Raw genomic sequence first — 72,089 nt, forward strand, 5'->3', positions numbered from 1 at the left:
CTGCTCGTTATCACTCTCCGTACCTTTTTGAGTACTTTTTGGGCCGGCCACTTGTGAGCCACCCGGGTGGCGCAACAATCGCCCTTAAAAATTTTCCAGACCCTTGGATATTTAAATTAAAATAAATAAATTATATAAGTGTTTTATCCCAGCCTGAATGATACATATTAAACTAAATACTTAATCTAGTATTTGTATAAATGAAAATTACAATTTAAAAAAAAAAATTTTTATTTTAAATTTCTATTTATACCCAGAGAGGAAAGTACGACGAGCCCAGGCTTGGCCCAGGCTTAGTTCAACTATGTAGAACTGTGGACCAAACTTGTAAGCCAGTTTTTTTCCATCCTTGGTAGAAGTCTGGAATGATAACACCGTGCCAAGCTTGGTTGCCAGCCCTGACCCATGCTTGTTTGCCAGAGCTGGCCCATGTAGAGACAAAACAAATAAATTGATTGAGAAAAAAATTTTATTATATTATTAACGTTATTGAGTTTGTGATCACTAACGTGAAAGATCATTAACGTAAGTGATATCATTAACGTAAATGTTCAGCTCTTGCAATCGATCAGAATACTATTTCTTTAAGATCTCGGCATTAAAATAGAAATAATCCCGACTAGAATTTCTTCCTAATTTGCCTGAAGTACCATAAGGACCTTATCAGGTTAATATAAGGTTTGCCTTATTAGGGCAAACTTGACAAGTTTCTTGTCAAGACCTCGTCAGGATATCCCTATTCAAAAAAAAGTTATTTGCTATCGGGTCAACCTGAAGAGTTCCTGATCAGGACCTCATCAGGATATCCGTATTATAAAAAAAAGTTATTTGCCATCGGGTCAACCTGACGAATTCCTGATCAGGACCTCGTCAGGATATCCTTATTCATAAAAAAGTTATTTGTCGTCGGGTTAACCTGACGAGTTCCTGATGACCTCATCAGGATATCTCTATTAAAAAAAAAGTTATTGCCATCGGGTCAACCTGACGAGTTCCAGATCAGGACCTCGTCAGGATATCCTTATTCAAAAAAAAAGTTATTTGTCATCGGGTTAACCTGACGAATTCCTGATCAGGACCTCGTCAGGATATCTCTATTAAAAAAAAAGTTATTTGTCATCGGGTTAACCTGACGAATTCCTGATCAGGACCTCGTCAGGATATCTCTATTAAAAAAAAAGTTATTAGCCATCGGGTCAACCTGACAAGTTTCTGATCAGGGCCTCGTCAGGATATTCTTATTCGAAAAAAATTTATTTGCCATCAGGTCAACCTGACGAGTTCCTGATCAGGACCTCGTCAGGATATCCTCATTCAAAAAAAAGTTATTTGTCATCGGGTTAACCTGACGAGTTTCTGATCGGGACCTTATCTGGATATCCTTATTCAAAAAATAGTTATCCCATCCCTTTAAATATTTCATTTACAGGCTAAAAATTAAAAAAGTACAAAAGAATATTATATAAGAATCACGTCAATCATTGTAGCACAGATTTTTTACCTCTTCATCAGTTATTCTTTGACTTCATAATGAATATTATACTTACACTTTCAAGATCACTTGTGTATGTCAGCCCAGTGGATAGCGTCGAAGACTTTGAATCGAAAGGACGTAGGTTCGAGCCCAGCAGTTATCGGGATTTTTTCATCAATAATAAATATGTTTACTCCCTCTAATTAATGCTCTGAAAACAATAGATAACGTTCTCGATCGAATTAAAATTCTCTATTTTTTTTTTGCAATTTAATATTTTTTTAAAAATAATTACCAATAAGGTAATCCTGATAAGGATTTGATGAGAATATCCTGGTAAAGATTTGATAAGGCAATCCTGATAAGGACGTGATAAGGATATCCTGGTGTTATGTCCGCCGCTTAAGTTTTAATTATTTATCCGAGATTTCTCCCTTTGGTAGCGATAGTAATTTTTGGACAAGCGGGTTGGAGGGTGCGGACAACAATAAAGAATACGAGGAAGAAATTATCTTCCTATAATTTATTATTTATAGTGGATCTTTTCGAGAATTAAGAACCCAAACGTCTTCGAAGAGACTGGTGCTCTTGTTTAAGCCAAAAGTATTTTACGAATGATAAAAAAATAGTTCTTTCACCTACCTTTCGATGTCAATTCTTCTAGTGCGGCAGCTATTATCCCTCCAGGACTAAACAGCTCACTCGACCTTCCTGTAGGGTTGGTAGAATGGGTGCGGCTGGGTTGGTAGGATGATATCTTATGTACTACTTTCGAATGAAACCGCAAGGTTGGAGTGATGAACTTGATCTTTTTTGTATTTTAAATTACAACGTCTTAACTGAACGTCACTTGTTCACTCTAGTTTTTCACAACTTTAATGTAATTTGTATCATAAGATTATTTATCTTATCGGATATTTTAAACAGATTTTTGTTTATAAATGCGTCCTTTTTCACACCCAAAAGGGGTTTTTATGCGCAGAAACTCGGCACAAAGTGAGATCACAAATTCACGTGATTTGTGTCACAATTCACTCGAACCGGATGGATCTTTGAGATCTTTCAATTGCAATTAAGAACTATACTCTACACGATAGTTGACTATCAGCCGAGTATCTAACTCAATTGGCAATTTAATTTTATAATAATGACCGTAAATGAATAAATCAATATCCTACACGAACTTAATCAGCCGGATACCTAGATCGATTTACGGTATAATTGATTGGAATTTTTGTAAATGAATAAATTAATATCCTACACGAAATTAATCAGCCGAATACCTAGATCGATTTACAATTTATTTAAAGTGAACTTTGGAAAACCGTAACTAATAAAATAATATCCTACACAAAATTAATCAGCCGGATACCTAGATCAGCGACGATTACTTATTGCCACGTCGGATAATTTCTGCAATAAGATTACGGGCTATCGACGCCGTTTACGCGGACCAAGAAGTTTAAATAAAACTGAGGCCCTGAGCCATGGTGCTCAGGCTTTTTATAAACTTTGCTTTGACAATTGATGGGGAATTTTTAATTATCGTCATTGGTGGAAGGTGACGACAGTTTATTACTTATTCGTTAAACTTATTGCAGTTATCCTCCCACTATTTTTTGCCGCATACAACGGTGAAAAGTCTGACGCTGCGTTTTCGCGCGCTTTGCAAAGAGGAGCTCAGAAATAATTATTTTAAATAATTATTAAAATAACAAAAAATTATTTGGACATAACAATCCCCCGGAAAGTAAGAGGGTTGCAAAACTCTCTTGCTTTTCTAAACATATGTCCCCTCTTTTAAAAAGCTCGCGATAACGCTTACAAGGAAAATTTGAAAATGTTTTACGACTAAACATATATAGGATATGTAAAATATATGCGATTATATTTGTGTTTTCAATATTTATAGTATATATGTATGTATATATATGTTATGTATATATATGTGTTATATATGTATATATGTGTATGTATATATGTGTTAATATGAATTTTATATAGTTTTTTCTTAAAGTATATCATTTCCCATTACCAAAATAATTATAATTATTCTTAAAGATAAGGATTACATAGTATGATTATCCCAAATTAGGATGACAATGTTATTTATTTCAACTTTCCACACGCATATGATGCGTACACATAAGCATATATATGCCCTTGAGAAAATAAAGGCAAAGTGAATTTCAACATGTTTTACAATTTATTTTAATAGTTTTAAGAGTGACTTTTATCATTTTATTCATAAGTTTAATTCCATGTGATTTTAACAAACACTCTCACAGCTAGCGCGTCTTATTACCGCTGACGGTGCGTTTATACGTTAAGTCGGGCATTCAGTCATCTGATTTGGAACTGGCACAATGTGCACGTCTTTCGATCAAAAGTATGACCTTGGGGATCCCATTTATTATTTTGTAAGATTTTACGCCGAATTTACTTATATTCGAAGGAATTTTTTTTTCAATTTGGGATCCCCAAAAAGTTTTTTTTTTTTTTTTATTACGGCGCAATTATCTAAATTCGCCAGGTAAGTGTTTTTAGTTTATTATGGAACATATGACTAGTCTGAGGTGAGTAACATTCTGAAGTTTGTTTTTGAAAGAAAAATTTCTATCTATTAACTGCTTCCATTTTTTTTTCGTTATAGGTGGTGAAAAGGAGTTTTTTTTTTTTAAGGAGGTTCCATGGGGTTTAAATTTTTAAAAGGAGAATTTGGCAGAGAAATGACGTCCAGTAAGAAAATTTTGTCAAGACTGTGAAAGTATTTGTCAACGGCTGTCATCTACGTTCGGATTCGCGCATGCGCTGTGAAAGGTAAACATTTAAATAATTTTCTTTAGTTTGAAATGTAATTTCGCGGTTTTTAACAGGGACTTACCAATTATCCTGTTTTCTCGAATGTTCAGGTGATTTTAAATTTCTTTAATGGTTTAAATGTAAAAACCTATCATTAAATTTCCTTTCTTTTTCCAAAATTTATCATATAACTTAAGTCTAGTAATATGTTTATTAGTTAATTTTTTTTTCTGTTTATCTTTTAAAAATAAAGTGGTCATAAAATAGGAATCCTCTTCAAAGATAACCATAGATATGGTTAAACGAATACAAAAATTTGTAGATGTTTTCCAAAATGGCCCCAAAAATCACTTCGGGGTCAGTTTCTAAATAATTAGAAGAGGATTGCTATTTTTACCACGCGAATTTTTTGTTTGATTATACATTATTCTTATCTTGTTTAGGTTGATTATATTGGTGCGTTGAAGTCGGAGAGACGGAGACCTCTGGATGTACGAGTTGGAGTTGTTCGCCGATTTGCGGAGAAGGAGAGACGAGTTGATGTCGACGGATGCTCTTGGAGTTCGATGACCCCTGGTTGGTCCTTAGCTTGGACTGCCTTTGGTTTTAGATCAGAGGTACGCTTGGTTTCTATTATTGTCTTATGTAGTACCTCACCTGGCTGCTTGTTTTTCTTATAGGTGAAGCAGCGCCTCTTGCCTGAGCAGATACAACATTTGAGGAAAACTGGAACGATGAGAATGATACACAAGATGACGAGGATGGACATATTTCCCGCCGTCATCGTTCGTTGTATCTCGTCCTCCTGATGATGCAGCGCTATTTCAGACATCCGGTTTTCTGTTTCTTAACAGTATTTATTATTATTAAGTATTTTCCGTTTTTCGTTTCGCATCTGCCCCGAGTATGGATCATCCCTGTTCCATTGATGTAGTAATCTTTTTCGACTGGGTCCAAACATTTGAGACTTAATTTTTCCTCTTTGCAGGTCGAGTAAGCCCAAGAGTTTGTTTGATTGAGCTTTATCCACGTAGTTTTGCAATCGGGGATAATGCGGATGTTGCAAGTTCTCGAAATGACTTCTGTCGATTTCAAGAGCAGCTTCATTTCGCAGTCGACTTCTTCAGGATCTTCTGTAGTTTGGAATGGGACGTCGGGACGACACGATAGATCTTCTCCGATGGTTCTGCATTTATTTATATATTCAGAGTCTGCCAGGAAAAATCTTCGCAGGCCTGGATCTGTAACCAAGAACCTTTTCGATGGTAAAATGGTCAAAGTTTGAATTTTTCCATTCACGTTTTCTGGTTTTGGCAACGGTCTCATTTCATATGATAATAGCGGAATCTTGTGGAACAGAGGCAAGGTTACTATAATGAGTAAATAACCTTTTGCCCTCGCTTCGATGATGGTTTCGGCCTCTCTCAGGACTCGTAGGTGGTGATTGGCGACCTCCAAGCGCTCATCCCCCAGCATGAGGACTTTCGTGACATAAACGACTTTTTCTAAGGAGTTTAGCGTTGCGTTTATGAATGCGTGAGTGACGTCCGTAACTTTGTTCAGATTGGACTGCATCTGAGCCTCACTCTGAAGGATGGTATTAATCTCACTCTTGACGATGTGAGTGGCGTTCTGTACCAGGTGCACCATTTCGGCATTATCTTGGTATAACTTGTTGATTTCCTTATTAATGTGTTCTTTGTTTTCATAATCCATGGTCCCAAACAATTCTCGAGAAATCGTGCCTATGAAACCGAACCATGGGGCTCTCTGGTAACGGTCAAGTGGCGGCGTTTGGAAATTTGTTTCGTCGAGGAGTTGGTCTAAGCGATGTCTGGCCTGATATATTCCGACCTGTACCTCATTTATCATGTCGATTTTCAGATAGTGCATGCAGGACCCGACGTCGATGATCTTGGCACAAGCAAGCATGGTTGAATGTATATGTTCCAACTCGAAGGGGTACAGGTCTACCAACCCCTTGACGTTAATGGAAGAAATGATGCACCAATTTTCTTCAACCAAGTGGATCTTCTTAAATGGGTCATACAATAACCCTGGGTTGTCCACCAATGGTTGGATGGTCATGACGTCCTTGGATTGGCTGCTTTCTATGATGATGACCAGGAATATCAACAATGGCTTCATGGTGGTAAATTATTTCCTTGGATCTGAAACAGAGAACATTATAAAGGTTTAGCTTTGTGGTCGACAACAGGTTTAGCCTTATTAGGGTTGACCAATTTTCGGTTCCCTTTGTCGTTCAGGTAAATAAGACTCCCAAATTCGTTAATTTCGACAATTTCATAAGGCCCGGTGTAATAAACATCGAGTTTATTCTTCCTTGGCTCTTTTAAAACATAAATGAAATCACCAACTTTAAAAGTTCTGGCATGTATGTGCCGATCATAACGAATTTTGGAATCCTGTTTCGCCTTATTAAGACAATCAGCCGCGATTTCTCTAACTTCTGTCAGTCTTCCCATAAGGTCAGCGAGATAATCAGAATAAGTTTCGATCCTGGAATAATCAGGGAATTGGGTTGGCAACCGAGCTCTTCGACCAAACATCAACTCAAATGGAGTGAATTTGGTAGAAGTATGCACATTGGTATTGTAACTCAACGCAGCAAGACCCACATATCGATCCCAGTTCGGATACTTATCTGAAATTACTCGCAAGAAGTCTATTAATGGTTGATGGCTTCGTTCTAAGGACCCATTTGACTGGGGATAGTAACCCGAAGTCGTTAGTCTTTGTATTTTTAAAGCTTTTGCAAGCTGTTGAATTATTTTCGGAGTGAATGACGTACCTTTGTCTGAGAGGATAACTCTCGGACACCCGTAATAACACATGTATCGATCGACAAGGGCTTCAGCCACTGTTGTCGATCGGATATCGGGTATTGGGATCGCGGTTACGGCTTTCGAAAAATTATCCTGAATCGTCGGGATATGGACATTTCCACTTCTGGTCGTAGGAAGTGGTCCAACGGTATCGATGGAAATTTTCTCGAAGGGCTCGAAGGGAGTGTCGGTTATCATCATTGGTTGTTTAGTTTTTATTCGCGTGAGTTTGTTCTTCTGGCAAATTTCTTATTTCTGGATAAATTTGTAGATCTTTTCCTTCATGCCGGGCCAGTAGAATCTCTCGCGAATTCGCCAATAAGTTTTCACGACACCTTTGTGGCCTGCTATAGGGCTACAGTAGTTTTCTTCGATGATTTTATCGCGTAATTCTTCGGCAGGAACTTCTATATTTCCTTCGCAAAAAGTTACCTCGATTGGACAATCGCCTAACTCTTGTATGAGACAAGGCTTTATGTTCAAATCATCGAAGTCATCCCCCTGTTTCGCTATGCGGAACGTATAAATCTCATGTTTGAACATGGATGCTCGTAGATTTCGTAGTCCTTCAATTAAATTTGTTAAGTCAATTTTTTCGAAATGATTCTTCTTAACGAAGACAGTGAAGATGAAGCATTAACCCAATTTAGTGACAAGTACGTCACCCATTTTTGGTTTAGCCGCCTTCAGGTCTTCCCGATTGATGAAAGTAAGATCTCTCAACAGACGTGAAACTGGTTTCATCATCTCGCAATCCAGAGACAGGAAATGCACCATGTGATCTCTCACATACGTGATTCCATCTCGACTGTCTTTGAATTTAATTCGATTTTCAGGCAGTTTCGGAGGTCTGTCAGATTCAGAGCCAGATGAAGATGAAACTTCAGGTGGTGAGTAGTTTTGACCGCTCAAGTCTTCGGCCATGTCCGAAGAGGGAGGATCAAAGATGCACCATGGAGCTTGACTCGGAAATCTGGCTGGCAAATCATCATTCATCGCCGGCTCATCCCCCAGTTGTTCGTCAACAACTTCCGGTTGAGTTACGTGACGAGGATCATATTCGTTTACCTGCGCATTTCCGTCGTCTTGCTCTCGGTGTACCTCTACTTGAATCACCATAGCTTCGTTCAATTGGCTTGCATTAGATTGGTCTGACTGAGAGGATCTCTCTATCCTCATTGTGCGATCGTTCGAAGAATATTCGTTTGGTGATCTGGGTTGCTGGCTCTTGATCAGCAACGTTTTTTCATTGTTATTTATTTTTAGGGAAGCTTCCCTTGATCGCTTGGGAGTTTCTGAGCATGCTATACTGGATGATGCAGCTGGAACATCTTCAGCATTCAACGTTTGACAAGTGGAAGGTCTTACTATGAAGATGGAATTTCTATTATCTGCTTCTGCCCCGTCATTCCAATAGGAGGTTTTTGAGAGGTCATCATATTCCAGCCCTTTGTGCTCTTTCTGTGCAGCTCTCAACACAGTGTGTTTCCACATGGGAGTAGATGGACTTGAACCACCACTTAAATATTTTTCGCGAAGTTTAGTGGCTCGCGACAACGGTGGAGTTGCTGGATTTGTCTCCACTTGGACTTCTGGTTCAGAGCAGCTGGCTTCGCTCGAATCTTCGTCTTCTACTGTACTTTCGTTTTCACGAAGAAATTTGTCTTCTTCTTCTTCGTCAATTTCTGCAGACTCATCACTGTCGTTATTCTCGTCATGTTCGTGCGGTAGGTAGCTCTTTTCAAGGTACTCTCTGACTTCTCTGACCACTTGAGGGCTGGCTACCGGCAGAGGGTTGTAATAATCGTCTGGGCGAACGGTTTGATCTGCTTCAGTGTCAGGAGCCTTAATTGTTCGTTGTTCTAACGCTCTGTTAAAGCGTTCGAATGATTTCCTCAGATCTTCCCGCATTTGTTGTCGATCTATCGCCTCGGGCGAGTTTTCATCCCCCTGATCGCTGGAACTTTTATCTCGTTCGTTCATTCGGTATTCTTCGTTCATGAGTCGGACTGCTTCTTCTTCCTCCTCATCTGTTTCTTCATAATTTGTTTCAGGCTCTGGTTCTGGATCTATTGGTGCCTGAGGTCCTGACGATGATCCTGTTTGTTTTTCTTCGAATACGTCGTCTTCGATAGATCCTGAAACGTCAGGTTCAGTGGTGCTTATTTCACAATAATTCACCTTTTTCCGATTTGGGTTCATTTCCGTAGCTCGTCTCATACGAAGACGAGATGCAATTGTATCACGAGGTTGTGGAGCGCTGTTGACACGGGGTTTATTTTTACCTCCCGGTTTTCGACCTCGTTTTACTGCTGCTACTGCTTCGTCATCTGGACAAGAATTTTTCTTGAGCGGTAACATTATTGCTTCTTTGGTGGTTATCTCATTAGGGTTTGTCTCTGCCGGAGATCTTCCTTCAGGATTATACGATAATCCTTCAGCGTATTGCTCGGAGATTTTATGTCGAACAACAGCAGAGAATTTATATTCACTCAATTTAGATCTCCATTTCATTTGGCGTTCTGTAACGGTTTGACTATCCTTCAACCAGGACATACAAGGACTACTTGTATACAAGGTGAAGGATAGCTCAACTGGTAGAGCACTCGGCGCGATACCGAATTGGTCTGGGTTCGATTCCCAGTTCGGGCTATCTATATTTTTGTCAATTTATCTATAAATTGTCTTATTGAGAGGTTTGCATGTTTAGGTTTCTACTATATTTAAATGGTGTATTACCGTACGAAGGACGGTGTGGCTCAATAAGTTATAGATCAAATTGAACGGAATAGAGTATAGTGCCGGATAGCTCAACTAGTAGAGCACTCGGCGCGATACCGAATTGGTCTGGATTCGATTCCCAGTTCTGGCTATCTATATTTTTCTCAATTTATCTATAAATTGTCTTATTGGGAGGTTTGCATGTTTAGGTTTCCACTATATTTAAATGGTATATTTAAAAGGCTTACCGTAAAGGTAAGGCCGAAATTGTTGCACTGCGTACAAAACTGCCAAACATTCCTTTTCATTGTGTGTATATCTGGTTTCAGTTTCTTGCAAAACTCTAGATGTACATGACACAATTTTCTTGACATTTGTCTCTGGGTTCTCGGGAGTTTGATCTTCGTTATCGAGTTCTTGGCTCGAAATACCCGAGATGCCAACATCAGACGAACTAGTTGCTAGTATAAATGGTCGATTAAAATCTGGGTAAGCGAGGAATGAATTCTCGCACAATGCATTCTTTATGTCATCGAAAGCTTTTTGAGAATCAGCTGACCAGATGAACGGTTTAGTTTTTCTGGTAAGGTCAGTGATTGGTTTCGCTCTTTCAGCGAAGTTTTCGATGAAACGTCGATAGTAGTTAGCTAATCCCATAAATTTGCGCGCCTCCGTAAGATTACGGGGGTGGGACGCATTTTTAAGGGATGAAATCTTCTTTGGGTCAGGTTTCACGCCATCTTTAGTAATGATGTGACCCAAATATTCCACCTCCGGGCAGAGAAACTTACATTTCTCGGGCTGAAGAGTTAGCCCAGCCTCTTGAAGGCGGTTGAAGAGTCTTTGCACTCGCACTTCGTGCTCTTCAAGCGAAGATGCGTAACTTACAAAATTATCCAGGTAAATGAACAATTCGGTGCCTTTTAAACCACTCAAGGTGGAGTCCATCATGCGTTGGAAAATTGCCGGAGCGCACTCAAGCCCAAAAGGCATGCAGCAATATTCCCAATGACCGTCAGGGGTGGAAAACGTGGTTTTCTCAGCATCCCTGGGATCCATTGGTACTTGATGGAAACCGTTTGCAAGATCAAACACGCTGAAATATTTCGCTCCACCGAGTTGATCTAGAATGTCAATTATGAGTAGTAAGGGGTAAGCATCCCCGATGGTTATCTTATTCAAATTTCGAAAATCTATAACCATTCTCCATTTTTTATTACCTTGTGCGTCCGATTTCTTAGGGACGATCCAGAAGAGCGAATTATACGGAGATTTTGATTTACGTATAATTCCTTGTTTAAGTAAATTATCGACTTGTTTCTTGATTTCCTCGCGATGTTCTTAAGGAAACCGGTATTGTTTGATTCGGACTGGCGTATCACTCGTGGTTTCGATTTTACAAGTGAACTTTTTAGATCGTCCCAGGCGATCGCCAGGAAGGTGAAAAATATCATGATTTTTCTGTATGAGTTTAAATATTTGTCTTTTTTCGAGTCGATTGAGATGGTCCGTCGGAATTTTATTAAGGATCGCGTCGATACGCTCCCTTCTGGATAAGGATTTCCTTTCGGGTGAGGAATCAGATGTTTCAGAATTTCCATCTGAAAGATCTGGATGGTCGTATTCGAATTCTTCGAGAATCTGAGGCTCAATGTTGATTTCTGCCGGGTCGGATGTAGTATTGATGACCATACACATCGCTTGACTTTCATCCACTGAGACAACAGCTTCGCCCATTAAGAGTCCTTCCTCCAGAGGAATCTTACGGAGATAGCCTTGTTTGATTTTTGGATTCAAGACAGGTACGGAAACAGACATTCGCATACGGGGTGGGATTACGTATGAACGAGATGGTTTTACTCCTAGGCTGAAGTATAGAGGTCGAGAGGGTCGAGAGAATAAATTCAGAGATTGATGATGGTACGAGATTTCTGCCTGTTCCTTTCTCAGGAAGTTGTTTCCCAAAATGCCCACGCCATTGAAGGGTAAATTGCCCTCACAAACGTGAAATCGAATTTTGGATCCCAAAACTTTCAGTTCGACAGTACCGATCGTCTCCATGGGATGCCCATTCAAACCTCGGAGTAGCATCGTGTCACCACGATCCACTCTAATTTCGGGTTTAAGGGCCGAAGAATTTCTCAAACAGACATCCCCCCCCTGTGTCCACAAGAAAGTATTGTAATTCTCCATGAAGGGAATTACACGAGTCAAAAATTTTTGGACCTGTCCCTAAGGACAGGATATACCCTCCGTCAAGGTCTTCTTCCATCGTAAAAGGGATAGGACGGGTAGGTCGATTTTTGATGACCAACGTATTCCAATAAAAGGAAATGCCAGCTCGTTCTTTGATGAAAAATTCATTTCCAAGGATACCCGGGTAACCTCCAGGTGATCCAGGTACTACTTGGAAACAAATATCTACTTCAAAAACCTTGAGCGTCACAGTTCCAATGATTGGCATACTGCTGGTCGCTATGCCGCCCGCTTTACCTCCGTTTTCTGGGTAAACGATGGTGTCATCCCCCAGAGCGTCGATACAAAGGAGGTTCAGGTCAGAACCTGTATCCAGTAGAACTTCACAACCACCCTGGAAGAGGTCTGGAGATTTCATCCAGACTCTCGGACCTTTACCGATTACTAGTGCGAGGGCTTCGGGCGTTGAAGGATTTTGAATTCCTTCGCAGTCTGAGGCCTCTGCTGGGCACTCATGGATCGGCGAGGCTCGCGGGGCATACTCGCAGTCGCCTCGGCCTGTCAAGCGCCCATCAAGTTTAAATGATCGTCGTTGTTTTTCCTAGGGGCGGATTTAGACGAGTCGCGGTGAGGGCAGAACGGACAGTTGCCACATGGAGCGTCTAATTTCAGATGTTCCAGTTTTTCAGTGTCTATATCAGCAGGGTTAAACGTCACAGTCTTTTGTCTGGCCGGAAAATGCTCTTCTGTACGTGAACGTGACGGGCTTTTTTTGTACGTTCGTGAAGTCGAATCATCGACCCGGTTCTGACTACGTCCTCCTTTAGTCGAGGTATAAGCGTAAGTCAGGTAGTCTGCAGACGCTGCACTAGCGTCAGAGTCTACACTATCTTCGTCGTCTGTGTCATATTTACCACGTCTGTGATGATTTTTAGAATAGGTAAACGTACGTCCTCTGGTTTCCCGACGATCGTCGTGATCATCGTAATTCCGACGAGGTCTTTGATAGTCGTCTCTAGGGTATCGTCTGTTATAGTTACGGTCATAGTCTCTGCGGTCTCTGGGAGGGTAACGCAAAAAATCGTTAGAGTCGCGTTTACGAGAAGGTCGCAAACACTCGCGTGTTCGCTCTTCTTTGATCGCCTTATACAGATCTTCCAACGTTTTTGGGTCTTTTAAACGCGCAAAACACTTCGGAAGGTCTAGCAAAGCAGAATAAAGAAGGTCGAATGCAACTTTTTCTTGTTGCGACATGATGGCATCTCGATTTTCGGCTAGTAGTGCAGCTTCCAGGCCTTTGATCATTCTGCGTAACCTGAAATAAAAGTCTTCGATGGTTTCTCCGTCCTTCGGGGACGCTGCAGCTAGACGTTTGTGCCAGATAAGAGCAGGATCGCCGTGGCGAAACCTCTCGCCCAGAGCGTCGAGAAGTTCTTCGACGCTGTGAATCGGAGTATATTCAATGATACTCTTAGCACGACCCGAAATTCTCTTTGTGATTTTTGCAACGAACATGTTATGGTGGTCCGGGAGGATGCATGGTAACCAGCTTCGTACGATTGCGTCAAATTCTCTGAAATCTTGTTCGCAAAATGGGCCTTCACCGTTAAATTTAGGTAGCTCTCGATAGAGATCCTTGGCCATATCGTACTGGGTTGGTGGGGTGTTTGCATCGTGCAAAGTAGCATCCAGCCGGATGAGGAGTCTCTCGTTATCGGGCATTTCTGCTGGTAAGCCGTGAGCTGGGGGAGGCGTTGATTTTTTCGCCTCCGGTGTTGTCTACTACGAGTAATGGTGGTGACCACACCCTAAGGTAATGGTGAAGCGACAATTTTATGAGTCGCTAAACTCGGAATGTAAATTGCTGACTTAGTCAGAAAGAGAGAATTTAATTAATGTAACGTGGACCTAAGTCCGCTTCCGCCGACCGGAAGCCGAGGCCTCGCCCTTTTGGGCATACTCGCGTTGCGTAATCCCATATCTTCCACCCAGACGACACTCTCAGTCGAAACCAAGAGTGGACATTTACCGGGGGTATAATCAAAAATCCCCATTGCGTGTGGTATCTAACCACAGCCACCACGAGTCCTACCTCACTCGGCCCCCCATTCCTTCCATCTCAGGAAATAAAGAGACTCTGGCCGAAATGGGGCTTGGAACGGGGCCCCCATGGTACCAATTCCCTGTATTGGTCTACAGGCTGCAGATAAGTGGTGAGTTGCAGCATAACTCATTACCCTAAAAGGGTTTCTTCCACATTATCTCACTTTGATCGTAGGACGGCAACTAATAAAGATTGCCCTCTACCGTCATCCCCAAGTGATTATCATTTGCTAACTATAGCTTGTGATAGTATTCTGTACGGGCTTGTATACCTTAGAAGTTTAAGACAGTCAAAAGGGTAGGTCTCACCCGCGCAGAGGTACCTATTGGCTTCCTGCAACCACGGAGTTGCCACATGTTACAAGGTGCAAAACAAGTGGGCACCGCTAACGGTTGGAGTAATAGTCTCAGAACCCGCGAAGAGGGTGGTACTTGCTTGGTCTGACGCCCCCTAGAGGGCGCCAAAACCTCTTCTGAGGTCAGAAAGAGAAAGAAAGAGTTTCTTTCAACAGCTCAAAGCTGGGATAATAAAGTCGATGTTTGACATTTCGCTGACTCTGCGGGTTGATCGCGGAGTCGCGGACTGTGAACTCAGGTGTTTCGCAACTCGATTGAGGGGCAGAAAACGCTGAGTTCGCAATAAGTGGAATTGCTGACCGTTAAGGTGTGGCAAGTCCAAGAAGACAGGGTGTGGCACTTTCAAAAATGCCACGAAAATATAATTTTGAAATTTTCTTGAATTTTGAAAATAGGAAAATTTCCACAAATCTACCTTTAATCGCAAAATTGGTAGAAAAAGTGATACCTGTGGCTCAAAAAGAAGGATTTTTAATTTCGAAAATCCCACCGCTGCCACCAGTGTTCTTTATGTTATGTCCGCCGCTTAATTTTTAATTATTTATCCGGGATTTCTCCCTTTGGTAGCGATAGTAATTTTTGGACAAGCGGGTTGGAGGGTGCGGACAACAATAAAGAATACGAGGAAGAAATTATCTTCCTATAATTTATTATTTATAGTGGATCTTTTCGAGAATTAAGAACCCAAACGTCTTCGAAGAGACTGGTGCTCTTGTTTAAGCCAAAAGTATTTTACGAATGATAAAAAAATAGTTCTTTCACCTACCTTTCGATGTCAATTCTTCTAGTGCGGCAGCTATTATCCCTCCAGGACTAAACAGCTCACTCGACCTTCCTGTAGGGTTGGTAGAATGGGTGCGGCTGGGTTGGTAGGATGATATCTTATGTACTACTTTCGAATAAAACCGCAAGGTTAGAGTGATGAACTTGATCTTTTTTTGTATTTTAAATTACAACGTCTTAACTGAACGTCACTTGTTCACTCTAGTTTTTCACAACTATTATATAATTTGTATTATAAGATTATTTATCTTATCGGATATTTTACACAGATTTTTGTTTATAAATGCGTCTTTTTTCACACCCAAAAAGGGTTTTTATGCGCAGAAACTCGGCACAAAGTGAGATCACAAATTCACGTGATTTGTGTCACAATTCACTCGAACCGGATGGATCTTTGAGATCTTTCAATTGCAATTAAGAACTATACTCTACACGATAGTTGACTATCAGCCGAGTATCTAACTCAATTGGCAATTTAATTTATTAATAATGACCGTAAATAAATAAATTAATGTCCTACACGAACTTAATCAGCCGGATACCTAGATCGATTTACAATTTATTTAAAGTGAGTTTTGGAAAACCGTAACTGATAAAATAATATCCTACACGAAATTAATCAGCCGGATACCTAGATCAGCGACGATCATTTATTGCCACAAAGATTTCTGCAATAAGATTACGGGCTATCGACGCCGTTTACGCGGACCAAGAAGTTTAAATAGAACTGAGGCCCTGAGCCATGGTGCTCAGGCTTTTTATAAACTTTGCTTTGACAATTGATGGGGAATTTTTAATTATCGTCATTGGTGGAAGGTGACGACAGTTTATTACTTATTCGTTAAACTTATTGCAGTTATCCTCCCACTATTCTTTGCCGCATAAAACGGTGAAAAGTCTGACGCTGCGTTTTCGCGCGCTTTGCAAAGAGGAGCTCAGAAATAATTATTTTAAATAATTATTAAAATAAAAAAAAATTATTCGGACATTACACTGGTAAGATCCTGATAAGGCGATCCCGATAAGGACCTCGTGGGTCTTAAGCGTTACATCCATATCAGGATCCTCGTCAGGATACCCTGATCGGGACCTTATTTGAAATAAGGTTAACCCGATAACGACCTCGTCAGGTCCTTATGAAAAATTCTAGTCGGGAACTAGGAAGTTATGCGAAAATTGAAAAAACTTTATTAGAGATAATTTGACAAGCGTTCGGAAAATTGGAACGCTCAGAAATTAAAATTATAAGCGAATTTTATAACACAAACGTTTCTTTTATAAATATGCTTGACAATATTGACATTTATATAAAAATTAAAGTTTGAGCTCGAAGAACTTTTGAACGAATAGACTTGGCAAAAAATCATAAAAGACCTTTTTTGTAGAGCGCTAAATTCTCGATGAAAACATAGATGTCTTATTATTTTAGAATTAGCTGTCTCCGAGTTACGGAATTCTAAAGAACGAAAGAAATTTTTCGCATGTTATTACCATAAGAAACCTTGGTTGGAAAGCGAACTATCTTAGAGTTAATATTAAGAGCTCAAATTTTCGGGGAATTTTTTTTTTCTATTTGGAACCATTTTAGCCCCTGGGAGCAAAGAAATTCGAAGATAGCCCTGCTAAGGACCACCCTAATATATATATATATATATTAGACTGGGCCAAAAAATCGACTATTTTTTTTTTTTTCGATACGGTAAAAATATTATTCTTGATGACCAAATAAAATTGTTGCGCAAGTTTGAGCCCTTCATATTGATAAGAGTTGTATCGTGACGACTATTAGTTTTTTGAAAGGAATTTCATTTTTCACCTCAAACTCGTAAATCATCTATGTGAAAAATTTGAGCATCTAATAATCTTAAAGGAAATTGAATTCCCTACAAAAAATCTCTTTTAGTAAATTGACGTCAAACGAGCCGTTTCCTTGTAACGATGCCTTGAACTTTGATTTGTTTTTCAAATTCTTTGTTTTTATTTTGGATTTTCGTGACTACTAGAAATATTAAAATTTTTTTTAGTCAAGATACGTTTTCTTGAAGGAAATTTAATGCTCTACAAAAAAGCTCTCTTAACATTTTTTGCTAAATTCACTCCTTCGAGAGTTATTCAGGTTATTTAAGTCGTTTTGATACAACTTTAACCTTGAATAACTTTTGAAGGAGTGAATTTAGCAAAAAATGTTAAGAGACTTTTTTTGTAGAGCATTAAATTTCCTTTAAGAACATGTATCTTAACTAAAAAAATTTCAATATTTCTAGTAGTTACGAAAATCCAAAATAGAAACAAACAATTTAAAAACAAATCAATGTTTAAAGCACGGTTACAAAGAAACGGCTCGTTTGACGTCAATTTACTAGGAGAGATTTTTTGTAAAGAATTCAATTTCCTTTAAGAATATACATTGCTCAAATTTTTCAGATCGATGATTTACGAGTTTTAGGTAAAAAATGAAATTTCTGTCAATAAACTATAAGTCGTAATGATCCACTTCTTAATATCAATATATTAAGGGCTCAAACTTGTACAATAATTTTGTTTTGTCATCAGGAATAATATTTCCACAGTATCGAAAAAAAAAAAAAAAGTAGTCGATTTTTTTGGCCCAGTCTAATTTATATATTACATAATTAATCTTCAATACATGGAGAGGAAAAAGAGAAGTTTGTAATAATTTGTGACAGTTGAAACTTTTGGATGTTTGTAGACAAATAATGAATTTATGTAAAAAATAAATAAATCTAACTGGAATATGCAATTAATTGAATTTGTGAACCTGTTGGTTATGGTCAATAATAAAATAAGAAAAATAGCTGCCAATTTTTTTTTTTTCAATAATCTGCCAAAATTATTTGAAAAAGTTTACATGAAAAAATTTTAAAAGTATTCAAGTATATATAGAACAAAATTTTTTTTTTTTTGCTTTTTAAAACTTTTCGAAATTTTAATAAATTTAGTCAATAAACTAGAAACAAACTCTGTATAATTTTTGAGTCAACTTACCTCCACATCCAAAAAACGGCAAATGAATTTAATTTTGATTGATACCTAAAGTGTTTTACAAAACATCAGCTGTAAAAATCGTTGAAAATTAGCAACAGAATAACCGTTGCTTGTAACTTTTGAATTTCACTTAAAAGTTCGTTCTATTCGCAAGTACTGTGATTAGTTGCTATTTTATTACGCACTATTAAATACTACGCAGATTCACTCAGTGATTCAGATAAATAGAAGTTAGTCTCAAGTCATGGATCGTAGAAAGCAATCTGTTCCATTTTGACTAACTTGGCGTTTAATAACCTTTTCTTTTGTCTCCTATCTACTATAGGAACGGGCTATAGAAAGCGATTAATCGAGCTATTGATAGTTTTTACAAACAATCGACTACTATCTACGCGATATTTTATGCATTCGATTGATCAATTGTTGATTTTTTTTTCAAAATATCGAAATTTGATAGTGGAAATTAAAAGTTGATACATATTATTGGACTATGAATTTAAATACGAGTAATACATATGATTTAAAAAAAATAATCAATTATGATGAATCGAGCTTATAATTTGATAATTCATTATTTTTATTTCTATGTTTTACATTTGGTTGATACTGTTTTACAATTTGTTGATCAATAAATTTGAATCTAAGAATATTTTAATTATTTAATGTATTCGTCTGTACTTTGGTGATAATAAATGTGATGAAACTAATCTTTTTCTGAATAAATTTCTCGATGTCGATAAAAAAAAAATATTTGTTTACTTTTTCGTCGACTTTCATTATGCTTTGGAGTTCACATTTTCCTCGAGAATTATATTGTCTCGTAATTTCTCTACTGAGAATATTTATCCGTCTCAGGAGAGTGAATTGACATCTATATATGCACAAACCCAACCTGAAGAACTGGTGTCGGCAAAGCATATTTCAATTATTTCTAAAGAATTCTATTTATATAAGTGACCGAAGAACAGAAAGAAATATTATTTAACGTCTACTTGGTGAAGTGATTGTTTTCACTTTTGATATATTATTATAAAAATTCATTAAAAAATATTTGAAATTTCCGCGCCATTGTTCACATTCGATACATCGATAGTTTTATTCTGGAAAAAATGGACTATCGATTATTATTTAAAATAAATAACTACTAGCGTACATGTTTCGCGCGCAAGCGCGCGCGTGTCGTTTTTCATATATTTATTTTAATGTATATTTTCGTGTCGTTTGTATATACTTTTTTGCTTTCGACCAATCACGTTACGAATAGTTTGGCTTCACATATATTTCATCTAAATTTTATTATAGGAATCGCCCATCCCTAACTATATAAAAACGTAGTTACGCACGCGCGCATGAATACTAAGAGAAGGGGCAAAAATATTCCGCAATCTGGCGACACTGAGTCTCAGTTACCATTTAACGGCGACATAAAGTTTCGGTAGCATCAGGCGCTTTTTCGATAAAAAAATATTTATTTTATGTAATTCGTTTAATATTATTTCTCAGTATCAAATCAAATAAAGTAAGTATATTATTTTTTTAAATTATTTGTCCATAATTGATAATTAATCACAATTCAGTGTTACAAGTTGATTATATGGATAACCTTTGTTATAAAAATATTACATGTTGGTTGATAATTATGTAATTGTAGTATCCGCAATTAACTTTAGTACTTATGAATTTAAAATGATTTTAGTTATGGATTTTACCAAAAAATACTGTTGTGTCGAGCGGAAAAAAGGCGACATTGCAGTTTACCCGACAAAGTACATCTACTTCAAAGATGAAAATGGCTTTCATTCGCTTCCAATGGCTGCTGGTGAAGTTACGACTTTTTATACGATGGACAATGCAAAAAAGCCTATGGCTAATGAAAGATTATTAAGATGTGATGGTAATAATTATATCCGATTAATATTAATCTACTTTTAATAAATAGTTTATTGTCATTCAATTAATTGGTTGGTAATAATTTGATGTATTTCAGCACATAAACTCATTCTCTCAAGTAGTTAAAATATTAAAAGCTAAATAATAATGATAATAAATTCAACAATATTTTTTTTAACGTTGACAAATATACGTAAAACGAAGATAAATATTATAATAGAATAAACGTTGTTTTTAAATAACAATGTTTATTAATTCTAATAAAAGTAAATTAATATTTTGAAAATAAATTTCGATTTCAAAACTATTTTTATTCTTTGTAATTCAAGCAGTAGAAACAATTAAATATGAAAGAATCGTGAGATAAACACTTTTATGGGAAAAAATTGAAAAAAAAAGATTAAGGACTTTGTTATGAATACAGTCTTACTTGAAACTATGTATAAAGTAATCTGTGTGTAATACTCACTGAATAAATATTTATTTATTTTTAATGAATAACAAATTGCATCAATGAATACCATTTTGTCGCGTAATAAATAAATTATAAATGATAAAATGTTTTATAATATAACTATCAAAGTAATTTTATTTTGATAATAAAATAATCACCAATTTTAATTATTCCAATTAAAAAATTTTCTTAACAGACCATCAGATTTTCCTAAAATTCAGTAAAATAAAGTAAGTTGAGAAATGACAGATAAAAATATATAAAGCTTCACTTAACATTATATGTATTTAGATATATTTCTTGCCCCTGATTAAACAAAAGTATTTGAAAGGATTAAAAAAATTTATATCCTTATGAATGCTATCGAATCCTGAAAATATGATTCAGAAGGATTTAACATGATTCAAATTTTTTAATTCTGTTAAATACTATTTAATCCTGAAAACATGATTTAACAGGATTTGAAATGATTTAAACTGTTAAATACTTTTAAATACTTTTTAATCCTAAAAAGATAACGAAATAAAAATATTATTTCAGGATTAAAAAGTATTCAATAGTATTAGAAATTTTAAATGCTAGCTGAATCCTTTTATATCCTAAAAAGATAACGAAATATAAAAATTATTTCAGGACCCTCGCGGAATTGCCATAACGGTATTTCTACGGTATTTTCCGAGTATTTTTTGGGTATAAGTATTATTACGGTATACCCTAGGTATAAATGCGGTATGTTTGTGAAATTTTATTACCGTACACAGAAAAAAAGGATTTCTTGGCGCAAAAAATTTTTTCTTGTTCTAAGAAAATTTTTACTTGACTCAAGAAATTTTTTATATCATAAAGTGAAAACAAAACTTTTCTTGGGATAAGAAAAAATTTTCTCGGAACAAGAAAAAAATTTTGTAGGCGAGAAAAAAATTCTTGAGCCAAGAAAAATTTTTGTCTTCAATTCATAATACAAAATATTTCTTGCGCCAAGAAATTCTTTTTTTCTGTGAATTAATACCGTAAATATATTGTGTTGATACCAAATTTATATAGGGACTGTACCGTTAGTCCATCGGCTGAAGAGGAGGTCCCGTAAACATTTTGTTGGCACCGGGTAAATCCAACTGTTTCTTATGTATTTTGGGCCAAGGATCACGAAAATCGGGTCCATTTGGTTCAAAAGTGGTGCAAACAATTGTTTATAACAATTTAATTGTTTAAATCAAAATAACTCCCGAACAGCTGGTTTGTTGGGGCAGCGTAGGGGAAAAAAAATGTTCAGAATAAAAAAATACACAAAAAAGATATCACATGTTTTTTTTGTGTCTCGAATATTTCGCAAGATATAATAAAAAAACGAGCCGGCGCTCGGACCTCTCCCTCTCGCACTAGCGACTGCCTATGCGCGAGCTCTCTGCGCCAAATCGCGTCAGATGCTTGATTGGCCGGAATTTTTCTAAGTTTTTTACATTAAAAATCAAAGAAAAAAAAAAAAATCGACAAATTGTCGATACTACCAATCGACAGCATTTTTTCGGAAACAAATTTCTGTCGTATCATCAAAAGATGTTTTTTTTTTTTTGTTCACAAATGTTATAAACAAATGGATTTTTTCAAAGCCCAGATTGGGTTCAAAAAATCGATAAAATGTCGATACTACCAATCGACAGCATTTTTTCTGAAACGAATTTCTGTCGTATCGTCAAAAGACGTTTTTTTTTTTTGTTCACAAATGTTATAAACAAATTAGTCCCTCGGCTGAAGAGGGAAGCCCGTATGCACTTTTAGGTCCCCGGATTCTGATTAATGATATTTACGTATTTTTTTCCGAGGATCACGAAAAACTAGGTTATTTTGCTCGCCGATGGTAGGTTTAATTGTTAATAACAATTTAATTGTTTATAACGATATAAATCAGAAAGGACTGATTTGACGGGGAAGTTTATTTAAAAAAAAAGTTTTAAAATTAAAAAACCAACAAAAAATGTCCTTATCATTATTTTGATAGAATGAATATTTTCGGAGATAGCGCAAAAAACAACAAGTAGCGGTCGAACCTCTCTCTCGCGCGCACGCATCCCACGGACTTTAGCGACGAACGACAGGCACAGAAAAATACACGGACGAAAGAAAAATTCAATTCTCGGTGTCAACTAAAGATTAAGAAAAGAAACTCATAGATATCATAGAGGAGACTCTATGGAAGATTTCCAGACCCATAATCGATGGATCCACCCCATAGACACCGAGTAACAGCCCTATAAAAGGGGGTTTTTTAATTAAATTGACGGATTTTCGACTTTAGAAATTTCAATCCTCGGTGTACACCTGAGATTAAGAAAGAAAACTCATGGGAATTTTTTAGGACACTATAAAGAAGATTTCCAGACCCATAATTGAAAGATTAACCCCATAGACACCGAGTAACAGCCCCATAGAAGGGGGTTTTTTAATTAAATTGTCGAATTTTCGACTTTGAAAAATTCAATCCTCGATGTACACCTGAGATTAAGGAAGGAAACTCATGGAAATTTTTGAGGACACTATACAGAAGATTTCCAGACCCATAATCGATCGATTAACCCCATGGACATCGAGCAACAGCCCCATAAATGGGAGTTTTTTAATTAAATTGTCGAATTTTCGACTTTAAAAAATTCAATCCTCGATGTACACCTGAGATTAAGGAAGGCAACTCATGGGAATTTTCTAGGACACTATACAGAAGATTCCCAGACCCATAATCGATAGATTAACCCCATGGACATCGAGTAACAGCCCCATAAATGGGAGTTTTTTAATCAAATTGTCGAATTTTCGACTTTAGAAAATTCAATCATCGATGTACACCTGAGATTAAGGAAGGAAACTCATGGGAATTTTTGAGGACACTATACAGAAGATTCCCAGACCCATAATTAAAATATTAACCCCATAGACATCGAGTAAAGCCCCATAAATGAGGGTTTTTTAATTAAATTAACGAATTTTCGACTTTAAAAAATTCAATCCTCGATGTGCACCTGAGATTAAGGAAGGAAACTCAAGGGAATTTTCTAGGACACTATACAGAAAATTCCCAGACCCAGAATTAAAAGATTAACCCCATGGACATCGAGTAACAGCCCCATAAATGGGAGTTTTTTAATTAAATTGACGGATTTTCGACTTTAGAAATTTCAATCCTCGGTGTACACCTGAGATTAAGGAAGGAAACTCATGGGAATTTTCTAAGACACTATACAGAAGATTTCCAAACCCATAATCAATCGATTAACCCCATGGACATCGAGTAACAGCCCCATAAATGGGAGTTTTTTAATTAAATTGTCGAATTTTCGACTTTAAAAAATTCAATCCTCGATGTACACCTGAGATTAAGGAAGGAAACTCATGGGAATTTTCTGAGACACTATACAGAAGATTTCCAGACCCATAATCGATCGATTAACCCCATGGACATCGAGCAACAGCCCCATAAATGGGAGTTTTTTAATTAAATTGTCGAATTTTCGACTTTAAAAAATTCAATCCTCGATGTACACCTGAGATTAAGGAAGGCAACTCATGGGAATTTTCTAGGACACTATACAGAAGATTCCCAGACCCATAATCGATAGATTAACCCCATGGACATCGAGTAACAGCCCCATAAATGGGAGTTTTTTAATCAAATTGTCGAATTTTCGACTTTAGAAAATTCAATCATCGATGTACACCTGAGATTAAGGAAGGGAACTCATGGGAATTTTTGAGGACACTATACAGAAGATTCCCAGACCCATAATTAAAATATTAACCCCATAGACATCGAGTAACAGCCCCATAAATGAGGGTTTTTTAATTAAATTAACGAATTTTCGACTTTAAAAAATTCTATTGTAGCTGCAAAAATAATAATATGCTGTGTTGCAGTTTTTGCCACTGTGTAAATAACAAAGAATGTAAAAACTATATATTTTAATCAAAACATTGACATGTAATTAAAAGATCAAGTTTTTTATTGTTTGCAATATAATTTAAGACGAATAATGTATTTAGTACTTCGTATATACGAATTTGATTAAAAAACTCCCATTTATGGGGCTGTTACTCGATGTCCATGGGGTTAATCTATCGATTATGGGTCTGGGAATCTTCTGTATAGTGTCCTAGAAAATTCCCATGAGTTGCCTTCCTTAATCTCAGGTGTACATCGAGGATTGAATTTTTTAAAGTCGAAAATTCGACAATTTAATTAAAAAACTCCCATTTATGGGGCTGTTGCTCGATGTCCATGGGGTTAATCGATCGATTATGGGTCTGCAAATCTTCTGTATAGTGTCTTAGAAAATTCCCATGAGTTTCCTTCCTTAATCTCAGGTGTACATCGAGGATTGAATTTTTTAAAGTCGAAAATTCGACAATTTAATTAAAAAACTCCCATTTATGGGGCTGTTACTCGATGTCCATGGGGTTAATCGATCGATTATGGGTCTGGAAATCTTCTGTATAGTGTCTTAGAAAATTCCCATGAGTTTCCTTCCTTAATCTCAGGTGTACACCGAGGATTGAAATTTCTAAAGTCGAAAATCCGTCAATTTAATTAAAAAACTCCCATTTATGGGGCTGTTACTCGATGTCCATGGGGTTAATCTTTTAATTCTGGGTCTGGGAATTTTCTGTATAGTGTCCTAGAAAATTCCCTTGAGTTTCCTTCCTTAATCTCAGGTGTACATCGAGGATTGAATTTTTTAAAGTCAAAAATTCGTTAATTTAATTAAAAAACCCTCATTTATGGGGCTTTACTCGATGTCTATGGGGTTAATATTTTAATTATGGGTCTGGGAATCTTCTGTATAGTGTCCTCAAAAATTCCCATGAGTTTCCTTCCTTAATCTCAGGTGTACATCGATGATTGAATTTTCTAAAGTCGAAAATTCGACAATTTGATTAAAAAACTCCCATTTATGGGGCTGTTACTCGATGTCCATGGGGTTAATCGATCGATTATGGGTCTGGGAATCTTCTGTATAGTGTCTTAGAAAATTCCCATGAGTTTCCTTCCTTAATCTCAGGTGTACACCGAGGATTGAAATTTCTAAAGTCGAAACTCCGTCAATTTAATTAAAAAACTCCCATTTATGGGGCTGTTACTCGATGTCCATGGGGTTAATCTTTTAATTATGGGTCTGGGAATTTTCTGTATAGTGTTCTAGAAAATTCCCTTGAGTTTCCTTCCTTAATCTCAGGTGTACATCGAGGATTGAATTTTTTAAAGTCGAAAATTCGTTAATTTAATTAAAAAACCCTCATTTATGGGGCTGTTACTCGATGTCTATGGGGTTAATATTTTAATTACGGGTCTGGAAATCTTCTGTATAGTGTCCTAATAAATTCCCATGAGTTTCCTTCCTTAATCTCAGGTGTACATCGAGGATTGAATTTTCTAAAATCGAAAATTCGACAATTTGATTAAAAAACTCCCATTTATGGGGCTGTTACTCGATGTCCATGGGGTTAATCGATCGATTATGGGTCTGGGAATCTTCTGTATAGTGTCTTAGAAAATTCCCATGAGTTTCCTTCCTTAATCTCAGGTGTACACCGAGGATTGAAATTTCTAAAGTCGAAACTCCGTCAATTTAATTAAAAAACTCCCATTTATGGGGCTGTTACTCGATGTCCATGGGGTTAATCTTTTAATTATGGGTCTGGGAATTTTCTGTATAGTGTCCTAGAAAATTCCCTTGAGTTTCCTTCCTTAATCTCAGGTGTACATCGAGGATTGAAATTTCTAAAGTCGAAAATCCGTCAATTTAATTAAAAAACTCCCATTTATGGGGCTGTTACTCGATGTCCATGGGGTTAATCTTTTGATTATGGGTCTGGGAATCTTCTGTATAGTGTCCTAGAAAATTCCCATGAGTTTCCTTTCTTAATCTCAGGTGTACATTGAGGATTGAATTTTTTAAAGTCGAAAATTCGACAATTTAATTAAAAAACTCCCATTTATGGGGCTGTTACTCGATGTCCATGGGGTTAATCTTTTAATTATGGGTCTGGGAATTTTCTGTATAGTGTCCTAGAAAATTCCCTTGATTTTCCTTTCTTAATCTCAGGTGTACATCGAGGATTGAATTTTTTAAAGTCGAAAATTCGTTAATTTAATAAAGAAACCCTCATTTATGGGGCTGTTACTCGATGTGTATGGGGTTAATCTTTTAATTATGGGTCTGGGAATCTTCTTTATAGTGTCCTAAAAAATTCCCATGAGTTTCCTTTCTTAATCTCAGGTGTACACCGAGGATTGAAATTTCTAAAGTCGAAAATCCGTCAATTTAATTAAAAAACCCCCTTTTATAGGGCTGTTACTCGGTGTCTATGGGGTGGATCCATCGATTATGGGTCTGGAAATCTTCCATAGAGTCTCCTCTATGATATCTATGAGTTTCTTTTCTTAATCTTTAGTTGACACCGAGAATTGAATTTTTTTTTCGTCCCTGTATTTTTCTGTGGCTGTCGTTCGTCGCTAGAGTCCGTGGGATGCGTGCGCGCGAGAGAGAGGTTCGACCGCTACTTGTTGTTTTTTGCGCTATCTCCGAAAATATTCATTCTATCAAAATAATGATAAGGACATTTTTTGTTGGTTTTTTAATTTTAAAACTTTTTTTTTAAATAAACTTCCCCGTCAAATCAGTCCTTTCTGATTTATATCGTTATAAACAATTAAATTGTTATTAACAATTAAACCTACCATCGGCGAGCAAAATAACCTAGTTTTTCGTGATCCTCGGAAAAAAATACGTAAATATCATTAATCAGAATCCGGGGACCTAAAAGTGCATACGGGCTTCCCTCTTCAGCCGAGGGACTAATTTGTTTATAACATTTGTGAACAAAAAAAAAAAACGTCTTTTGACGATACGACAGAAATTCGTTTCAGAAAAAATGCTGTCGATTGGTAGTATCGACATTTTATCGATTTTTTGAACCCAATCTGGGCTTTGAAAAAATCCATTTGTTTATAACATTTGTGAACAAAAAAAAAAAAACATCTTTTGATGATACGACAGAAATTTGTTTCCGAAAAAATGCTGTCGATTGGTAGTATCAACATTTTATCGATTTTTTGAACCCATTTTGGACTTTGAAAAAATCCATTTGTTTATAACATTTGTGAACAAAAAAAAAAAACGTCTTTTGACGATACGACAGAAATTTGTTTCCGAAAAAATGCTGTCGATTGGTAGTATCGACAATTTGTCGATTTTTTTTTTTTTCTTTGATTTTTAATGTAAAAAACTTAGAAAAATTCCGGCCAATCAAGCATCTGACGCGATTTGGCGCAGAGAGCTCGCGCATAGGCAGTCGCTAGTGCGAGAGGGAGAGGTCCGAGCGCCGGCTCGTTTTTTTATTATATCTTGCGAAATATTCGAGACACAAAAAAAACATGTGATATCTTTTTTGTGTATTTTTTTATTCTGAACATTTTTTTTCCCCTACGCTGCCCCAACAAACCAGCCGTTCGGGAGTTATTTTGATTTAAACAATTAAATTGTTATAAACAATTGTTTGCACCACTTTTGAACCAAATGGACCCGATTTTCGTGATCCTTGGCCCAAAATACATAAGAAACAGTTGGATTTACCCGGTGCCAACAAAATGTTTACGGGACCTCCTCTTCAGCCGATGGACTAGTATAAGCTTCGTATAAACGCAGTATAAGCTCTGTCGGATTACCGTAATTAAATTTCACAAACATACCGTATAAATACGGTAAAACTACTTGTTATCGACTACGTGTATGCTCTTTTAATACAGTGTTCAAACCGTATCATGAAAACCGCGAGGGGATTAAAAAGTATTCGGTAGCATAAAAAATTTTAAATACTGGTGAAATTCTTCTATATCCTAAAAAGGTTATGAAATAAAAATATTATTTCAGGATTAAAAAGTATTCGGTAGCATTAGAAATTTCAAATGCTAGTTGAATCCTTTTATATCCTAAAAAGATATTAAAATAAAAACTGTATATCAGGATTAAAAAGTATTCGATAGCATTAAAAATTTTAAATACTGGTTGAATCCTTTTAAATCCTAAAAAGATAACGAAATAAAAACTTTATATCAGGATTAAAAAGTATTCGGTAGCATTAGAAATTTCAAATGCTAGTTGAATCCTTTTAAATCCTAAAAAGATAACGAAATAAAAACTTTATATCAGGATTAAAAAGTATTCGATAGCATTAAAAATTTTAAATACTGGTTGAATCCTTTTAAATCCTAAAAAGATAACGAAATAAAAACTTTATATCAGGATTAAAAAGTATTCGGTAGCATTAGAAATTTCAAATGCTAGTTGAGTCCTTTTATATCCTAAAAAGATAACGAAATAAAAATATTATTTCAGGATTAAAAAGTATTTAATAGCATTAGAAATTTTAAATGCTATGTGAATCCTTTTATATCCTAAAAAGATAACGAAATAAAAATATTATTTCAGGATTAAAAAGTATTCAATAGCATTAGAAATTTTAAATGCTAGTTGAATCCTTTTATATCCTAAAAAGATAACGAAATAAAAATATTATTTCAGGATTAAAAAGTATTTAATAGCATTAGAAATTTTAAATGCTATGTGAATCCTTTTATATCCTAAAAAGATAACGAAATAAAAATATTATTTCAGGATTAAAAAGTATTTAATAGCATTAGAAATTTTAAATGCTATGTGAATCCTTTTATATCCTAAAAAGATAACGAAATAAAAATATTATTTCAGGATTAAAAAGTATTCAATAGCATTAGAAATTTTAAATGCTAGTTGAATCCTTTTATATCCTAAAAAGATAACGAAATAAAATTATTATTTCAGGATTAAAAAGTATTCAATAGCATTAGAAATTTTAAATGCTAGTTGAATCCTTTTATATCCTAAAAAGATAACGAAATAAAAATATTATTTCAGGATTAAAAAGTATTTAATAGCATTAGAAATTTTGAATGCTAGTTGAATCCTTTTATATCCTAAAAAGATAACGAAATAAAATTATTATTTCAGGATTAAAAAGTATTCGGTAGCATTAGAAATTTTAAATGCTAGTTAAATCCTTTCAAATCCTTCTACTCCTTTCGATTATTTTAGTATTAAAAAGTATTTAATATGATTAATCGTGAATTTTAAAAAAGGATTTACAGTATTTAGAAGGATTTGAAAGTATTAAAATTTTAATCCTTTTTAATCCTGTCAAATACATTTTTTTAATCAGGGGCACAACTATAATAATTTGAATTAGTTAAACTTCTTATTGACCAAATATATTTATTAAGACATGAAAAAAATTATATTTTTTTAAATGACTTTATTAACCGTAACTTTCTATGATCAAAAGTTAGTAAATTTTTTTTACTCTTTTACTCTTTTAACTTACGTTAATTAATTGTTTTCAACTTATACTTAAATTCACGCAAGTTAATACAAATCTTTGAAAAAGTTTAGCCACGATAACAAATACAGTAATTTTCTAGTGTATCTATTAGATATCTAATTACTAAATTCTGTTCATTGAATAGATTGTTATCTAAATTATATTAGTTGTGTAACGATTAAACTTTTTATTAGTACTAATGTGACTTATAAGTATACTATATTTACGTTACAGATGATAAGGATGCGTTAATGAAATCCGTTAACACGCCAAACAGAATAAAAATAATAAAAAGTTTATTCATGGAAAAGCAACCAGAGAACGCGAAGCAAAAAAAACTAAGGATAACTCGGGATGAAAAAATAAAAATTATATTAAAAAAAGTAAGCACTTAATCTTTCAGTTATAAATTAAATTTCTAATGTATAATTTCGAGTAACTCAGATGATAATTAAGCATATGTAATTCAAAATTCAATTTTTCATGAATTACTTATTAATATAGAATATTTACGCAAAGTATACTATTTAGAATACTGGAATTGTTAAAAAAAAATTTCAGGTATTGATTAAAAAAATATAAAAGATTAGTTAGCTCTGTAGGTCATTTTTATTATTTTATGGTATTTGGTATTGCGCTTATTATGCTCAAGAATAGATTTACATACAATTATCTCAGTCAGACATTTAAAACTTAATAATTTTGTTGGTAATTTTAAGAGATGCAATAAATAATTCGTTAAAAAATCAATCATTTGTAATAAATAATAAACTAATTTTATGGTAAATGTACAAAAAATAATAGATTTTTTTTCCAAGAAGTCAAAATTGAGTCTATAGGTTCCGTTTAATTCGAACTCAACTAATATTATAATAACTTACTAAATTTATTCGTTTTGAATTTCTATTATATTGAATTTTCTACCAGTACAAGATCTGAATATTATTAATTATATATTTGATCAATAAATATTAAATGACAGGTTTCATTATTTTATTATAAATAACTGTTATTATTATTATCAATTGTATATTGGGAAGTTTTATTGCTAATATTATTTAATTTAATTTATTGTACTTAAGGTTTGTTATTCGTCTGAAATATTAGGATTAAAAGAAATTTAATCGTAATTTTTTTTTTTTTGTTACTGCTCAAAAGATACTTTTTCTAACATTTCAAATTTAAAGTTCATTCATTCATTCATTAATTCCTTCATTAATATTGTACGTATATGAGTGTAAATACTTATTTTTTTAATTTATGTTGAATGTGAATTCAGTGAATAATATGTAAAAAAAAAATTTCACAGAGATTTTTTAAAAATTAATGTAAATATGCACAACTGTTAACTAATTTTTTATTTTCTGTTCAATAGAACTAATAGGATTAATAACATACATGTGTTTGCAACATAATACTAGATATACTAAAAAATTTTTATGTTACAGAAATCCATTAATGATGCTGCAAGTCATGTCGTAAATGATAGTGACAGCCAATTTTTTAAATTTATGCAGGTATAATTAAAATTTTTTTATACAAATCTTGTCGCTGTTATTTATAATTTTAATGTAACATAAATTTGTAAAATTTTTTTCTGCTGTATTTCATTGTGTGGGAAAAAGAAATTTTTTTATAGCATTAACACTAATAAAAGAAATTTAAAATTATTTGAAAAATTTTGGTTACAGTAAATAACTTTAAATAGAAATTATATATCAATGAGCTGAACGCTAATTTATTACATTGAACAAAATTAAACGTAGTTGATGAATATATTTTTATATAAAAATAAACCATTTTTATAATTATCCAGAAACGATTGAATGCAATTTATTACTTTCTATAGTTTATATAAATATTTTTTCTTGCATTACTATAACTTTTTCAATTGGATCTTTTTGTTTCATAGGAACCGAAACCATGTGAAAATAATAATATGAATGATTTCGTCTTGTCAGAAAATCGTAAAGAGGTTGTTACGATGCAAGATACTTCGATGGAAATGTTCGATGATGACGATTTTGATAATGTACCTGAATCGCAACAAAACGAAGACAACCAGTATCAATCTCTTATGGATATTACATCGCCTGTGATAAACCAGAATTCAATTCTTCTCTACACTTCCTCACCGATTAAATCACCAGAAATTCCGGCCCCTGAAAATGCTGATTCTGATCATCAGGAGAGTGATGATTTTGATAACCGAAACAGAATCATTGTTTTGGACTCTGATGACGATAGTTCTCATCGTCAGGTTAATGGTGGTTCAAATAGTGTTGGATTCATCGGTGATTCGGACTCTGATGGTGATGCTTCTCCTCATCAGAGGTATGGCGATTTAAACAATGTCGGATTCGGAAGAGATTCGGGCTCTGATGACGATGCTCCTCGTCATCCGAGAAATGTCGGATTCAGAAGAGATTCGGGCTCTGATGACGATGATCCTCGTCATCCGAGAAATGTTGGTGTAAATAATGGAGAACAAACCGATGATCAACGACAATCACTAGCAACACATCAACCACTCGTTAATTTTTTCGAAAATTTATGGCCCGAAGCCGGCCCTTCAACTTCTAACAATACGGAAGCTTCCGTAAACGTGACTCAAATAAAGACTTGTTTGAAAGAGTTTGGTGGAGAGATGATAAAAACAATTGTGCAAATGCAAAATCCTCAGAAAATCTCTGAAGAATTTGAGTTACCACCAGTTCAAAATGGCAAGGTAAATATAGAAATATTTTCCATATGTAGTAAAAAATATCACTCGGCTTATTGTTATCTTGACAGCATTTGCGATTTCGAAAGGATCCAAATAAACTTCGATACATTTATCCTTAACGAAAACTCGTTAGAAAAGTTCAACGATAATCAAAGTCAGTTCATTAGTTTGGACTTTCAAATTCTTATAATAATCTTTCATTTAATAACTTAATAAATGTGACAGGACCATTGATAACCCGATGAAAAAAGATTTTATACAATTGTATAAAATTGGATAGAAAAATTGGCCCGATCGAATTGTATACAATCTGTATATGGGGCATTCCATGCCAAATCACCGAGGTTTCGGCCCGACCCCCTTCGATTTCGCTGAAAATTTTTTATCATTTTCTACCCTACCAAAGACATTTTCCTAAATTTTTTCAGATTTTTTTACCCAACCCAAAAAAAGTTACGAATTTTTGAAAAAACACGGTCTTTTTTTTTCAAATTGCTGTAACTTTGACACAAATTGAACTTTTGACACTTTTTTTTTTTGAAAATTTTTGTTTTTAATTGTAGTTTTCAGAACAAAATACAAAAAATTTTTCGGAAGTCAAGATATATAAAATATTTCAGTTTTTTCAATAAAACCGTAATTTTTTCGAAATCGGAAACCTTCGATTCTCAATTTTTTTGTCTCAAAAAAAACTTCAACCAAGACAGTATTTAACCCCGCCATTCCCATTTTGTGCCGACTTTCCTTTATATTTTTTTTTTCGATTGAAATTAAAGAAATTTCTAAATTTGGCTTACTTTTATGACTTTGCGCTGAAGTTTCTTTGCATTGTTTTTAAAAGCTCAGAAGTTGAATAAAATTGGACCAAAACAACCGTAAAGTGTATTAGGGGCAAGGATTGATTTTTTCGGAAGAAAATTCCCAATTTTTAAATATAGTGAAACCTAAACTTACAATTAACCTTCTCAATAAGACAATTTATAGATAAACTGAGAAAAATATCGATAGCCCGAACTGAGAATCGAACCGCGACCATGTCGGTATCGCGCCGAGTGCTCTACCAGTTGAGATATCCGGTACTATACTATATTCCGTTCAATTTGATCTAAAATTGTCTATAAGGCTATCGATATTTTTCTCAGTTTATCTATAAATTGTCTTATTGAGAAGGTTAATTGTAGGTTTAGGTTTCACTGTATTCAAAAATTGGGAATTTTCTTCCGAAAAAATCAATCCTTGCCCCTAATACACTTTACGGTTGTTTTGGTCCAATTTTATTCAACTTCTGAGCTTTTAAAAACAATGCAAAGAAACTTCAGCGCAAAGTCATAAAAGTAAGCCAAATTTAGAAATTTTTTTAATTTCAATCGAAAAAAAAAATATAAAGGAAAGTCGGCACAAAATGGGAATGGCGGGATTAAATACTGTCTTGGTTGAAGTTTTTTTTGAGACAAAAAAATTGAGAATCGAAGGTTTCCGATTTTGAAAAAATTACGGTTTTATTGAAAAAACTGAAATATTTTATAAATCTTGACTTCCGAAAAATTTTTTGTATTTTTTTCTGAAAACTGCAATTAAAAACAAAAATTTTCAAAAAAAAAAAGTGCCAAAAGTTCAATTTGTGTCAAAGTTACAGCAATTTGAAAAAAAAGACCGTTTTTTTTTCGAAAATTCGTAACTTTTTTTGGGTTGGGTAAAAAAATCTGAAAAAATTCAGGAAAATGTCTTTGGTAGGGTAGAAAATGATAAAAAATTTTCAGCGAAATCGAAGGGGGTCGGGCCGAAACCTCGGTGATTTGGCATGGAATGCCCCATATAATTTTATACAAATTGTATACAATTCTACAGAACTATATATAATTCTATACAAATTATATACAATTCTATATAATTATATAGAATTGTATACAATTTCTATACAGATTGTATACAATTGGATCGGGCCATTTTTCCTATCCAATTTATATATATAGTCTATATTAGACTGTGTCAGAAAAAAAATTTTTTTTTTTATTTTGATTGAATACATCTTAAAAGTTACTTTAATAAAAAAAAAAAAATCTCCTAAAATTTCAGCTCCATATCTCAAAAATTGAGCTGGCGCACGGGGTTCCCTTTCCCATTTAAAATACATTGAAAAAAATTTGTTTTTTCTATTTTGGATATAACTATGTCAAAAAAATTTTTTTTTGATTTTTGAATTTAGTAGTCTTGTAGGAAATTAAATTCTTTACAAAAAGATCTCTTGTGTGATACGATCAAAGCTCATAGGAAAAAAGTTATAGAGGTTGAAACTTAGGAGGAAAAAATCGAATTTGTAAAATGAATACAATTTTTTTGTTTTTTATTCGTTAACTAGCAGGATATCATTTTATTATTATTTTTAAATGAAAATGCTTATAAGAAATGTAATTATCTACAAAACTGGACCTTACTCTCTAAAAATGAATCAGTGAAATTTTCACTATTTTTAGCAGTGGCTCTGTTACTCACTGAAAAAATAGTGATTTTCTAAATTAATCAGTGAAATTTTCTCTATTTTTGGCAGTGGATCTACTACTCACTGAAAAAATAGTGATTTTCTAAATGAATCAGTGAAATTTTCTCTATTTTTGGCAGTGGATCTACTACTCACTGAAAAAATAGTGATTTTCTAAATGAATCAGAGAAATTTTCACTATTTTCAGCAGTGACTGTTTTATTTACTGGAGAATTAGTAAATTTATAAATGAATCAGTGAAATAATCACTTTTTCGTGCAGTGACTGAAATGTGCACTATTTCGATCAGTAGCTTTCTATACATATATTTGACTTTTTCACTGAATTGTTAGTGATTGGAACTCGCACAATTATTTTAGTAATTTCTTGAGTAAATTAGATTAAATTAATAATACCCGCTAAATATAAACAGTAGATTATATTAAAATATTGTCGTTTTATATATGATATATTTCACCATCAGTCGATGAAGTAATGAAACTTATAACCATCGCTAATAAAACACAATTAACATCAGATTTGTTATTTATAAGTGACTGCAATTGAGATGTATTTGTGTGAGTTGAATTTTCACTGGTTTTGCCAGTTGATACTTATTGATCACTGTTATATTAGTGAAACTACTTGGCTAGTGTTTTACATATATCACTGAAACACCATATTGCTTTGCACCCATACGAATTTCGTAGCATACGAGTGTTAATTTTTTCCATCAGCATCAGGTATGTAAATCATTTCATTTAATTTTTCAACTTTATAAAAATATCAATATAAAATAATGACTAGTAATAGATATTTTTCCTAGTTTATTAAATATTATATTCTAAAAAGTCAAGGACCCACTCTCATACGTATATAACCTCAAAAAAGACGATCAATTGTTTAAAAATTAAAAATTTTTATAATTTAATATGGTGATAGAATTATATCTTAAAAATAAAAAATTAATTGGAGGACAGCAAATTACATTAAAATAAAATAATTTAGAACAACTTACAAAAGAAAAAAAAAATCTTCACCGACTCTAACCAGTGATTTTTTCACTGGTAAATTAGTGGTTGATTAGTTGAGGCTATGCCCGTGGTACGCAAGCGTCAGGTGGTTAGCTTGAGTATTTTGAAGTCTCTGATTTACAAGTGTCATTTCTTATCAGCTAAATTTAAGTAATATTCTTGACAATCGACTTTTTAGAAATATCGACTGAACTAAATATTCATAGTAAATATTTTTTGATAGTTTATCATTTATTATCGACTAGAATGTCAAAAATGCATTTTCACAAGTATTTTCATCACTTACACTTTATACTTATAATTTTTAATTTATTTCATTAGAAATTGGATGAAAGCAATAAAAAAATTATTTTAACTAAAAGAACATTCCTTAACGAATTTCTGTTGAGGATTGTGTCAGTAAGTAGTTTTTGTTATAGTTCTAATAATCTCGGTTGTTTTTTAATATATTTTATATTCATAGGATGGAACCAATCTCGTTGATTTCGTGCAAAAAGTCAGACAGCGTTACACGGAGAGCGTTCAGCCTTATCTCATCACCGTTTCTGGACAGGCTGGTAACAGAACATTTCTACAAGGAGATGAGTGGTTGATCAACACTCATCCTAGGAGTCAACCTATTGTAGCCTTCGATCTTTTATATAAAATCTACTACATACTAAACCTAGAGTATCCAGAAAGTTTAAAAAACTTTTACAATTTTATTAATCATTTTATTTTTCAAATGAACGTCCCTGCTAAAAGTATGGTATCATCGTTACATATTAGTATTAGTAATTTGAATGATAACTGTGATAACAGTGAGATGTCCGATGATTAGTGTAACATTCTTCAATAACTATTTATTCATTCAAATTAAAAATTTTTATTGAACAAATTTAAAAATTTTCTTTCAGATCGAAAAAACAATTACGTTTTATCGAGAAAAAATATTAGATGGTTTTTTGAGTTTTATTTAATTAAGATTAAATATTTATGTTAGCTTAAGTTTATTTTCATAAATTATTAAGTTTCTATTCTGTGTTTAATGAAAAGAATAGTTCATCGATGTGTTATTCATTAAAACAAATTTCATTTAAAATATTTTTTACTAAGTTTATAAAAAAAGTTTATAACCACAATTTTATAATGTAAAACCATTATTCGTTTTTTATTTAAAATTTGATAATATAAATTGTGGACTACTTTACGCGTTTGTTTAAATATTATTGTCTCTAACAGATCCTATTAGTATTACTTTTAGAATTATAAGTAATTTAGTGATTAATTAATAAATATAATTGTAATAATACAATAATTATGATTAATTTATTTACTAAGTAAATATTGTTAAGGCATGATCTTCCTGCAGGCAAAATTAATTTTATTAACACAGATATCGAGCTCTACTGATGTCTATTACCAGTATTACTGATTGATTTTCAGTGATTCAGCTTTACTAGCATTTATACAGCGCATTTCACTGATTCATTTAGTTACACGGTTTGACTGATATTGTTTGCAATTTTCACTAATGTATTTAGTGAATTAGCTGTACAATTTTTCCAAATGAATTTCACTGATTTCATTAGTTGTTTAGTTTCAATGTCGACTAAAGTAAGTTTTACTAATTCATTTAGTGGCTACGTTGCACTGATGCTATAAGTGTATTTCACTTATTCGTTCAGTGAAAATGTCACTAATGCTAGCTGTTAATTTTACTCGTTCGATAAGCGGTTAATATTACTAATGATAACAGTAAATTTTACTATTTCAATAAGTACTTTGATATCCCAGGTAGAAAGTCATCAATGGAATTAGCTTGTATTAAGCTAATTTTATCAGTTTTAGCCTAAAATTAGCCAACAAACTATGGTTAACACAAGGTTAGTTGGTAACGCTTTGGATCGCTAACATAAAGCTTGCAGTTTTAGCTTGCATAAACAGTGACAATTTAGCTTACTATAAGGTTAAAAATATATCCTATTCTTAGCTAGAATAGATTTGGTAATTTAAGTTTGAAAACATGTTTACAGAGAAAAATTTTATATTATTTTTTTTTTTTTTGTACACAAACAATAGATAATGGGCATTAAATGTGTAGTGCTATATATATTTTTCCTAGTAGTTTTGACGACACCGTATAAACATTTATCTGAAAATAATAATAATATTTATTTAAAAACATAAAATAATTAATAAGACGATTTGAGGTTATGCATTACCTTAGATGTAAATCAACTACAAATACATTTCAGAATTATTTTAGTCACATTCAATAGAGAAAAATAAATAAGTTTTATTAGTATATAAATTATAAATTAACTTTTGTTTGTTAAAATATTTCAAACTTACCCTAATAATAGTGCAATATAAATAATAAACTTTGATTATAACTTGCAATCAACCTCTGTCTAACAAACAAGCTTCCAAGTAGATGGCACTCTTTACTGCCGTGAATCTAAATTCACTGATTAGTCAGTAAATTTATTCAAAGCTACTGATCTTTCAGTAAATTTTGTAACTACTGAAAAAATCAGTAACATTTTTACTGATTTAACTTAAGAGAGTAAGGACGTTTTAAAAATTTAAAATTTTTTTATTATGAGCATTAAAAACTTGTGATTCAATAAATTAAAAAAAAATCAAAACTTACTTGCTTAGTAAATATTTTTTTTTATATATGTTGCAAATAAAATTGAACTTATTTATTACTTGTAAACAATAACACAAACTCCTAATTAACCTCAAACTTCAGTTTTCAATGTACGCTTGGAATAATGTTAGCAGATAAGGTAGTTTTAAGTTTAGAATCCAAGCTTAGAACAAATCTTATCATACGCGTGGAAAAAGAGCTAACAGCAAGGTATATTTGAAGGTTAGTTACACTCTAAAGACTTGTCATAGAATTCATCCTAATAACAACCTAGAATAAAGCTTACAAAACAAGACTTAGATGTTAAGCTTAAATAAAGCTATTTTGAAGTTTCAAACTTGTCCGACTAAGACAATTTTCTACCTGGGATCACTTATTCAAATAGTGACTATTCACTATTTTCAAGTGGTATACTTATAGCTGTGAGAAATAGTGAATATGCACTGGGATCCAGTGAAAATGCACTGTTTCATTTTTAGAGAGTAGAGTCGTTTTGATAAAGCTCATAGAAAGAAAATTACTGATGGAAAATATTTATAGTCAGAATTAAATTATTTCGAATATTTATAATCATTTAAATTACTTTTCCTAATCAGGACGTATATCTGAAGATCTGTTCTGAAATTGCCCCACGGAAATTTGAAGATAAACAGTTGTTAATTTTTAAAATTATATCTTTCACTAATGAATAGCAAAATTATTATTATTTATATTTTTTTTTAAATATTATTCATATATCACCAAATTTATATTTAAATTTAAAATAATGGTCGCTAACTCTAATATATTATTATTTTTTTTTTTTTACAAAAAGTTTGATTCGTTTTGTTATAAAATTTTGTACTTTTGCAGATCAGAATTTTAGGATCAGAACTCGATGCAGACGAAGTTTTTAAAGCTAAAGATGTTATTTGTATGACACATTGCGTAAATCATATAACCCGAGCATATTGGTCATCAGAGAAAAGAAAAAAGCTTGCGTTATCTTCACGAGAGGGACAAACATCCAACAGGAAAACAATTAAAAACGAGGATATAGAACAAATTAAAAGTAAGAATTATTCTATATTTATATCTTTAACTACCAAGGTGGAAAAATACTATATTGTCAAAATAATGACATTATATTGTCATTAACTTTATATTATATTGGCAAATGTGATGTATTAGTAGGTTTGTAATGAAATTTATTTTCATCAATATGAACTTGATAACAATAACAAATCATTAAATCGAACAAAATAAATTCAAATTTTGCAATCAGTCGTACCACCTAGTGAACTTATAAAAAAAAAAAAAAAAAACATAGTAAAATGGTTGGCCGTACAGGCCATCCATACAACTTCCTGTAGATATCAAACGGAAAGCGTGACTAATTGCGTGATAGCAATGATAGCATGATATTTTAAAAAACTGAAAAGTTTTTATTTCCAATGCGATGTGAATTTAACAAAATTTCAGAAAGTAGGAATTTTCACTGTTTTATACATTTTATAAATAATTTTATGCGCCATGAGATTTTGAGAATAATACGATAAAAGACTTTTTAAAATCGTATAAGCTTAATATCGAATACAAAAATATTACTTATCCAAAATTTTATAAAATAAAATTATTATTTCTTCTGTTGTGAGATCAAATTTACAAAATTTAATTAAAGTCACTTATGTGACATTATAATTTATAAAGTTGTTATGACATCAGATCTTTCCTTCATTACATTGTACGATTTCTTTATACAACAAATCGGGAAAAATTCCTATCTAAATTCTCATCAGTTACTGATAGTAATGTGCAATATCTGTCACTGATTAATTCTTATTTTGGAATAAAAAAAATTTTTTTTTTTTGTTAAATAAATTGTAGAGAAATGAGGGAGGGGGATAAAGTTAGCCCTCCGATTCATTTTGTTTAACCAAATGATTATTTCACCCGTCAGCACTCCCGTTATGAACATTTTGCTCACGCTCGATTTCGAACATGAATAACGTTTTTTTGAAGTCTGGTCAGATCTAATCATACATAGACATATATATAACTACATCTAAGGTTCTTTCAGTCATATCTGATCAGATCTAATTATATATAGACATATATAATTAGACCTGATCATATATAGGCTTATATATGATTATACCTAGTCTTCATCAGCCAGGTCTGATCAGATCTAATTGTATATAGGTTCATATATAATTATATATAATTCCATGAATAACCATATATAACCATACATAATTCCATGTATGACTATATATAATGATATATAATCATATATACTCATATATTTTCATATATAATCATATAAAATCATTTTTTATCGGGTTAGATTCGTATGCCAAAGCTTAAAAGCTGAAGCAAAGATACATAAAAATTTGTTACATAATCACGGAAATCCTGTAAATTAATAAAACAAAAACTATCTATCCCAAAAATATGCTCAAAATATACTAATGCTGTACTAATAATATATTATAACTACTACATTACTATGACTACTACTAATACTATTTGATGTTACTATAGATATTCATAATTAAAAATGTTCTAATTATACTAGAAATGATCGTCAATAAATTTTTGAATGACTGCATATTGATTTATTTTTTGTGTACTGATAGAAAAATTAACTTTACGTAAGAGAAAAAATCCTTCATCTAAAAAAATTAAGACAAGGAATTTCTTTAAGATGATTTTTTTAGATTGAAGATTCTTTTCCGTCAATCAATTCAATTTTTCTATCAAGTATGGTGCTTTAGCAAAGCAGTTTATAGCATTTACGCTAGTAACATGCGATAAAAGATTTTACTACTTTTTTCTAATTAATTAACCCTCTTTTTTTCTTACAGAAATATGCAAATTAATTCAAAAGGATCGAAAGTTCGATAAAAATTTAAAGAAAACAATTTAAAAAATGCTAGAAATTGGATAGAAGAAGTGTTAAAACATACCCGCAGACCACCGTTAACATCTGAACAAAAAGCAAGATACAGGCAAAAGGGAAAAGAAAGGCGAGAAGCGAAGAAAAACAAAGAACGTGAACGTCAGCGCCTGCTTCAAAGACAGGGTAGACAGGAGAACACCCCTGATTAATATTAATATTAAAAAAATATTATTTTAACTTTTTATTATTTTTTATTTTGTAACGGGGTGGAATCCTTCCACATTACATTTTAAATTAAATTTCGACTCGCGCCAAAAGATCCGCCCTCCTTCTTCAACAACTGTCAACAACTGAAGAAAACACAGTCACTGAAGCGCCGAGGTCGCTACGGTCGAGTCCCGACTTTTGGTTTTAGGGGTTGGCCAACCTGAGTGGAGAGGTACGAGGGCCAGAGACGAGGAGCGATCGGTCTCTTGGCTCGCAGCAACCGCCGTGGACGGACGTGCCTTGCTAAAACTACCACTAACATCTTGGTTTCCACAAGTTTCTATCTACTACTACTACTACTACACGTGCTGCGATTTGCTGCTGCAATTTAATTAATCACAACCTTCCTGATAAGTTAGGTATAAGAATTCTCTCTTCATATTTAATACTGTGTGGTCCAGTAAGGGGCTTATCCTCACCTGGAGATACTGAGTTCAGCTAGACAGGTTTGCAAGACACCTTAAGTTTTGCACATGTGTGGGACACTTATTGTATCGAGACCACAAATTCAATTTATATAATCAGTGCACCCATTACAATTTAAAACGTTTATATTTTATGTGTCTTAACAGTTCAATCTTAAGATATTTTTATAAGATGAAAAATAAGATTAATAAAGTGTTTAATTGAATAGTAATGATCTGGTTAAAAATATACCATATTTATTGAGATAGGATTTCTACATTATATACAATTTTTTAGATAATTACATTGTATATTCTCAAATTTATTGTTCACACACAAGTTTGAAGTCTATTAGTAACTATTTTCACAATATTTGTCGTTATATCAAAATCAGTTAATTTCCTGCTAATAATTGATGATCTATTGTCTTTCTGTTTTTCTGTTTTGACAAGCTATAGTTAACACGTTCTCTTGCACGTGGACTGTACTTGTTGCTAATCCCGGAATTTCAGGTTATTCTCCGGTACATTCTGAAAAATATTCTGCTGCTAGTTGTTGCATTTTTTTCGTTTCCTCTTGTACCTCTTCTTTTTCCTCATCTTTGTTCTTTTCACTTTTGGCACTACTTAGCTAGTCTTAAATTTTATCTTGACCTTTTTTTTCACTGTTCTGTTTTCTTTATGCGTATTCCAGAGGGTTTCAAAATTGTATTCCAGTAAAACATAGGAAGAAAAAATATTAAAAACGTTTTATCTCGTTGACCATTTTAGGAACTTTTCTTTATATTCTAGTCTTTATTTTCTATATTTTCAAGCCAAAAGAGTTCGAAAATATTCCTTGCAGACTGGAATATGCATTTACAATTTGGACTTTAATTTATTCACACATGAATATGAAGACATGCAGCTATGTGTCTCAGTTCTTATACTAACACATACTGACAGGAAACAAATTGAATGTATAGATTGTTTGAAAGCAATCACTATTAAAACTATAACGAACAGGCCGAATCCTCCTTTTTATTGACCTCTACTTAAGAAAAACTTTCTTAGAACTGCTCCCATATACAGAATTATGTCGCCCGGTAATAAGTTTAACGATGTGGCCAATAATATTAATTTTGCAGAGATTAAGTATAGATATTTATAGCAAAACTAATGATATATTTTAAGTTAACCATAAACAATAATGGTAGACTAGCACTCACTTTATTTTCCACTGTTTTACATGAACCTGATATTGTATATGCCTATAAGAATGAGATTTTTTTTGGAATTTAATCTGTGCTAAAAAAGTATTTTAAATCTGTTATAGCTCTTTGGCTTATATATACGATTATCATACATTTTAGAGCTTTTGGAGCTCACAAATCCACAGAATGTAGTTTTCGTGTAAATTTAAATGTATAAAATTATTAAAAAAATAGTGATATGATGATGTGACGTCACGACGTCTTATTCCTGCTGTCAATCAATTTATTAAAAATCGTACATGCTATGCCATCTGGCTATGCATAAATTAATTAATTAGCAAACGACTTCCAGCCATTATTACGGCTGATGATTTTTAAAATTTGAATTTAAATTCAAATTATTTTTATGAAATATTGTTGTTAAATAAATATAAATAAATATGAAATATCAACTGATGAAAAGTAAATGATTATAAAATTTGAATATAAATTCAAATTTATATATTTTATAATTAATAATAAAAATTGAAATTTATTGATAAATAAATAAGTAAAGAAATAATGAAATAATGAAATGATAAAAATTTATGAATGTGAAATATGAAATAATGAAAAGAAATAATGATATGAAAATGAAATTATATGAATGAATAAATAATGAAAATAACGAAATAAATATGAAATGAAAATTTTAAAATTATTATTATAAAAAAAAAATATGAAATGAATTTTGAAATATCTTTAAGAGATAAAGATATTTATTGTTAAAAGAAAAAGAAATAAAATTAATTATTAATGATATGTTTATTAATAAAGAAATGAAATAAGAAATGAATAAGAAATGAAAATTATGAAATGTTATAATAAAATATAATTAAATAATAATTATTAATAAACAAGTTATTAATAATTAAAAACGAAATGAATTATAAAATGTTTAAATAATAAAAGAATATATTGCAATAAAGAGAAAAATAAGAATCAATAAATATTGATTTATGAATTCGACTCCAATGCTTTATGCGTGTTGCTAACTGCATTGGAAGTCATGAAAAATATATATATATAAATAATAATTATAAAAAAATATTGATTCAATTATGACCAATGAAATAATTGGTATAATTAAATAACTATTGGAAGGGATGTTACTACCTGGTAACAGCTCTTCTGGAAATCGAAAAAAATTTCAGTTTCCTAAGTGAGCTCATTCGTCATTGACGAAATTTTAATTATTTAAAGGCAAAGTCCTTAATGTTATTAAATCATTAATAATGGTGATTTAATTGTTTATAAACTGAATTATTAAAATATAATTCAGAAGTTTATTTAAAATAATTATTGAATTATTCAAAAGTAGTAATTCATTTAATTAATAAATAATTTTGATAAACATTCCATCGATTATCAAATCTAATTTGAATTATTTAAATATAATTCATTTAATAAATAAAATTCAATATTGATAAAATTACATCAATTATCAAGGGTTGAGAAGGAAGAATAATAAATAATAAATCAAATAAATAATTGTTGATAATAATAATAATCATCAAATAAATCAAGGTAACAATTTAATTAAATAAATAATTAATAATAAATTGATTAATTAAATAAATTAAATAACAAGTGAAATCGAGAGCTAAATCATTTTATAAAACGTTAAAAATTGTAAGCCGCATTTAATTGTCTAAATCAAATTTAATTTTGTTTTGTAATAATTTTTAAATAATCGTTTTGATTTAAATAAATTTGGAAGTTGTTTTAATTTTGCTTTTATTATTTTACTAAATTAATCAAATTTTATTTTACTTAATTTTTAATAATTTTAATTATCTCTTAGACAACGAACCGTAAGTATTTTTATTTTAATTTTATTTATAATAAACAGTCATCCTTATAGCTCCGTCCCAGTTATTTCGCTCGGCGAAGGCTAAACAGGAGCACAACTCTTAATATGTGTTATTTTGACGTAACAATGATTTAAAAAAATATATTAAAATAAAAATATATGTTTAGTATATTTTTTTAATACTAAAAATACGAATTTTTTATATTTCAACATACGTTTTTTTATAATTTCTATTTCATGGGGGTAACAGCCAAAAATAACGCTTGAAACTTTTTAATATATTCAAACAAATTATTTTGAAAATTGTGTATACTTTATATGCACTGCGTGTTTGCCACGATTACACCTTGCTGAGACTACGTTTATACACTGTAAGTACACCGTATATATACTGTGAATACTTAGTACGTACACAATCAGTACACCATGCAAACACTGTGCGGAAATGGCACAAGTAAAGAATGTATCCACGGTGTATTTACGGCGTATGCACGTTGCATACACTTACACGCTGGCTACGCTGTATATACACGGTGGGCTCGAAGTCGTGACGGATAGCAACTTAGTGTTCATACGGTGTAATTTAGGTGTTAAACATGCGTGTCAATCGCGTGTATACTACCGGTAAAATTTTCACAAATACACCGTGTTAATTTAGTGTAATTCAGGTATATATTTAGTGGTATACATATTTACACTGAGTTAACGCCTTAATAAACGGTGTAAGCGGATCCGCCAGGGGTAAATGAAATTTGTGGTGAAAATAATTTAGAAAATTTGGATATCGAAGAAGATCCTTTCATACAATTTTGTAATATATACGATAACGTTAACGGTTTATCGGTTTTTAATAACTTGTCTGTCTTAAATGAAGATTGCCCTATTTTAAATAATTTATTTGTTTTAAAAGCTGACGAAATTAATCGATGGGAAGGCTTGAGGGAAGAAGCACAGCCCACGGTTAATTTACTCGATTCTAATAATTTAATTGAAGATATTTATGGAAATTTTAATCGAAATAATTCTTATGAAATTCCTCTAAACCTTTTGGAAATTCTTGAAGTTAGTGATTTTATTGAGTCAATTGGTTCTGATGAATCCGAGGAACCAGGTTCTGTTAATGTTCCTGGAATGCCATATCTATGTGGATTGGAGCTACTTGAAAATACTGAGAAGACCAAAGAGACGTGGGAGGAAGAATTGGATCCAGGTTTTGAACCTGAAGATCCCGTGCTGACTGACTCTCCGCCATCTTCTCCTTCATCCCCACGCGCGTCGTATTTACCGGACATATTTAAAGATAAGATATTACCCTCACGTATCGCAAATCGTATTGTATCTCGGACCAAATTTTATTCCGGTACTGATCCAGTACCACCTATAATTACAGCACGAATACCTGTGTCTATTTGGATATTCGGGGTGCAAGTAAACGGTATAATTGATACGGGAAGTGAAAGATCCTATATCAATCGGCGAGTTTATGACCAAATACGTGAGCAAAGCTCTGGTCAATTACAATCGGACGATACGAACCGTCGGGGAGTTCTTCTCGCGAACCACACCGAATGTAAAACTATCGGCGGGGCTCCATTCATTATTCAAAGTAGTACAATAGCCGGAGAGCAATATTTGAGTGTCCTTGAGGACCTGAGTTATTCAGTACTCCTGGGTATGGACTTCGCTCTTCAGTTTGGGTTATTGATAGATTGCGCAACTAAAACTTGGAAATTTAAAGGCACTGATGAAAGTCATCCTTTTCAGTTAATAAATTGTAATGACAATAAAACCCGTTGTCAATCACTAACTTCCGATCAACAAAAAGATTTCGATGAATTTTTAAAATCGGAAATGTCAAAATTCGCGGAGTTACCGAACCAAGGTCTAACTGACCTCGTACAGCATACGATCGTATTACAGCCTGGTATTAAACCAATTCAAATTCGCCCATATCGGCGTAGCTCCGTTATATCGGCTGAATTAAATAAACAGATAGATGAGCTGCTCGAGAAGGGCTATATAAGACCCAGTAACAGTTTCTGGTCGTGTTCTCCGGTTATGGTGACCAAAGCCTCGGGTGATTGGCGCTTTTGCGTCGATTATTGACCAATCAACAAATATGCTATTTTACCCGCTCACCCTCTTCCAAATATGCTACGTATATTAAGCGCTTTACACGATGCGTAATATATAACTACGATGGACCTCAAGGAGGCGTTCCATCAAGTTTCAATGGCACCGGAGTCCATCCCTTATACTGCCTTCTCCGTTGAAGGTAGGAGGCAATTCGAATGGGTCCGCATGCCTTATGGGCTCGCGGGTGCACCATCAACTTTCCAAAAAGCGATGGATAAGCTCCGCGAAAGGTTTGTGGATAGAATGCATAAAAGAAATCTACCGAGGTCTTGGATAGATAAAGTTTTCGCGTACCTGGACGACTGGGTGATAATAAGTGAGACCCATAGTGAACATAAAGCTATCTTAACTCTTGTCTTTCAAATATTTCGCGAGGCTGGATTATTAATAAATCCAAGTAAATGTAAATTCGCGAGATCTGAGGTGAAATTTCTTGGTTTTATCGTAGATAGAGAAGGTCTACGACCTGACCCTGAAAAAATAGCACCTATCGCGAATTTTCCGCGTCCAACGACTAGAAAACAGGTACGCAGTTTCTGCGGATTAGTAAACTGGTACTACCCAGAGAACACACAAACGTAATGGGAATGTCACACTTACAGAACCAAAAACTGAAGGTTACATAAAACGAAAATAACATGTAAGTCACATGTGAGTCACATGTGACTCACAATTTCACACTCATTTATGTAACATTGTGACGTAACACAATGAACGTAAATGTAACGTTAATGTGACATACATGTTACATTGGTGATATAATGGTGATATTATTTGAATATCATATTTACATTACATAGAAGTAAAAAAAACTCAAAATCAGACGTTAAGTTGATATAAGTGTGACCTCTCTGTGACATAATTTTTTACATAAATTTTCCATAACACTGTTATGTACTAATAATATAATATTTACACTTAAGAAATAGATCCAATACATTGTATTTTCTACATTAAAAAAAATGTCACGCAAGTAAAAACGAAAGAATTTTAAATTAAAAATATTCCGCTGAACATATTTATACTTCTTTTTTAACAAAAGTTTAGTTATTTTTAGCGAAAAATTTCCAACTCGTAATTCTTTAATTTTTACTTGCGTACCATTTAATCCAATGTAGAAAATATAATTTACTGGATAATGCCAACCGAATTAAGGGTACACAAAAAATATGATTTAATAATATGATATTTTATTATTACTTGTATTTAAAATGTTCATTCAATACATAAAACAAAATTAGTTTTGTTTATTTAATATCAATTATGTGTAGTGTAGATGTTTTCAACACTAGTGATGCTGGACTCCAAGTTGACTCTTTAATAAATAATATCTGAAAAAAGAACAATTATAATTCAATAATGTATTTTCATAGCATTTCCAATGGCAAAATGGCGTATTACAGTAGTTAAAAAGGATAATTGGCTAAAAGAGCGGATAAAAAACTTAGTCTTTTAATCGATTTATAATTGTCAAAATACGATTCAAGCAAAAAACTTAAATTTTCCAAGTCCAAAGAGTATATGTAGAACTCTTTCGTCCTGTCGTTTGGAAAAAAAAAGTCAAAAGAGCTTATGAATTTTTTTTTCTCGCACTTTAAGGATAAGGTAACCTATCGATTTGTAAAAATGAAAAATATATGCCTTTTTGACAATAGGCAATGCTTTTATATTTTTATATTTATAAAATAAGGTTTACACACCTTTCTCGTATAGTAATGTGATGGGGTTAACTCAACGAATAACTTATTTTTTCTCGTAACCCAAGGTTGCCGCCTTATTCGTATCTAATCTTGTAAAACATCAGGAGCAGGCTTACTGAGCTTACGCTTATAGCGTTGCATCCCCAGCCGAAACCACTCTCCTGCCTCGGTACTAAAATTACTATTAGTAAAATCAGGAAACTTGCTTTGAATAACATCTGAAAGTACAATTATGATTATTATTTATTAGTTCTACATTTTTTTATTTAGAAAAGATACACACCTCTCACAAATATGTTGATTTTCGATTCACTGAGATTCATTTTGTTTTTTTTTCCCATCCACGTATTTTCGGAAGCAAACTTATCATCATAAATTAATAGAAATACATTTTTCACGAAATCACATCCATTTCTTCCGCCAATGGTACGCACATAAGCTTTCTGAAAAATTAAATATAGACATTACTATACCTATATTTAGTAGTAGAGTAAGAGCACCATTACCTAGCCCGATACCAGTTGCCAGCCACTTCATGTTAAATTATATCTATATATATTTTGAGCCAATGTAAAAGTATATGACCGGCTGACTACTGGTTAGAGGCTGGGTACTGGTACTCTTACCTTAAATAAAAAAGAAATTGTAGCTTCAGTGTGTATACGAGTACAGAACGTAGTATTGATATCTGGTGTATTAAAATATCTATATTACTTGCAAATTCAGTGAATATTATATATTAAAAAGGATAGCTGCTCACTTATCTAGAATATTTGTTTTTAAAAATATGTTTTATCGATTTTAATCGATACCACATGCTACTCAATAATAAAAGATCTATTAAACTTTCGATCAAAAACAATGGCAATTAAAATAATAAAAAATAAAATAATAATATTGAAGACTATAGTAATTCATTTACGTTTGAAGTGTTATTCTTATAGCTTACGAGAAATTCAAAGTTTAATATTCATGAATCTTGATTAAAAATTAATTAATTGGTAGATATGTTTTTATGTAATAACAACCTTAATTTATTCAATAATTACTGTACAAATTGTCCAACTGATGTAGCAACTATAAATATTCAAGCAGAAGTTCAGAATTCGCCATACATGATCACAGCAGGTAGAAGATATTCATTAATCTTACATTGAAGACCAAAGAGTTGGATACTATCCAGTGCAATAGTACGTCTATGTACCTTTAACCCATTTTCTTTGAAAACAGCATATATTTGACTACCTTTAATGGCTGCAACCTACATAGTGTCTACTTACATTACTAGTAAACTATTATAAACTCAGTTTAATTTTCATGATAATAATAATAATTATTATAATTATTATCATCATCATTATTATTATTATTATTATTATTATTATTATTATTATTATTATTATTATTATTATTATTATTATTATTATTATTGCTATCAACACCAGTAATAGTATCTACTAGTGACTACTTACGAACTCTTTTTCTGATTCTTTTTTCATCAAAAGTCTCTCCACAAATTGCACTTCTTGTTTAGTCTGAATAGGCAAATACTGAGTAATATTCTCGACATTCACTGTAATATTTGATGAGTGGATACCTTGATCTAAACGTTGCTTTATATCTTTTAAATCCACAAGAATTAGACTCAGTAATTTCATAACAATTTTAGAGTTGTCTGCAAAGAAATATTTAATTTTTGGTAATTTTCAATTATAAAAAGAACAAATAATAAGAAACTTTCACGTCTTACATGTTAATTTCGATAGAACTTCAGTTATATTTTTATTATTGAAGTCAAAGAGCTCTTCAAAATTGTTTGGATTTAAGTATTCTATCTCATCTGTAGATAATGAATAATGTAAACCAGATATGTTGTTGTTTGTAGCAATATGATTGCCACTCGGCACTTGAATAACAATCGGGTCTCTTTCAAGTTGTACTGAAGAATGGCTGATATCATTATCTTCATTGCTATCAACTACGTTCGGCTCGACTATAATTGAAAGAATAAAATAAATAATAGTTATATATTAATGTGTACGCAAAAAGAAACGAAGCAAAGTGAACCTGCCTATTTTCGAAGTATCGTCGCGTACCGTGTTTGCTGTAAATTGATAAAAATATACATAAATATACATATATAAATAAATAAGTAAAGTTGGATTAACGATGAAAGGCAAGTACATAAACTTCAACTCAAACTGTATAAGCTTCCATATGAAAAAGTTATGCATGCATTACAAAATTTATAAAAAAATATTGATAGAGTTCGATATATTCAAAATAATATCGATGTAAAAACAGTTGTGATATCGATATATTATGCTGAAAAAATAATATATATGTTTGTTAGTAAATTACTTACATGAATTGTGTGTGTTGCTGAATTCAGTTTGGTTCAGTATTTTCGGCATATGTGTAACCGCTGTAAATAACAATCAATAATTTATTTTTAAACCACAGTTAGCCCTTTTTCATTCTATAAGCAGCTTATGAAAAATCATATATAATTGTTTATCAGAAAGTACAGTAAACTCACGCATCATAAGTTCTCTTTTCTTTTTTTTTGGAAGAGGTTCGTCCTCTCTATCGTCATCGGTTGTAGGATCAACAACTGAAGTGTCAAATCTCTTGTTATATTGTCGACCAGCAGCAGTAGGTTTAGATGTACGACAACCGCGACCAAGATTTTCTTCAGTAGACGTATAGTCTGACTCAGCTGCGATTTTTCGAGCTTTCTCGTAAGCACCTATAAAGAAGTCAATGTACAAAAAAATAAAACATCTATGCGAACGATTTATAAATTTTATAACATACCATAGTATCCTATAAATTTCACATTTTCAAGTGTCCACGTTGCGCTGTCGGGATTAAATTGTTCTTTAATATAAAGATTAATTTTTTTTATGCCTTTCGGAGGCCACCAACATTGCCATTCTTGATCATCATCGTCAACAGGAGGCATTAACCAACTACTGGGCACTTCCGAATAGGTATTTTCATTTTTAAATAAAACGACAGCAAAATTTTCGTCTACAACAGAAAATTAGAATTAATTTTTTTTAATACAAGTGATAATCAGAATAGCTCATACAAATTTGGAATACTCAATAATAATAAAGCTAAAAAAGAAGGCGAGAAATTGGCTGAAAATTTGCGCGAAATTTAAAAAATCACCGTATTCGGACGATTTTATTTCTGCATGATAATATAGATTGCAATGTTACTTATCATAAAGCGATATCAAAACCAATAAACCAAAGGATAGTCATTGGTAATTATATATATATATATATATATATATATATATATATATATATATATATATATATATATATATATATATATATATATGTAACATATACATGTTAAGTAATTGCCACGTAATAACCTAATAAAAAGAAAATAATTAATCTGAATGTGATATAAAATTTTTATTATTGTTTATTGTTTAAGTATAAATTGTGTAAAAATTTTTATTCTGCGATTATACCGTTAATTTCATTAACTCATTTACTTGTATACAGCTTTATATATTCCCATACTTATAGCTATATATCTATACTCAATATTTGTTTACAAATTCATTAAAATGTAAAAAAAAAATAGTAAAGGTAAGATTTGTAATAATTTCCATAAATTATTTAGATATTTTTGGCCTCACCATTTAAATTATTCATCCTCTAAGCATAAAAAAATATTATCCAAACCTAAACAAAATAATTATTTTAAAATTCGGTAATTTATTTTTCAGGAAACTTTTTTTCGTATCCAGACCGTCTTTTAGAATATTTATATATCTACATGGTAGCTATATACAGAAGTAAAAAGGTTAGTGTACAAAAATAACTGGCTAAAATTTATTAATTAATTTTGGTGATTAAATGTAATTAAACAAGTAATTAAAATCTATGGTTATTAAAGATTATAGTTTATGTTAAGCCTTTAAAACTTAATTTATTTGTTAGACATGAAAACTGCATTACTCTTAGCTATTTTTATTTTTACTTTATTGAATTTCTACATTTTTTGATTTATTTCAGGTTTCTTGGTCATAGTAAGCTTATGTTGTCAATATGCCAAAAGAAATAAAAAATCTTTCGAGGCGTAGGAAGTACCAATTAGCGAGTAATATTTTAAAAAACGTAGATAATTTTCATGATGCTAACGTAAAAGAAAATCGAATCATTCAGGAACTATTCACAGCAGCAGCAGCAACAGAAGCTAATAATAATAATAATAATAATGATAACGATTATCATTACTCGCCTCTCCAAGAACAAAATGTTCATCTCCAAACAAATTTCAGTATTCATCAATCTAATGACATTGATATACCTCAACTTTTGAATATTTTATCATTAGATGATTTTAATTATGTTGACGTTGAAGACCTGACTAATGATATTTGCCCACGTGGATTTGACAATCAAATTGATGAGAACCAGCTTCATGCTTCAAATGATTTAAAAACAGACCTACGTTTTTGGTTTTCCCAAAACAATGTGTCACAGCGGGCTGCAAACAGCTTAATTGAAATTCTTAGGAATCATGGACACAGTGAAGAACTAAATAAAGACGTACGAAGCTTGATGAAAACACCACGACATGCTGCTGGAGAAATTATTCAAGCTAATGGTGGTGCATATGTCCATTTTGGAATTTCTTCTGGATTAAAGCGCTCAATAGAAAAATATTTTATTGAAATACCTAATACTATTTCTATTCAAGTAAATTGTGACGGGATGTCATTTTCCAATTCATCAAAAAGTCAATTTTGGCCTTTACTGGTGGCTATTGAAGCAACTTTCTATACGGAGCCATTTATAGTCGGTCTTTATCACGGATTTTCTAAGCCCGAAGATGCGAATTTTTATATTTCTCCATTCGTCGAAGATATGAAAGAGATTTTTAGGAATGGTATTATAATTAATGAAAAAAAAATAAATATTGTTATTAGCGCTTTTATATGTGATGCTCCTGCAAGAGCTTTTTTAACACTCACAAAACATCATAGCGGATATTTCGGCTGCTCCAAATGTTGTCAGGAGGGAGAGTATGATGGTCGTGTTTACTTTCCTGAGCTCAATAGCGCTTTGCGAACCAACGAATCTTTTAAAAATATGAGCCAAGAAGAACATCATCGAGGGGAATCTATTTTGCATGATCTAAATATTGGCATGGTAACACAGTTCACTTTAGATTACATGCACTTAGTTTGTTTGGGTGTAGTTAAACGTTTAGTGCAATTTTGGTTTCGAGGTCCACGGAATGTGAGGTTATCTGTTGATCAATTGAGTTTAATTGAAAAATCATTCACGGATATAAAAAGCTTTCTTCCATCAGAATTTTCGCGAGAACCAAGATTTTTTGACCTGATTGATAAGTGGAAAGCCACGGAATGCCGACAATTTCTTTTATATACTGGACCTGTAATATTGAAAAGTTGTATGCCCAGTCGACAGTATAACCACTTCATTGCTTTCAGTGTCGCAATCCGCATTTTATGTGATCCCCTTCGATGCATCAGTCTTAACAGTTATGCGACTGAATTGTTACGATGGTTCGTAGATGAATATGAAAAATTGTATGGAAGACTCAACTTGTCATATAATGTGCATAATTTAATTCATCTTCCTGAAGAAGTTAAAAATCACAAACACTTAGATAATTTCAGTGCATTTAAATTTGAAAACTACTTGGGCAAATTAAAATATAAACTTAGCGATGCACCTAAACCTCTTGAGCAAATTTGTAACCGAATTCATGAAGAAAGCAGATTACCAGTTGTAAAAAAAAAATCTAAAACTCATCCGATTATAAAATTTGAGAGGAATTCTTCTAAAATCGTATCTTTGGAATTTGATGGATTTATTTTAAACAAAAAAAAAATGGCTTTTGCTGCTTATTAAAAAATGACACCATCTTTTTAATTGAAAATTTTCAAATAATTGATAATGTTGTTCGTATAATAGGAAAACAATATACAAAATTTAATTCGTTGTACACTGAGCCATGCGATTCGAAAGTTTTAAATATTTATACGATAGAAAAATATTGTAAGACGCTTCATTCTATTTCTATCGAGCCTTTATTTATAAAATGTAAATGTGTATATTTTTTATTACCATCCTGCAATGATGCAGTTGTTATTCCTTTATTTCAATACAACAATTAATTATTTCCAATTAATCTCCGATTTTTCATTCACTTCCGCCTATTTTTTTTAAATTAATAAATAAATAAAAAAAAATATATATATATATGTATATATATATATGATATACGCATGAATGGTAGTAAACAAAAAGTTTCTATAGTATCAAATATTATTTTTTTTTATAGATTAAATTAAAAAACATTACTATAACAAATACATAATTTTTTTACCTTCACTGTCATTATTTTTTTACATACACTTTACATCAAAATACAGTTTAAACATGTTACATCACTTCGAAGTAACTTCCATTCATGTAAATGTGATGGAACATTTGAAAGAAAAAAAAATATAACTAGTTTATATAAGTACTCTATCACAATATAGACATAACAGAGACGTTACATTGTAATGTAAATGTGACGATAAAATAGAGTCTCTAAGATTATGTATCTTATAAGTTAATTTTGCTACGTTATTTTGACGTAATACTTAGAATGAAGAGCTAACGTAACTATGTGATATAAATATAATGTCACCTATAGGTCACTGATGTTATGTCACTCGGTAAGTAACATGTATGTAATCTTAATGTCACATTGGCGTCACAAATTTGACGTACCATTTACACATCAATTTATATCAACAGAATGTAAAATTTACGTTGAATTTGTTACGTTACATGTTCTCTAGAAGTGATATCACTGTTACGTTGGTGTGTTCACTGGGTACAGGCATTTACAAAACGTCGCGAAGGTCCAAGGACCTCTAAATAAATTATGTAGCGTGAATACTGAGTGGAAGTGGGGTGATGAGGAAGAAAAGGCTTTCCAAGATCTTAAACAAGCTCTTGTTAATGCGAAACCTTTGGCTGTACCCCAGCCAAATCTTCCGTATTATTTATACACCGATGCGAGTGATACGGGTCTAGGCGCGTTCTTGGTTCAAAAAGAACCAGACACCGGGAAAGAGTTTCTTATAATATGTTTAAGTAGACCGTTGCGAGGTGCCGAAACACGCTATACTACAACCGAGAAAGAGTGTTTGGCGGTTGTATGGGCCGTAAGAAAATTAAGATGTTATCTGGAAGGATTTCCGTTTGTTGTGGTTACTGACCACGCTTCGTTAAAATGTCTCCATACTTTAAAAAATCCGAACGGTAGGCTTGCCCGCTGGGCAATGGAACTTTTGGCCCACCAAATCACGATCGAACACCGTCGTGGAACCGAGAACGAAGGCCCGGATGCCTTATCGCGATTATACGAGGACCAGGAGCCCGCGGAGTGGTCCGAAGTCCTCGATGAAATTAAAAATAAAGGTGTAGACTTTGTACATATTCAAGTTCGCTCGTGGTACGACGTAAAGAAAGCAAATGTTAGAAAATATCCTGAAAATTTTGTTGATTGGCGAATAAATAATGAGGATAAACTAGAATACTATAAACCAGATTACTTAAAAGAGTGTATAGATAATCAAGACGCGTGGAAATTGGTTTTAACTGAAAATGAGATTCCAGATATTTTAAAAGCAAACCATAATGTGCCAGACGCGGGACATTTGGGTCGCCATAAAATGTACCATCGGATACGTACACGTTATTATTGGCCTGGTACACGGAGAAAAAAATATTGCTCCTCGAACGATCTAAAGTATAGTAACTCGTAGATCGTTACCACAACAATACGTATGCTTATGGTAACAATACCGTATCGTTCCAGTAACTATCTATTAGATAGCTGTGAGCCCTATACGACTTTCCGTAGTCGTCACCTCACACGGCACGGTCTAACCTAACTAAACATCCATTTTCGCGCCAACTTTTGAATATTGTATAATTATTGCTAGCAGACGTTTAATAAAAAAAATAGTGTAAAGAATAATTGTGATGTTGAAATATGGACCCACGGGTAATTAATAAATTAACAGAGTAGAATCTCCATAACTATGTAGATATATTTTTTGAGAAGTGTTTTTTTATGCTTTTTGTAATCAAATATACATTTATAACCAAAAATCTAAATATTATAGATAGTCGATGTTTTATAATTTAAATGTGATACGTAAATAGAAGAAAATAATTAATAAACAAATGAGATCTAAATTATTATTTAATTTAAGATTAAATTAATAATAAATAAATTCAAAAAATTAAAAGATATATTTATATTTTTATTTAAAATTTGTTTAGATTATAACTAACTAATAAATCAGTTTTATAAATTATTTTATTTAATCAAAGTTATTTGCTTATCATTTATTTATTAATGATAAAGGTTTTTAAATATCTCATATAACTTTCAATGTGCGTGACGTCAGATAGGGCTCAGAACGATACCGTATAGATCTCAGAGCTATCCACCGTATTGTTGTCAGAACGATACAGTAGATCGTTGCAGTAACAATCTAGTAGATAACTATAGCGTATTGTTACTGTAACTACACAGTATACTTCTGAGAACAATATTTTTTTCTCCGTGTATGTATCGCGATGTAGGAGAGTACGTAGATAATTGTGAGACGTGTAAAAAGGTCAAATATAAACAGACCTCGTCTCAAGCGCCGATGCGCACGCGACAACCAATTAAACCCTGGGCCATAGTTGCAGCTGATGTGACTGGCCCATTTCCGCGATCTAAAACCTGCTATCAATATGTGTTAATAGTACAAGACCTATATACACGATTTATTGAGGTCTTTAGACTTCGTAAACAGACTGGATTAAATGTTAAGAAAAGTTTTCGTCGCGTTTTTTCACGTTGGGGATATCCTCTATTTTTAATTACAGATAATGGAAAAGAGTTCATTAATCATAAGATTAAAAATTATTTAAAAGAAACGGGAGTAAAATCTGTGCCTACTGCGATCGCGCACCCGCAAAGTAACCCGGTTGAAAGAATTAACCGTACCCTTAAGCCAATGATACGGGCATTTATTTCAAAAGATCAGACGTCGTGGGATGAGCACTTAGGCGAATTCCAGCTCGCCTATAATAGTAGTTACCATGCTTCATTACATATGTCGCCATATTATTTGGTTCATGGTAAAGAACCACGGCTATCGGGTAAAGTAACCGGACTCGAAATAGAGGACCTAGATACAGATGATAATTCATGGCGCAATAGGGTAAATCGTCTTGATCAGTGACGTCACAAAATCGAAGACACAATGCGAGCAGAAAGTGAAAAACAAGCCGTATATCATGATAAGGGACTTAAGGAGCCACCTAAATTACAAGTGGGTGATTCGGTATATTACCCAAACAGAAAATTGAGTAAGAAAATTGATAAATATTCGTCTAGTTTGGCTAACAAATTCTTGGGGCCAGCCATTGTCAATAAAATCATCAGCCCTTTAGTTGTTGAGTTAAAATCAGATACTGGGAAAATTTTGGGCAATCATTATGTACCCGATTTAAAATTGCCCAGGCGCAGTCAGAGGCTGATGAAGACCGTTTAATTTGTTGCCAAGAGAAGAGAGTGACCGCCGAATCAATGGAAAATTTACTTGATCTTTTTCAGCTTCCGAGCCCCAATCTCAAGTCTGGCGACGGGGAGTGTAACCGTGCAGCAGTGATCTAAGACGTGAGAGTGTGGCTCTCCTGCTTCATCTACTTCTCTCTCTCTCTCTCTTCTTGTTCTGAAAGACAAGTGCAGCAGTCTAATCTCTGCGTTAGAATTTGGGGGATGATTTCGCGCAGCATGGGACCGCAAATTAGTCCCTGCGCATAATTAGGTAGGGTCAACGCAGGCTGGTGGCCCAGAGAACTGACCCAAGACTAATCAATCAAGAGATGACACTTGAGTTCTAGAGTGCTAACTGATCAATCTCTTTTCTTTTCCGCTCTACTAAGTTTGTTAAATATTTTTCCAAGCAAGTTTATACATGTAAAATAGTGAGTGATTAAACACTCATAGCTGATAATAAGTTACGCCAAGTGTTTGTGGTCTTGTGAACTGTTTTCGCCACCTGAAGGGCCAACCACGTCTTCCATCATCTCCAAGGACATTTGCAGTGGATACCAGGAGGATGAACAGACGACCAGTACCGACTGTAAGTTTTGATATTTGGTCGCCACACACATATATTTTATAATATTATACGCATACGATTTCTTTCTCTCTTCAACCCGATAGATTGCCCATCATTTATTCTCACTCGTTATTATTTTATTCCCGCGCGTTTCGAGTCGACGAATTTCTCTAAATTACTTGTAAAATATATATATATATATAAAATTAAAGATAATTTAAGGGGAAAAACTGTACATAATGAGGGATTTGGTTAAATAAAATAAGTAAAATTAAATTTATATTAAGCATTCAACCTTAATTATCACCAGAGTCCTTTATTTAAGTTTATTTCAGCCACGTGTCCGGCTCAGGACGAGCACCTGCTTCCTGAGATCATTTGGGTGGATGTCAAAATCCCACATAGCCAAAATCCCACACAACCAAAATCCCACATCGCCAAAATCCCACACAACCAAAATCCCACATCGCCAAAATCCCACACAGCCAAAATTCCACATCGCCAAAATCCCACACAGCCAAAATCCCACATCGCCAAAATCCCACACAGCCAAAATTCCACATCGCCAAAATCCCACACAGCCAAAATCCCACATCGCCAAAATCCCACACAGCCAAAATCCCACATAGCCAAAATCCCACATTGACAATTTTTTCTTTCTTTTCTTTTATTTACAGTTTGGTTACTACAAGTTTGTTTGATTATTATAAGATCACTTCTGCATTCAGAAAGTTTAATTGCTTTTAAATAAGCTAAACAAAGATTATTTTTAATTTTAATAGAGTAAAATGTAAGAACAATTGGTAAAAAGCCATGGGTTTGAATTTTCAGTAATAGAAAATAACTATTAGGGGAGGGGGGGGGGGCAAAAGGGGGTACCTAAAGAAATACTAAGTTTCGAGGACTAAAATACGCTAAATCTTTTTGTTTTTAATGGAATTCAAGGTAAATAGACAAAATTTTTAGCTGCCGTTGCAAAATAAAATTTTTATTTTTTGCGGGCAAAAAAGGGTACCCTTAAAAAAAGTTGGAAAAAAAAAATTTCTGAAAATTGATCAAATTTCATTAAAGTATATTTTTTATATGTAATATACATAAAGAAAAATTACATTTCATATCATTGGTGGACACGAAGGCAAAAAAAAAAAATTTTGTGGGGCAGAGAGGCCTCCCTCCAAAAAATAATATTTTTTTTTTTTTTTTAATTGTTTTCATTATTAAGAATGTATTTCTTTCTCTTGACAACTATTTTTGGTTTTATAATACTCAAGAAAAATTTATTCAAGTGTAATAAATCGTTTCCTCTCGACTAGCTTAATTACTAATTACTATTTAATGAAAAAAAACAATTCTGTATTTCTTATTTGTCATTATTTTTAACCCAAAAAACGTGTTTTTTGATTTTTTAGATTACAGATTATTTTGCATTATTTATAAATATTTTATCAATAAAAAAATAAAATATTATTTTCGAATATTTTTAGTGGCCAAATTTGCCCCATCTATAACAAATCAGCCGAAAAATGGATTAATGTATTATATTTTTTTTAATTTGACGATAAAAATATTAAAGAATCATTTTTTAAAAATTTTCGGCTGGTCCATTTTGCCCTAGGTGTTATGGGTAGGGCTAAAAATGCGGATATATATCAAATTTCTTTCAATTTAACCATAAAAATTTGAAAGAATCATTTTTTCAGGATTTTCGGCTGGTCCATTTTGCCCCAGATGTCATGCGTAGGGCTAAAAGTGCGCAAATATATCGAATTTATACTAATTAGACGAAAAAAAAAATTTTTTTTTTTTATAAAATTTTTGGGGTACTCCGTTTTGCCTACCCTACCCCCTTTTGCCCCCCCCCCTTCCCCTATTATTTGGATGAAAGTATTAGATATCATCAAATACAAATTTGTAAGCTTCTGCATTGTACTGCAAGATCATGTCATATATCACGTTTCATATGAACGTTTTATTACTTTCGCTTTTGGAATAGAAATTTTTTTTTATTTATTTATTTATCTATTATTATGATTATTATTATTTTTGCAAACAATTGATGTTAAGTACTTCACACGCTCAAAAAAAAAATTGAAATCTTCGCTAACAAATCATACAACTTCAAGTTATTTATACTTGTCAGTTGTCAATATTTAATATTTCTGAATATTACATATTATAATCGATTCCTCATATTTTATTTAATATTTGCTAATATATTTTTGTTTATATCTTTTAAGTTTGTTTATTATAAATTTATATATTGCATTGAATGCATATTACGTGATATATATTTATTTTGTTTATTTATATTAATTTTATAATGCTGGCTGATGAGCCAGGTCCATCATCATCGGAGCCTGATGCTCCCCGAGAAAAAAAAAAATACATAAAACGGTTAAAAGACCACGTTTTTGACGGGTACGAATACTCTTGTGGCCGCCACAGATTTTTAAAAGATGGCACCGAAGTCTTGTAAGTGATTTTCCGTTATTATTTTAAAACAAACAACTCAAAACTTATTTTCTTTTTTATACTAATTGAAATCGATATTATACTAATTTAAATTTATTGAATTCGTCTAAAAAAAATGATTTGCTAAAAAAAAAAAAATTATATGACATTGTGATTTTATTATTATTCGATTCCAACGTCTTTTATTATTATCAATTAGCTTGGTAATAAATATTTATTCCAGTGGTATTTTTTACCATTTATATAATTAAAAAAAAATTATTTTTGGTATTGTCATGAAGATTATAATAGACAACATAACGAACGAAATACGAACATTGATCGGTGTTAAAGAATCGGCGTTGAAAGGAAGGTGATACCTTCGCGATTCTTCGCTGCCAGTCAATGAACCAATCGCCACAAATGACCATTGACACAACCAACCCGTGAGAAAACTAACCCTGGTCACCCCTAATAGCAATAATAAATCAATTTCTTATTAATAAAATCGTAGATTGATGAACTGGCTTTGAGTAAATCTGATTATAACTATGTACTGTAAAAAATTTTGGTGTGAAAAAGAGCCCCTGAGATTTCTACATGCCCATGGAGCATAAAATTACATTGTAAAGAATCCTTGATGTATATTATCCATCTGTGTGATTTTAATACTGTGTAATCTACTTTTTTATTCTAGTTCATCAATAACTACATCATTTTTATTTAGATATTGAATACTATTTTTAATATTTCTATATTTGTGTGATTATTTTTTTTAACGCAAAATTATCACAAAAAACACATTTACACTCTTGACGGTGTAAAATTTTTTAACAGTGTCTAGACCGAATTATTGATATGTATTTAAATCTTGTTTAATATTTATATATTTTTAAAATAATAGCTAGGATATGAAAATATACACACTTATTACAATATATTGATTAGGGTGATCCAAAAAAAAACAAATTTTTTTTTTCTGGGAAACAAGTTCAAAAGTTTCATTTAGATAAAAAAAGACGCTTGTGAAAATTAGAGCTCTTAATATTAGCATCAAGAGGTTCCTCATCGCACTTTTCTATTTTCCATTCTAATTTTAATGTCGAGCTCTCACAATCGATCAGAAGACTATTTTGTTATGAGCATGACATTAAAATGAAAATAACTAGAAAACAATGCGGAATTCGAAAAAACTTTATTGAAAATAACTTCTAAGGAATAAAATTGTCTACAAAAAAGGTCTCGTAATATTTTGTAATTGGTCTGATAGTATTGCCAGAAAAGTAAAAATATATCAAAATTTAATATAAAGTCGACTTCAACCTCAAATAACTTTTGAACAAAGAGATTTATCTAAAAATAATAAGAAACTTTTTTTGTAGAGCATTCAATTCCCTACAAAAATATGCCTGCCAATTAATTCTATGACGAATCGTTAGCTACTTATAAAAATCAGAAGACTTAAAAAAAATTTTTTCAATGTTATTCATATGGAAAATAGAAAAGTGCGATGAGGAACCTCCTAATGTTAATATTAAGAGCTCTAATTTTCACCGGCGTCTTTTTTAATCTAAATGAAACTTTTGAACCTGTTTCCAAGAAAAAAAAAAAATTGGTTACTTTTTGGATCACCCTAATATTGAAAAATTTATACATAACTCATAAAAAACAAGAGAAATACAAATTTATGTTAAAATTTTATAAACGGCCTAAGCAATAATTCATAAATTTTCAAGCGAGAATTAAAATATTGATCTCGAAATGTCTAATGGATTTGATAAAAAATAGTGAAAGATTTATAAACAAATAGTTAATCTAATATCAAAAGAACTTTTTTGAGTCAGCTTCCTAAAGCCAAATGGCGTATGATTTTTTTGTTTATTACCAACTGTTTCTTGGACTCAACCTAAAGTTAAAAATTGAAAAAAATAATTTTGAAAGTGAAAAGGTGGTATAATTTATGTTATTCGCCTTTTTGGTTTTCAATTTTTTTTTTTAACTTCCTGCTAAGGAAATTGAAAATTTTCAAAAAAAATCTGTAAAACTCATGACCCTGTGGGTCAGCTCTGAAACTTCCCGCTGTTCCCAGCTCAAGGAGCTCGAAAACATTATTGTCAATACACTTTTGAGCTCTTTAAGCTCAACAATAGTAATATCACTCATTCCATTGTGAAAATTAAACTAATAAACAATAAAAAAATCTGTCTATCGGTTGACCCTGCGGGCCAGCCCTAAAACTTCCCGCTGTTTTCGAGCTCAAGGAGATGATCCGGCTCTTCGAGCTCGAAATTTCCTTTGTATGCCATTGATTTCGAAACAAACCGTTTTTTACCATTTCTTTCTCCCATGAGATCCCGCGAACGAATAAACCGATTTTAATGGTTGAGGCGACAATCGACGTATTTTATCGAGTTCTACAGCTGAATAGATTTTGGAATTGATTTATCGAGTTGTTTCTGAGATATTTCAAAAAAACTAAAAAAATTTTTTTTTTTATTTCTTTCGACAACGGTTGAACGAATCAAGCAATTTTGATTTTTTTGGTGGCATTCGACGCGGCTTATAAAGTTTCAGAGCCCAGATAATTTTGGAATCAATCCATCGAGCACATTACAAGTTATCCGAAAAAAACATTTTTAAAAAAATTTTATTTTTGGAATATCTCCGAACGAGCGCTATCGATCAAGCTCAATTTTTGACATTTTGTAGGAATTACTAATCCGCGTCGAATGACACCTTGAAAATCAAATTCGGTTCATTCGTTCAAAAGTTACAGAATAGTTATACACGTACGTATGTGCATACATACATACACTCGGACATCATCGTGAAATTAGTCAGGATAGCTTCCTAGAACCTCAAAACGTCAATATCTAATAGAAATTCGGTTTTTGCAAATCGGACCGAAACCAATCTTCCCGAATTTTTGAAAATTTACAATTTTCTTGGCGGGAAGTTAAAAAGATAATAGTAAAGTAAATCGTTGTTAATTTTTCAATTTATATCAGCAATATCTTTGAAAATAAAGACCCGATTTTGACGTTTAAAATGGTATTTCACGCAATTTTTAGACCACTAACAGTGGAAAATTTTTTTGAAATATGTTGTAAATAATGTTATGAATTATTCCGAAGGAATGAAGTCAATTGTTATTTTTTGTATTTTTAATCACCAATGTCTTTTAAAATAATAAATCGGGTTTGACGCTCAAGGTGACCTTCGATGCAGTTTTTCGATCAGTAACTTTAAAAAATAACACCATCATCAATTAGTTCAAAAATTTAGAATTTATTAAAAAAAATTACATTTTTGCAATTCTTTAGACAACGGTCTCTCTTGAATGAAAGAACCGATTTCGATGGTTGATATGGCATTCGACACGGCTTATCAAGTTTCATAGCTAATTAGATTTTAGAATTAATCAATCGAGTACATTGCAAGTTATAAAAAAAAAAAATACAGTTTTGAAAACATTTTATTTTTTAAATATCTCCGAACGTACGGTACCTAGGGCTTCACTCAAGATCGAGATTGTATTGGTCTTGTCTTGACCTCGTCTCGATTTGTCAAGACAAGACCAAGACGATATTATAGATCGCAATTCAAGACCAAGACCAATATCATTAAAAACATCTCGCTAAGTCTTGACAAGACATAAAAAAATAAGTATAAGTATATGAGAATTACTCGTAATAAGACTCCATGCTTTCAGAAAGATTATTAATCAATTATAATAATGTTTATTGGGTCAAAAAGTTAAAACATTTTAGAAGTACTTGAAGCGATCAAGTATATTTATATAAGATTTAAAAAATAATAAATTTTTCCTTTATTGAAAAAAAAATTCTCAACTGTGTGTTGTATTATGACTGATATTAAGAAAATTTCAGGTTATTCAAGACCAAGACAAGATCTTGACGAGACAATACAAGACAATATTATTAATAACTTATTTTTCGAAATCGATGCAAGACTTACATTTTGAAGTCAAGATCAAGACGAGATCAAAGCTTTCGAGATCAAGACAAGACTTTCCCAATCTTGTCTTGTCTCGGCTCGAGTGAAGCCCTAACCGTACCGATTATGCTCAATCGCTTCAAATGCGATCTTAAAAAGCCAAATCGGTTCATCCGTTCAAAACTTACAGATTATTTACAGACATGCGTGTATACGAACACACATAGATCCACTCGGACATCACAAAACTACAATGTATTGAAACAGCACACAGTGCCAATTTAACATTGTGAAGTTTTCTGTAGCAACATGGTAGAAATACAAAATGTTCCATCTTCCTCCGTTGTGTGTACACTATTTTTACCAAATCTGCACATAAAAATTTGTAATTTTGCTTTAGTTTGCTGAAAGAATAGCATATGCTGTAATTTTTATCTTTTATTTTTCTGTAATGAAAAAAAAAACGTCTTTCTTTCCGCAAAACAGAGCAGAAATTTGAATAAATTCGTTAAACTGTACTTAGCCATTGTAAATTACGATCTTACGCCGATTTATCATAAAATTACGACAGGATTTTTGTATTTTATTATGAATCTATCACAATTTTCAGTAAAACACCGTACTTTACATTAAAATCACTTCATTCAGATATAACGATTTGCCATTAATTGATATTGCGATCGATAGATATTAAGTATTCTTACGGAAAATTTCTCATCGTAGGAAATAGTAAATTACGATATTTCTACTACGAACTTTTACCTTTGATGTATAACATACTATTTCCGGCAGTAATAACTTATCTCTGTGTTTGTTATTTATCCAGAGATCTAGAATGTAATCGCAAAAAAACCCGCGAAATTATCGATATTCCTTGTCCTGGAAGAGCCATGATTAAAAATGGAGTTTTTGCATTATCACAAAAACATAACCACCGCGAAGATCCCACTTTGAAAGAACGTCGGCAAATTCACAATGAATTAAAAGAAGGAATGATTAACACAACTGAAAGAGCCCGAAAAATCTTTGACAGTGTGATTATAAAGTGAGTATCTTTCATAATTCTTGTCTTTTTCTAATTATAATCGTATATAAAAATCACCTTCAGTTAGTCTCAATCGTAATTTCCTGATTGTTTTTCGATAGGATTTAATCAGGAATCCCCACTTTAATTCAACTTGCCATTCCAAGTCTGGTTTAATTAAAATTTTTTATTACCATCACTCCAATTTACTACCACTTGGTAATAGCTCCATAACTGAACGCTCATAGCGCTCGGTGCCTGCTTATGACTCCGTCACGGCAACTTGACGACTGTAACTATTTTCTATCCCTAACGGACCCAAATTACGGTAAACCTACCGTAAATTACGGTAATCCACCGTAAAATACCAATTTATCGTAAATTACGGTAAATCCACCGTAATTAACGGTGGTTTTACCGCAATTTACGGTGGATTTACCGTCATTTACGGTGGTTTTACCGCAATATACGGTGGATTTACCGTAATTTACGGTGGGTTTTCTGTAATTTACGGTGGATTTACCGTAAAATACGGAAATACGGTAACCCACCGTAAATTACGGTAAATCGGTAATCCACCCGAATTTTTCACGGTAGATTTATCGTATTTGACGGTAAATTTACGGTATACCCGCCGTAATTTATAGTAATCTACCGTAAAGTACCGATTTACCGTAATTTACGGTGGATTTACCGTAATTTACGGTGGGATTACCGTAATTTACGGTAAATCTACTCGAATTTTACGGTATTCTACGGTAGATTTACGGTAAAATTACCATAAATTTACGGTAAATCAGATCTGCTAGGGTAGCTGCTCCAAAACTCCACTGTTTGGTACGCATTCCCACAACACACTACTTGGCTCCATTCTCCCACTCAGTCTCTCAATTACTCCTTCTCACATGCGCTCTTACATTCTCATTTTTCTATACAATTGAACACTAACACACATACGACATACTCATAGACGTTCCCGTGGCCATCTCCCTAAGGAACATAGATTTCGATGTTATTTGGCTTCCTTAAGCACCGCATGCAAAGCCTGCCACGTATAATAATCCGTAACTGTACCGTATATTGACCCACAACTCCACGTCAAGGGGACGCCTGGGAAAAAATCATCAGGCCTGATCATGCGTTAATCTCATGCATGATCATGACTGAATATTGGCCAGCCATGAGCATGCATGATCATGCTTGGTCAGGCATGATTGTGATTTTTCATGCATGATAACGCATACCCTTGGCTGGCTAATTTTCAGGCATGATCGGGCCTGAGCAAGCACAATCCCTCAATTTATTAAAAAAAAAATAAAAATAATGATAAGTCAATTTGAAATTAACTTATAATAAAATAAAAAGGAAATAATAATTGTAATTAATCGAACAGTTTCTATTAAAGACTAACTTTTATTTATGAATATGAACAAATATGCTTAGTCATGTATGATCAAGCCTGAATATTCATAAACATTTTTAACTATTTGCATATATGTTGTATTGCCGTATATGCAATAGTGCCGGATAGCTCAACTGGTAGAGCACTCGGCGCGGTACCGACATGGTCTGGATTCGATTCCCAGTTCGGGCTATCTATATTTTTCTCAATTTATCTATAAATTGTCTTATTGAGAAGGTTATTTGCATGTTTGCATGTTTAGGTTTCCACTATATAAAAATGGTGGACCATTTCGGTATCGCGCCGAGTGCTCTACCAGTTGAGCTATCCGGTACTATACTATATTCCGTTCAATTTGATCTATAACTTATTGAGCCACACCGTCCATCGTACGGTAATACACCATTTATACATAGTGAAACTGCACATGCCCGGCAAAGGTGTATTGCATATAACCGTGGAAAATTAAGGTTGACCATGCATAGCCTTGTACGATCATGTCTACTCCGTGCATGATTATTGATGACAGAGCATGCTCAACCATGACCTTTCCCGAGGAATTACATCTCTAGATACAATTATTTCTAACATAAGTCATGAGCAAGCCTGATCTAGAATGAGTCATGCATGATCATGCTGGATCACGAATGAGTCATGCCTGGCCATGAATGAGTCATGCAGAATCAAGCATAAATTATGCATGGATCATGCACGATCAGGCACGAATCATGCATGATCATACATGGTGATTTTTTCCCGGGCGATGACTTTCCAAATGTTCCTCTACGGTTACCACATCACCCATAGGAGTAGGCTCTATGCGTGGTAATTATCACTGTCTCGAGGACTCGTTGCTTTGGCCATTATTCACTTCCAAGCTAGACATCTCATTTTAGATTACTCTCATTCACACACACACACGCGTGCGCGCGCACTTGCATACCATAAACACAGCTACACCTAACTATACTAAACATGTGCGATTGTTTGTATACACTTACTCAACTTTCTCTTAATTTAGCCACCCGGATGCTCCACCTGTATCTTTTTCAAAAAAAGTTCGAACTATGAACCGTTCAAGGGAAAAAGTTAATCCCCCTATACCCTCGAAATTAATTGAGATCCACAAATACTTGAAGATTCCACAATGGCGGAAAATTTTGAGGTATAATAAAGGACAAATGCGTACATTGCGAGTTAGAGATTCTTCGGGGTATGTCTCTGTTGCTTTCGGTGACCCTGTCTTTATTAATGAAGTCCTAGAGAATGTTGAAGATGATGCTGAATTTTTTATGGATTCCACATTTGATAGTACGCCATCTAATATTGAGACACGCCAGCTTTTGACAATTTCTGTTTGTCGATATAACCATGTAAGTTTTGATTCCTCAATCGCTGTAAATCATATTGCTGCTTTAATCTTGCTAATTTTGATCAAACCTGGCCAAATTTGTAGAAATAAAATTTTTTCTAAAAATTTATACATTATAGCTTATTAATAGTTTTGCGTATTTGTTCAAATTTGGTCAAAATCAGACAAAAACACATTTTAAAATAACTTGCTTTCAATTAGGAAACCAATAGGCATTAAAATTGAGATTTGTGTTCTCATAAGTTAAGATAAGCATTCAATTTTTTACTTCCTGCTAAGAAAATTGTAAATTTTCAAAGATTCAGGAATTTATTAATTTCACTCCGATTTTTTAAAATTGAGTTTCTATTAGATGTCGGCGTTTGTCAGGTCCTAGGAAGCTACGCTAACCATTTTCGGAATGATGTCTGAATGTGTGTGTGTGTGTTTTTCCAGGTGTAAAGAACGCAAGCATTCTCAAGTGTGCCCTTTGACACCAGAGCACCATGCTGTAACCGCCTTCTTATTACTTCAGCGTGAATTTGTTCATTTGCCGTTAACACCGTCCTTTTAGCATTGTCTCTACGTCACCGGTTCTAAGTTCTGTGAGTTTATGGGTTCGGGTTAGGCAATGTCCTCTGATTTGTTTCCGATATGTTATGCATATGATTACTGCTTTCTACGCTTCTCCATTGCTGAGCATTGTGTCAGTTAGAGTATCTAGCACTACTTTTATTTACAGGGTATCCTCTAGATTTTGCCGCTCGTTTTCGTAGACTGGACATTAAATAATTCTATGCCTCGCATCATCTGTTCCACAAGAGCAATTGTTGCACCTAGGTGTTTCTTGTACTTTAAATTGTTCTACGTAGGCATTGAAGCACCTCTATCCAGATAATGCCTGCGTGAGGTAGTAATCTACCGTACCTTTCTTTTCGCACCATTCAGAAACATTAACGATAAATTTATGTGTCCAGGGCCCTGCCTGCTTATTGTCCCAACATTCTTGCCACTTTTTCAGGAGCTTCTGTTTTGACTATTGGTTTCTTTTTTTGCCGATGTGTTCTTTTCTCTATTTGCTCTAAGCTTAGGTGGACTTCTCTTCGTTCGTGGACCAGTAGATATATAAGTGGTATACCTGCACTCACTTGGGCTGCCGCTGTAGATCGTTCTGTACGCTGAGATCACTGCGTCCTTACGTTGCGGCTAGCTTTTGTGTAAGAACTTTGTCTGGCAGCGCTTCCACTTATATCTCTGCTCCGTACAGAAGGTATCTAAGTGAATTGCTGATAGGGATTTTGAATCCATCGATATTTAAAGTTGTTGGTGTATAATTACGTCTATCTATGATACGCACGTCTTCGTTTTTGTGCACCACCAATTTCAGCTTCATTCCTTAATCCATTTACTGGCTTGCCTTAAGCATTCATTCGCAATTACCTCTACTGTTGATACACTACTTTCTGGTATAACTACAACAGCATCATCAGCGAAGCCACCTGTAAAGGCTTCGTCTGGGAGTGGAAGTTCAATGAGATCGTCGTACATAATATTCCAGAGTAACGAACCTAACACCGATCCTTGCGGGACTCCTACTGTGATCTTATATTCTATCGTTCCTTTATCCGTCTCATAGATTATAATCCTGCGTAACAGATAATTTTCTATCATATGCATATCAGGTATTCAGGGAATCCTCTTTTAATTAGTGTTTCAATGGTCTTATCTGACCTTGCTGTGTTGAACGCATTCTGAATATCCAGAGTTACTACTGTACAATACCCTTTTGGTCTTTATTTTGACCTTTTTTGCTGCGGTGTCGACGTCCGTAACTGTTCTAATGGCGTTAATTGTCGATCAGCCTTCTTAAAAGCCAAATTGTCTTTGTAAGAGCAATTAAGTTGTTATCGCTGCTACTGCCGGAGATGCCAGAGTGAGATCTACAATGGATCCTGTATAACCTCAGCAGAAAGTGTATGTGCTTCCTTCATTTAGTACGTATAGGTTTGAAGAAGCTACTATTTCAGAGAGATATGTCTTTCTCCTGACAAGTGCCTTGGTGCCCCGTTCTGATGATTTACTGTTGAAGTCTCGCACTACCAGAACGTCAACGTTCACAGTTCTGATGCTGGCTTCAAGGTTATCTAGTAGCTTTGTGAACTCATCGAATGATATATTCGGTAAATAGTAGCAGCTGTATATTCTGAGACCTTCTAGTTCGACCCTGACGATGTTGGGCTCTCAACGTTAACTGCCTTCAGAGTTATATTGATATTCAGAAGGAATATTTAATATTTAGCACTGTCTAGAATGTGTGCAGAACCATAATCTACCTTTCTTTCGTCACAGATGACGCAAAAGTGCTTTCCCTTGCA

At 33.0% G+C, this 72,089-nt stretch overlaps 3 protein-coding genes and 1 long non-coding RNA gene across 4 annotated transcripts; 3 read left to right on the top strand and 1 right to left on the bottom strand.

Moving 5' to 3' along the window:
- Window positions 1–19,934: 19,934 nt before the first annotated feature.
- On the top strand, window positions 19,935–30,429 carry LOC130670537 (uncharacterized). The gene is made up of 2 exons (XM_057473953.1): window positions 19,935–20,182; window positions 30,269–30,429. The coding sequence occupies exons 1-2, from the start codon at window positions 19,975–19,977 to the stop codon at window positions 30,427–30,429; spliced, it is 369 nt and encodes a 122-aa protein (XP_057329936.1). The 5' UTR covers window positions 19,935–19,974.
- Window positions 30,430–31,265: 836 nt separating this feature from the next.
- LOC130670538 (clumping factor B-like) lies at window positions 31,266–42,702 on the top strand. The gene is made up of 5 exons (XM_057473954.1): window positions 31,266–31,271; window positions 31,483–31,551; window positions 31,947–32,762; window positions 39,760–39,958; window positions 41,754–42,702. Exons 1-5 carry the CDS (start codon window positions 31,266–31,268, stop codon window positions 41,813–41,815), a joined length of 1,152 nt encoding a protein of 383 aa, XP_057329937.1. The 3' UTR covers window positions 41,816–42,702.
- Window positions 42,703–48,908: 6,206 nt separating this feature from the next.
- LOC130669752 (uncharacterized) lies at window positions 48,909–50,300 on the bottom strand. Its single transcript, XR_008990249.1, has 3 exons — window positions 49,624–50,300; window positions 49,341–49,558; window positions 48,909–48,971 (listed from the first exon to the last, which is right to left on the bottom strand). It is a non-coding gene; the product is annotated as an uncharacterized LOC130669752 (long non-coding RNA).
- Window positions 50,301–52,822: 2,522 nt separating this feature from the next.
- On the top strand, window positions 52,823–55,500 carry LOC130669568 (uncharacterized). The gene is made up of 3 exons (XM_057472540.1): window positions 52,823–52,954; window positions 53,095–53,171; window positions 53,384–55,500. The coding sequence occupies exon 3, from the start codon at window positions 53,417–53,419 to the stop codon at window positions 55,250–55,252; it is 1,836 nt and encodes a 611-aa protein (XP_057328523.1). The 5' UTR covers window positions 52,823–52,954; window positions 53,095–53,171; window positions 53,384–53,416; the 3' UTR covers window positions 55,253–55,500.
- The last annotated feature ends 16,589 nt before the right edge of the window (window positions 55,501–72,089 follow it).

The sequence above is a fragment of the Microplitis mediator genome, chromosome 6 (assembly GCF_029852145.1).
Source record: "Microplitis mediator isolate UGA2020A chromosome 6, iyMicMedi2.1, whole genome shotgun sequence".
In the NCBI taxonomy this organism is placed as follows: Eukaryota; Metazoa; Arthropoda; class Insecta; order Hymenoptera; family Braconidae; genus Microplitis; species Microplitis mediator.

Bases quoted from the DNA above. Each gene is read 5' to 3' on its own strand.
- LOC130670538 (XM_057473954.1), top strand. The intron at 31,552-31,946 runs GTATAATTAAAA...TTTGTTTCATAG, and splicing joins AATTTTTTAAATTTATGCAG to GAACCGAAACCATGTGAAAA. The intron at 32,763-39,759 runs GTAAATATAGAA...GTACTTTTGCAG, and splicing joins CACCAGTTCAAAATGGCAAG to ATCAGAATTTTAGGATCAGA.
- LOC130669568 (XM_057472540.1), top strand. From the start codon at position 53,417: ATGCCAAAAGAAATAAAAAATCTTTCGAGGCGTAGGAAGTACCAATTA.
- LOC130670537 (XM_057473953.1), top strand. From the start codon at position 19,975: ATGATTTTAGTTATGGATTTTACCAAAAAATACTGTTGTGTCGAGCGG. The intron at 20,183-30,268 runs GTAATAATTATA...TTTACGTTACAG, and splicing joins AAGATTATTAAGATGTGATG to ATGATAAGGATGCGTTAATG.